This window comes from Euleptes europaea, chromosome 5 (genome assembly GCF_029931775.1).
Source record: "Euleptes europaea isolate rEulEur1 chromosome 5, rEulEur1.hap1, whole genome shotgun sequence".
In the NCBI taxonomy this organism is placed as follows: Eukaryota; Metazoa; Chordata; class Lepidosauria; order Squamata; family Sphaerodactylidae; genus Euleptes; species Euleptes europaea.
Window position 1 is genome coordinate 7728748 of NC_079316.1, and position 70664 is coordinate 7799411.

The 70664-nt window shown below is 50.0% G+C and overlaps 1 protein-coding gene and 1 non-coding gene across 3 annotated transcripts; both read left to right on the forward strand.

Annotated features, from left to right (window-relative positions):
- The first annotated feature begins 8708 nt into the window (after nucleotides 1-8708).
- Nucleotides 8709-8782, forward strand: TRNAP-GGG (transfer RNA proline (anticodon GGG)). The gene has a single exon. It is a non-coding gene; the product is annotated as a tRNA-Pro (tRNA).
- Nucleotides 8783-43090: 34308 nt separating this feature from the next.
- Nucleotides 43091-58278, forward strand: PTMA (prothymosin alpha). 2 transcript variants are annotated; one of them, XM_056850041.1, is made up of 5 exons: nucleotides 43091-43139; nucleotides 48214-48285; nucleotides 49849-49939; nucleotides 55447-55520; nucleotides 58223-58278. In XM_056850041.1, the coding sequence occupies exons 1-5, from the start codon at nucleotides 43095-43097 to the stop codon at nucleotides 58268-58270; spliced, it is 330 nt and encodes a 109-aa protein (XP_056706019.1). In that variant the 5' UTR covers nucleotides 43091-43094; the 3' UTR covers nucleotides 58271-58278. The 2 variants fall into 2 exon arrangements, with proteins under 2 accessions (XP_056706019.1, XP_056706020.1); XM_056850042.1 differs by having other exon boundaries at nucleotides 49852-49939.
- Nucleotides 58279-70664: the final 12386 nt, after the last annotated feature.

A 70664-nucleotide genomic window follows, 5' to 3' on the forward strand; every position in this document is an offset into this window, starting at 1 on the left:
TTTCTGATGAGACATTGTGCACACAGATGATTGTCAATTCAGGAAATATGCCTGGCAGGCTTCCTAATATTAGGGGGGAAAGTCTCTCTTTCAGAGGTTTGGTTTTGTCTTTGACTTGCATGTTGCTTTGGTCAGAGGCTTGGAAAAAGCAGTTCGCAATCCCCAGCTTTCGCAGCTGGTTTGCTGTGGTGAGAGCCTGTGTGAGTTTTGCACATTTCACTACGGGCTTCCTTTTTTAGTCATGGGGCCATTTACATTTGCTTGCCTTTAGACTTGAAGGAAAAATGGCCTGTTCTCAAGCTAGAGTTGGCAACCCTTACCCACATCACCGTTATTATGTATAAAGGTATACCCTGACCTGGGTATACCTGGGTATAATAAAGGTATACCCTGACCTGGATGGCCCAGGCTAGCCCAATCTTGTCAGATCTTGGAAGTTAAGCAGGGTCAGGCCTGGTTACTACTTGGAGGGGGGGACCACCGAGGAAGTCTGGCCCCGTAAATGCTCTGATTTCAGAGGCTGTGTGCAGCAAGCTTAGTCCACAACAGTAAATGTATAATCTTCACCTGAAGATATGAGGGAGAATGAACAAAGCCAAGCAAAAAGGGCCCAGAGGAGCCGAAAGTGATGAGCCCCAAGAAGAAGAAGAGCTGGTTTTTATATGCTGACTTTCTCTACCTTTATAAAGGAGAATCAAACCGGCTTACAAGCACCTTCCCTTCCTCTTTCCACAACAGACACCTTGTGAGGTAGGTGAGTCTAAGAGGTAGGTGGGCAGGGTTACCAACCTTTAGGTAGTACCTGGAGATCCCCTGCTATTACTACTGATCTCCAGCAGATAGAGATCAGTTCACCTGGAGAAAATAGCCTTTTGGCAATTGGACTCTATGGGACTGAAGTCCCTCCCCTCCCCAAACCCCGCCCTCGTTACCGCACTTGTATTCCCAGCGATGTATTAAGAGTTTGAAAATGTTATTAAAAATACTGTTCGCACTTTCTATGTATTCCCACCGATGTATTAAGAGTTTGAAAACGTTATAAAAAATACTGTTCGCACTTTGTTTGGCCCCTTTAGCTGTGAAGACGTCTTCCAACCATTTTTTAGCCGTGGTATCCAAAAACCCTTTTAAAGCGATGTTTTTTACAACATTTTCAAACTCTTAATACATCGCTGGGAATACAAAGTGCGGTAACCCCCACATTAAGCTGCCTTCTACTGAATCAGACTCTTGGTCCATCAAAGTCAGTCTTGTCTACTCAGACTGGCAGCGGCTCTCCAGGGTCTCAGGCCGAGCCCTCCTCAGGCTCTGCCCCAAAATCCTCCTGCTGGTGGCGAAGAGGGACCGGGCAACCCTATAGGTGGGACTGAGAGAGCTTGAAGAGAACTGTGACTAGCCCAAGGTCACCCGGCTGGCTGCATGTGTAGGAGGGGGGAAACCAACCCCGTTCTCCAGATTAGAGTCCGCCACTATTAACCACTCCACCAGGCATCTCTTCAACACAATCTCTCCAACAGTTTTTACCAGCAGGGTTGTGTGGTTCCAATTTGGATCAGGCCAGAGCCCAGGAAGAGGTGGGAGGACAAAGATTTAGCTCTTTCTGTCTTGCACAGTAGCAGGGAAATAAAGATGTTAGTCCTACAGGTCAAGCTCCGAGGCAGGCCCCAACACCACTGTGCTGTGATACCTAGTGGGGGTGAGTTCCATGGGACATGCTGTCAAAGCCTACCACTCCATCAACACCAGGAAATGGCTTTTGTTCCTCAAACATCACATCTCAAGGGCCTTGAGGCAGAAATAGATTTTTTCTCAGAGAGCTGGACGTGATTAGAAGGAGGGACTGCAGCTGATTCAGATCTGGCCTTTAGACAGCATGACAGGTTTTTTTGTTATTTCAAAAACCTGCAAAACCTGTTTAACCGGAGGCAACAGTGAGAGAAAAATCAATTGCAGGTATGCCACGGGGAATGAAGCCTCTCTTGAATTTCAATTTAATAGGACTGCACCACACAATCATCCATTTTCATTCTAGGGACAAAAGAAGTGCTTTTGGGGATATGTGAAATATCCTTCCCCCCTCCAAAAAAAAATGCTTTTCATGGTTATTTGGCAGTCACTGCCCCCCCCCCCCCCGGCTTTTAAAAAACAAGTCAATCAGGGACCAGAGCTGAACAATTAACCAGCCAATCAGGGATCAGAACCAGCCAATCAGGGATCAGAACCAGCCAATCAGGGATCAGAACCAGCCAATCAGGGATCATGTACTGAACAAGATGATATCATGACACCACACAGCCAATCAGACTGGTTTCCAAGGCAAATGCAATGAACCAGAGAGAGAGGGCAGTGCCCCCAGGCTTCCATTGCCCTTGTTCCAGACAGACAGACAGACAGACAGACAGACAGACAGACATTTTAACCTTCCAGGACATTCAGTTGCTGATTTAAGAGTAGCCCTTCTCTTACAAAGGGATTTCATAGGGAGATGAGAAAGAGAGAGTGCTGAATTACAACTAATAATGAAGCTCAAGACCTTGCATTCTCCTGGACTGAACAGAGACCTGGGATTCCTGTCTCATTACCAATGCTGATTTCTCCACGCCTACTACCCCTCTGCATATCACACCTGATCCAATCATGCCTGCTAATGTCATTTACCTGCTGTTGATATTTACATGCTATTGCCATTGGGCGTCTGAATTCAATCTTCTCTACTTAAGGATAGAAGGACTCACATTGTAGCTGTATCTGAAGAAATGAGTTGAGACTCACGGAAGCTCATACCCCGCCGGAGAGTTTGTTAGTCTTTAAGGTGCTTCTGGGCGCTTGCTTTCCCCCCTACTATTCTTTCACTCCGTGTTGACATTACCTCTGAAAAATATCCCAAAAGTGTGGGGGAGGTGATTTTCGCTACTGCTGAAAAGAGTTTGCAAACGCACCCCTCCCCCTGCTTTTCACCCTTTTAAAAACTATTATCCATACATTGTGATTTCTTTTTACACATATCTTATGAGTTGCAAAGTCCAGCGTTTTAGCAGCTTACTGTCTGTGCACAGTTAATCCCGGGTGTCTTCCCCCACCCCCCCTTCTTTCTGAATTCTGTTTTCATTTCTTTTCTGGCCGAAAGGTTTTACCAGCCCTTCTGAATTCTTAACCCAGCCATTTCTAACTCCCCCCTCCTCCCCATCTGATCCCCCTGAAGACAGCCCACCTTTTAGAAACAGCGAGACCTATCTCCTCTGCCTCCCCTTCACATCCGTCTATTGCAACTAGTGTAAATTTCCCTTTGATGCGGCACATCAAAGACAGGCCAATTTCCTTCCCAGCCAGGTTTTCCTGCCAGCAACAGTTCAGGAAATATCAGGACGAAAATAAACAGGGCGCATTGAACAGCTGTGCTGAGGTGGAGCTCAAGAAAGAAGGGAGGGTGCCGCTTGCCTGAGGTTTTGAGGGGCGTCCTCTGAAAGTGTTAATGCGCTGAAGTTCCTGTTTTCTTTAGGGTTGCCAACCTCCAGGTACTGGCTGAGGTAAATATAGTACAGGCTCTCAAGTAAATGCAAACACATGTATTGACAAGTACAGAAGTGCAAGTGCTGATTGTGACAAAGGAAACTTATAACTCTAAAAAACAAATACAATACACAAAAGTAGCAAGGCTGCTTCAACGACAAGAATGTTGTAGCAACAAGGAAATATATGCAGTTTTTCATATGCCAACTGTGGTAGAAAACAATTCATATATATTAAAACTCAGAGTCAATGACTCTTTATCAAAGTTTCTTATTTCAAAACGGGAGGCAGAAAGGGAGATTGAAGTCGGAACGCCGTCCGGATTCAATGCGTTTTCGCCGCCACAAGGGGCGGCTTCTTCAGCTCTCCGTGTGCAAGATTCCTTCTAGCTGTATCTGAAGCAGGGAGCTGTGGCTCACGAAAGCTCACACCCTGCCAGGAAATATTTTCGTGAGTCTTGAAGGTGCTGCCGGACTCTGGCCCTTATCGACCCCTGCAGACAGACTAACACGGCCGCCCACTGCGAAAAGCCTTCCAGGTACTAGCTGGAGATCTCCCGCTATTACAACTGATCTCCCGCCGACAGAGATCAGTTCACCTGGAGAAAGTGGCCGCTTTGGCCATTGGACTCTATGGCATTGAAGTCCCTCCCCTCCCCAAACCCCCGCCCTCCTCAGGCTCCGCCCAAAAAACCTCCCGCCGGTGGCAAAGAGGAACCTGGCAACCCTAGTTTTCTTCCAGGTGTGAGCGGCAGCTTTGGTCCCTGGACTTGTATGGCAACAACAGGGGTTCTTTTTCAAGGTCAGAGTAGCAGAAGTAACAGAGCCTCTGATCACGTGCAGAGTGCCTTTACCGCACTGCTGAGTAACATTTATTCAGGAGTCCTACGGTTGCCAATCTCCAAGTGGAGGCCTGGAGATCTCCTGGGATTATAACTGATCCATAGACAACAGAGATCATTCCCCCGAGGGAAATGGCTGCTGGGGGGGGGGGGCTTTATGGCATCACATCCCTGCTGATCTCCCTCTCCTCCCCAAATCCCACCCTCCCCCAGGACCCATGGCCAAATCTCCAGGGATTTTTGAGCTCAAAGTTGGGAACACGATGCAGGACCAAGGCTAGGGGTTTCAGGGAAGAAACCCGTGCCATGGTTCAGCGACAGGGCACACGCAGACAGTCCCAGATTCGGTCGCTGCCCCTCTTCCGCTAAGGACCGCCAGATGCAGGAGCTGGTATAGACCCTTCCCTGTCCAGGAGCCTAGAAGACCCTGCCAGTCAGAGGCAGCCTGGCTGCATAAGAACATAAGAAAAGCCCTGCTGGATCAGACCAACGTCCATCAAGTCCAACACAAAAATACCGCCCCCCCTGGAAAAAAAAAACTTGGGGGAATCTTTCACCCACTGTTTTAAAAAATGATAACGTTATGGCAGACTGAGACAATTAATTTTTAAGAAATCCATCCCGATACCCATCCAAGAAGACAGTGTGCATAACTCTCCTTTCCCCTCAGACAAGAAGGTCACGCTCTGAGCTTTGTGGCTGAACAGGGATCAATAGTTTTATTGTGTGTGTTTTATTTATGTCTTTTATTAAATTTATATCCCGCCCTCCCCAGGAAAAAGCCGGGCTCTGTTAGCGGCCTTGGTGTCCCTGATAAGGACAGAAAAGTAGGACATAAACATTGTACATAAGTAAACTTGGATCTCCCAGATTCGAGTCCAGCTAGCGAAGCCAGGGTTGCCTGCTCTGGGTTGGGAAATACCTGGAGATTTGGGGGGGGGGGTAGAGCCTGGGGAGGGCGGGGTTTGGGACGGTGAGGGACCTCAGCAGGGTACAATGCCATGGAGTCCACCATGGGAACTGATCTTGGTCGTCTGGAGGTCAATTGTAATAGTGGGAGATCTCCAGGTGCTACCTGGAGGTTGGCAACCCTAGGCTAGCGGTTCCAGCACACTGGGAAAGGCACCAACCCCCTTTCCAGTGCAGCTAAAATTATTCTTGCACGCACGCGGCGATGGTTTTTCGTCAGATGTTAAACGGCTGGCTTCTAGTTGAGTTGTACTGCTGCTGCCAAAACCTCATTTCAGTAAGATCTTGCAAAATCCGGACTCAGTGTACACTGCGGCCCGACGCTACCGGTTTTTGCAACCTTCAGGGGACGCTTTTCATATTTCAAGAAGAAACTTTGGATGTTTGCCGGGGAATCCTTACATATTGGCAAAGATTCTGGGGCTTAGGCTGATCCTCACCCCGGGCACTGATCGGAGCTGTCTCCATTGCCCCAGTGAACTCAGTGTTTAGGGAACACGGTCGGCTAGGGCGGGGGGGGGGGGGAGGGGAGGATTTACCCTGGCCTGAATGTGCAACTCTGCAAATTATGTCTCGCTCCTTTTTGCACGCTTTACTTTATTCTCAGACAGATCATGATGGGTAGCCGTATTTGTCAACAGTAGTAGAAAAGAGTCCAGTAGCACCTTCCATGAAGATAATTCACAGTGGGTAGCCGTGTTAGTCTGTCTGCAGTAGTAGAAAAGGGAAAGAGTCCAGTAGCACCTTAAAGACTAACAAAAATAATTTCTGGTAGGGTATGAGCTTTCGTGAGCCACAGCTCACTTCTTCAGATTTTAATTGTGCAGTTGTCCACCAGATTTTAAGCTTTTGTGAGCCACAGCTCACTTCTTCAGATACAGCTAGAATGTGAATCCATCTATCCTTAAGTAGAGACAAGTGAATTAGCCACACAATGGCAATGTAGATGTCAAAAGCAAATAAATGACATTAGCAGGCGTGATTGGATTAAATGTGATATGCAGGGGGGTAGTAGGCATGGAGAAATTAGCATTGGTAATGAGACGGGAATCCCAGATCTCTATTCAGTCCAGGAGAATGCATTGTCTTGAGCATTATTAGTTGTAATTCAGCAGTCTCTCTTTCTAATCTCCCTTTGAAATCCCTTTGTAAGAGAAGGGCTACTCTTAAATCAGCAACTGAATGTCCTGGAAGGTTAAAATGTTCCCCCACTGGTTTCTGAATGTTGTTTTAAGCATGTTTGTATTTTAAGTAAAAAATAAAGTACAAAATAATATCATTAATTGGCCTTGTCTGTGTCTTCTATAGAATTTGTATCTCCGGTACCTGGCATTAAATTTTATGTGAGGATGAAAGAAACCCAGGATCAAATCCCCACATGAAAACTTGCAGGGTGTCTGAGGGCCAGTCATGTACTCTCAGCCTAAGCTACCCTGCAGGGTTGTTGTGAGGCCAAAATGGACAAAAGGAGAATGATGTAAGCTGCTCTGAGTCCCCATGGGGAGAAAAGGCAGGATATAAATTAAGTAAAAACAATAAAAAGACATAAACCTGTAGATGGTCCTTTGGAGTAAATGTTGTGCAGTTGTCCACCAGATTAGATATATTCAATCCTCCCCTTTTTCCTTGCCGTCCCCCATCGGTGGCAGAGAACAGAACTGCATTTACCCTGTCGCAGGCAGGGGAGAAGTTTGAGGGATTCCTGGCAACTCATGGCGGGCATGTCAGGGTGTTCAGAGAGTGTTTGAGAAGGTGCAGAAAAGAGCAACCAAAACGATCAGGGGGCTGGAGCAACTGCCCCGTGAGGAACGCTTAAAACACGTAGGGCTGTTTAGCTTGGAAAGAAGGCGGTCAAGGGGAGACATGACAGAGGTCTGTAAAATTATGCATGGTGTGGAGTGGACAGCTTTTCTCCCTTTCTTATAATACCAGAACGCGGGGTCATCTGCTGAAGCTGGAGGGGGAGAGATTCGAAACAGATATAAGGAAGTATTTCTTCACACAACGCAAGGTTACATTGTGGAACTCCCTGCCCCAGGATATAGGGATGGCTGCCAACTTGGAGTGGACCTGTTCATGGAGGAGAGGGCTATCCATGGCTACTAGTCAAAATGCATACTAGTCATGATTCATACCTATTCTCTCTAGGATCAGAGGAGCATGCCAAGTATAGTAGGTGCTGTGGAACACAGGCAGGATGGTGCTGCTGCAGTCGTCTGGTTTGTGGGCCACTGGTTGACCACGGAGTGAACAGACTGCTGGACTTGATGGGCCTGGGTCTGATCCAGCATGGCTTTTCTTATGTTCTTATGTTCTAAGTCCAGGGTTGCTACACAGAGGCAGGCAATGGCAAACCACCTCTCTTCATATCTGTTCTTATGTTTAGGAGTAATTTAATCCTTAATATTGTCGAAGGCTTTCACGGTCAGAGTTCATTGGTTCTTGTAGGCTATCCGGGCTGCGTGACCGTGGTCTTGGTATTTTCTTTCCTGACGTTTCGCCCGCAGCTGTGGCCGGCATCTTCAGAGGAGTCACACTGATGAAGATGCCGGCCACAGCTGCGGGCGAAACGTCAGGAAAGAAAATACCAAGACCACGGTCACACAGCCCGTGGAACCAATTTACAAGAACCAATTTAATCCTTGTTCAGTGATCTTAGGCAAAAAGCCCTAAAAAGGAGTTGCGTGCCCTTCAGATGAAACGGAAGCCGCCTCTTTCTTCAGGACGTGTTCCACGCGCCCCCCGAAGCACAAGGGCACATCTGGCCCGCCTGGGTGCGGCGCTAATGGCTCCTAATGCTGCTCTTTGCCGCCATGCGCGCTCGCTTTCTCGCTAAGTGAGTTACCGGGGCTTGCGGAGGGAACGGGCATCCTGTTTTGGCAGCGCTCGGAGCATCTGACTGTGATCGATGGAACCCAGAGGGGTACACGGAGCGAAGTGCTGCCAAGTCGGAGAGGAGCACACGTGGTGTGCAGAGGCAGGGGAAGGCCGGGGCTGCGGAAACCGGCCTCCAGCGCTGTCAGCATTCTTAACATTTGGCAGAGACCCGAACCGATGGCAAAGGAGGAGATCTAACAGGCTGGGGCTGGGGATACCCACCTGCCCCCAGGATAGGGCTGCCAACTCTGGCTTAGGAAATACCTGGAGATTTGGAGGGTGGAATCTGAGGAGGGCGGGGTCTGGGGAAGGGAGGGACCTCAGCAAGGTACGGTGCCATAGAGTCCATTGTCCAAAGCAGCCGTTTTCTCCAGGGGAACTGGTCTCTGTTGTATGGAGATCAATTGCAATTCCAGGAGCTCTCCAGGCCCCAACTGCTATACTGCATTGGATCTGCTCAGCGCTGACATTGGAGCAGTGCCCCGGGGCTCAGATTGACTGACTACCAAGGGGAGGGCCTGTGGCTCGGTGGTAGAGCTCCTGCTTGGGATGCAGAAGGCCCAGGTTCAATCCCTGGCATCTCCAGTTAAAGGGAGCAGGCCAGTTAAAGGGAGTAGGTGATATGAAAGGCCTCCACCTGAGACCAAAATCTACAGGAATTACCCAAACTTGAGTTGGCAACCCTAGACTGCAGTCAGTTCCCCTGGAGGAAAGGGCAGCTTTGGAAGCAGGGTTGCCGACCTCCAGGTGGTGGCTGGCGATCTCCCACTATTACAACTAATCTCCACCTGGTAGAGATCAGTTCACCTGGAGAAAAAGGCCGCTTTGGCAATTGGACTCTATGGCATTGAGTCCCTCCCCTCCCCAAACAATGCCCTCCTCAGGCCCCGCCCCCAAAATCTCCACTATTTCCCAACCCGGAGCTGACAACCCTATTTGGAAGGCAATTTCTGTGGCATCACATACGTTCTGTCTTCCCTTCCTTCTCCCAATTCTGCCCTCCCCACTGTCCACCCCCAAATCTCCGGACGTTCCCCAACCCAGAGTTGGCAATGGCAACCCGGGTTGATTATTTGCACCCTTCTGGTAGACACAAATGGAACTGCCCCCCGATACTCTTCCAGTTTGCCCCCTGATACCCGAGCCTTGAAAAGCACTGTGATTTATACAGCTGTGGTTGCTTTATTTATAATCCCCCTCCTTCCACCCCAATAGTTTTAAGGACAACACGTCCCATACCGTAAACACCTTGGAAGGAGACCAGGAATTGGTAAGGTGGAAAGCGTGGGGAATACTTCCCTCTAGTGGTGATACAACCAAAATGCCCAAAAAAGTCTAGTTTACCTTTTGCCAAATCCTCACCTGGATGGCTCAGGTAAGCCTGCCTTGTCAGATGTGGCAAGCTAAGAAGGGCCGGCCTTGGATGGGAGACCACCAGGTAATTTGGTTATGGAGAGACATGATAGAGGTCTATGAAACTATGCCTGGTATGAAGAGAGTGGACAGGGAGAAGCTCTTCTCCCTCTCTCTTAATACTAGAATATGGGGTCATCTGCTGAAGCTGGAGGGTGAGAGATTAAAAACAGATAAAAGGAAACATTTCTTCACACAATGTGTAGTGAAATTGTGGAACTCCCTGGCCCAGGATGTGATGATGGCTGCCAACTTGGAAGGCTTGAAGAAGGGGGTGGACATGTTCATGGAGGAGAGGGCTATCCATGGCACATAGTCAAAAATGGATACTAGTCATGATGCGCACCTATTATCTCCAGGATCAGGTGAGCATGCCTATTATATGAGGTGCTGTGGAACATAGGCAGGCAGTGGGGGGCCTACATTTTGGGGGCCTTGAAGCTTGAACTATTATGGGGGCCCCTTTGCAACCAGCAACAATAGGGCAACATCCAGCAAGGTCCAAAGGGCCTTGCTGCCCTTGCAAGGACCTCGAGGCCGAAATGGTGGAGGACAGGGTGGTGGGTTGGAGTCCTTGAAAATGGGCCATACGGTGACGAAATAAAACTACAGAACTATTAAGCCGTGCACCAACGAAGGATTTGAGGATCCAGCTGCCCAAATGTAGGCTGTGAATAGATTCTGGCAAACTCAGTGAGCCGTTACAGCTGGGGGTTCATGTGCTGCAAGCCCCCGAGAAAATTTTGAAATTTGACCAATTACAGGGACATTTTGAGACCCTATGAAATGGGTATTAGGGCATATTCTAAAGTCAATATTAAGTACTTCAACCCATTGGCTTATGATTCGATCACTAAAAAACTCCATCGATTGTGTTGAGAAATTCACTCATTGAAAAAAGTTGCTTGCGGGGGCCCCTCTGGGATTGGGGGCCCTGAAGCTTAAGCTTCATTAGTTTCACAGTAGATCCACCTCTGCAGACACGATAATGCTGCTGCAGCTGTCTTGCTTGTGGGCTTCCTAGAGGCACCTGGTTGGCCACAGAGTGAACAGACTGCTGGACTTGATGGGCCTGGGTCTGATCCAGCAGGGCCTTTCGTATGTTCTTATGTTCTAAGTCCAGGGTTGCTACACAGAGGCAGGCAATGGCAAACCACATCTGTTCATATCCTGAACCCAGATAGCCCATGATAGCTCTACCCTCCATCTGTTTGTCCACCCCCCTTTAAAATCCATGGAAGCCAATGGCCCGCATCACATCTTGTGGCGGTGAGTTCCACCAATCAGCTATTTGTTTTGTGAAGCAGCACTTCCCTTTTGTTTTATTCCAGTCCAGAAGCACCTTAGAGATCGACAAGGTTCAAACTCCATTCATCAGATATTTTGGCTCTCAAAAGCTTGTTCCCTGAAAATCTTATTGGTATGTAAGGTTCTACTGGACTCGAATTTAGCTTTTCTACTGCTAGGGTTGCCAACCTCCATGTATTAGCTGGAGATCTCCTGCTATTACAACTGATCTCCAGCCGATAGAGATCAGTTCACCTGCAGAAAATGGCCGTTTTGGCAATTGGGCTCTATGGCAATGAAATCCCTCCCCTCTCCAAGCCCTTCCCTCCCCAGGCTCAGCCCCCAAACCCTTCTGCTGGTGGTGAACAGGGACCTGGCAACCCTATGCTTAGGGTTGCCAACTTCCAGGTAATACTGGAGATCGCCTGCTATTACAACAGATCTCCAGCCGATAGAGATCAGTTCATCTGGAGAAAATAGCTGCTTTGGCAATTGGACTCTATGGCACTGAAGTCCCTCCCCTCCCCAAACCCCACCCTCCTCAGGCTCCGCCCCAAAAACCTCCCGCTGATGGTGAAGAGGGACCTGGCAACCCTACCTATGCTTTTGACATACTCTGCAAAATTGCTGCATGAGGACGCCTTCCGCGTCATGGGAGAGTGGTGAACCTCAGCAAAGTCACATCAGTTCACGAAACATTTCCAACAACTCTGTTTTCACCTTGGCCAGCTGTCAGTGGGGTCAAGGAAGCAGGAGAGCCGAGGCCCAGAGACCCCCAGAGCTCCTTTGCCGGAGCTGAGCTGTGCCGCCAACGGTGAAAGGGCTGCTGTCAAGATTTCTGGGCTTTGTAGTCGACCCCTCCCGGCCCGGTCCAGAGAGGCTCGCTCACACACCACGAGGAGAGAAGGATGTGGTGGACCGCCCCTAAAGGTTTTCACGGCTCCAGGCTCATTACTCATGCATCTGTTTTTAGTCTGTGGGTAAGGTCCACCCCCCGCTGTCTGTTCTCCCCCCCCACTTCCCTTTCCATCCTCCAGTACATTAGCTACTATGGAAACCGTGATGCAATCGCTATAGGTGGAGTTGAATGACCTCTGCAGCGGCTGATATGATCCCGCGTCCTAATCCAGATCTGTGATTCCCTCTTCGGAAACCCACAGCGGAGGCTATAGGATTACATCGGGGAAAGCACTGCAACGCGATGCTGCATCCGGACGAGGCTCCTGTGTCATCTTCAACAGGGTGCTACGGATGGTGGAGTCATTTGTGGGCCGAGCGAAGGGACATGTGGGGTAGGGGTGCGTCTGGGTGTTTGCACACCTGAGCTCGCGTTGTGCGAGTGGGCCTGTTGGCACCTGTGCCAGGAGGGGAAAAGATTCCCTCCTCCCCCTGTGTAAACAGAAGACCATGGCACAGTGTGGTGTAGTGGTTAAGAGCGGTGTGGGGCCAGTATAAACTTTTGAGAGTCAAAGTATCTGATGGAGGGAGTTCGAACTCTCGAAAGCCAGCGTGGTGTAGTGGTTAAGAGCGGTGGTTTGGAGCGGTGGACTCTGATCTGGAGAACCGGGTTTGATTCCCCACACCTCCACATGAGCGGCGGAGGCTAATCTGGGGAACTGGATTTGTTTCCCTGCTCCTACACATGAAGCCAGCTGGGTGACCTCGGGCTAGTCACAGCTCTCTCAGCCCCACCTACCTCACAGGGTGTCTGCTGTGGGGAGGGGAAGGGGATTGTAAGCCAGTTTGATTCTTCCTTAAGTGGTAGAGAAAGTCGGCACATAAAAACCAACTCTTCTTCCTCTTCTTCTTCTTCTTCCTCTTCTTCTTCTTTAAATGTGGCACGTTATTACTAAGCTGGAGTGGACCGGGCCTTTAACTTCCTGGGAATGTGTTTTGATTCCTTGGGCTAGTCACAACTCTTTTAGAGCTCTCTCAACCTCACCTTACCTCACAGGGTGTCTGTTGTGGGGAAGGGAAGATGATTGTAAGCCGGTTTGATTCTTCCTTAAGTGGAAGAGAAAGTCGGCATATAAAAACCAACTCCTCCTCCTCCTCCTCCTTGTGAGAGCCAGTGTAGTGTAGTGGTTAAGAGCGGTGGTTTGGAGCGGTGGAGTCTGATCTGGAGAACCGGGTTTGATTCCTCACTCCTCCACATGAGCGGCGGAGGCTAATCTGGGGGACTGGATTTGTTTCCCCACTCCTACACATGAAGCCAGCTGGGTGATCTTGGGCCAGTCACAGTTCTCTTAGAGCTCCTCAGCCCCACCTACCTCACAGGGTGTCTGTTGTAGGGAAGGGAAGGCGATTGTAAGCCCGTTTGAGACTCCCTTAAGTGGTAGAGAAAGTTGGCATATCACTTCTTCTTGCCAGAGTACGGTAGTCCTTACAGCAGAGCTAAGTAACCCAATAGCTCCACTTGCTGGTTGTTACACAGGGAGCAGCCTGGTGTGCTGCCAGCCTCTGCCAGCCTGGCTCTGCCAGCCTCTGCTTTGGGTGGCGCTTCCTTTCTTTCTCGGGAGTGTCTGCGTTTCATTGGCAGTGACAGCGAAGCGGTGGGGGGGGGGGCTCAGTTCTTGGCAAAGCACACCTTTGGCATGAGAAAAGCCTCAGGTACGACCCACAGAGTTCACAGAAGTAGCCACAGTGATCTAAAGGAGTCAAAACACATTCCCAGGAAGTTAAAGACCCGGTCCACTCCAGCCTAGTAATAACGTGCCACATTTATGGAAGGAGGAGGAGGAGGAGGAGGAGGAGAAGAGTTGGTTTTTATATGCCGACTTTCTCTACTCCTTAAGGAAGAATCAAACTGGCTTACAATCCCCTTCCCTTCCCCTCCCCACAACAGACACCCAGTGAGGTAGGTGGGGCTGAGAGAGCTCTAAGAGAACTGTGACTGGCCCAAGGTCACCCAGCCGGCTTCATGTGTAGGAGTGGGGGAACAAATCCGGTTCACCAGATTAGCCTCCGCCGCTCATGCGGAGGAGTGGGGGAATCAAACCCGGCTCTCCAGATTAGAGCCCATCGCTCCTAACCACCACTCTTAAACACTACACCACGCAATGTTAGATTAGCATTCAAAGCATTTGACTTACAATATCTCGACAATCCTGGCCGCAAGACTGTGGGGTGGCCTGTTTTATTACAGGTACAGTATCCTTTATCCGGGCATCCCATATCTGAACTGATCCGAAAAATGGACCCTTGAAGCCGGCAGGCAGGCAGACCCACCCTGACTGCTTTCAATGTTTCCTCTCAACTAAAAAAATAATAATACCATGTCCACTGCGTTGTAGGTGGAGCCCGAAAACCTGCCGTTGTTAGTTAGTTAGTTGTTGCTCTTGTTTAACACCTGATACGGGTATTCTGGTGAGATAGCTACACCTTTGCTTTTTGATGGTTCAGTGTACACAAAATTATTAAAAATATTGTTTAAAATTACATTCAGGCTGTGAGTATAACGTGTATATATAAAACATAAATGAATTTGAGTCCCATCCCCAAGGTATCTCATTATGTATATGCAAAAATTCTAAAATATTACACTATGTGGAAAGATCTGAAATACAGACCACTTCTGGTCCCAAGCAGTCCAGATAAGGGATGCTCAACTTGTATCACCCCTATATTTAGGGGTAGGAAGGCGGACGCTGGAAACCTCTGGTTTTTGCTTGAGGGCATCTCATGAGCTCCATGCAGATGTACGATTTCCACAGGAGAGATTCCAAGGTGCTGTGTTTGGGTAACTCTCAGATGCGTCGGCCTGGGTCGCAGTTACTTAGTGGTGAGGGAAAGGCACTCTGCGCGTGTTCAGAGGCACTCTCTCACTCCCTTACTCTCTCCCATACCTTATAGCTCTGGTGTGGAATGACTGGGGGCTGAAGCCAAGTCCTGGTACAAATTTGGGACTAGGCAAGGATCTGACAGGAAGCCATGGGTCAAATAAAAGACACCACATTCTGGAAAGCCAGATGCCAAGGAAATTTTTTTTTTGTAAACAGCTGTTCAAAATATAGGCATACTGCTGCCTTCCTTTACACCAGGGATCCCCAACATGGTGCCTGTGAATGCCATGGTGCCTGCTACCACCTTTCCTGGCACCCACCAGAGTGGGTGGGGGCCAGGTGGGGCTCTTGCCCAGCAGGGTTTCTAACCGGCCAATCGGCTGTGGAGCCCTGCCCCAAATCTGGAAGCAGACTTTGGCATTACACAAAAGCCTTCTTCAGGTGCAGGTTTTAAAAAAGCCGTAATTAAGAGCCGATGTTGCCTGGCTTCTATTAACCCCTGCCATTTCGGTATTCTTTAGACGCAAAGGAGTAGATTGGTTTAAGTAGCAATTACGGTAATTAGATTACACACTGTCTGGCTTTGCTGGAAGAAAGCAGGCTGCAGAAACACAGCGTTGAACCATTCGACGGGGTGGGGGTGGGGGGCAGATGTAGGAAGAATCTTGTCAAGCAGATGCATCCTCCAGCCTCAGAGAGCATCAAAGAAGTGAGGTTTTTAAGCAGAGGCTAGATGGCCATCTGTCAGCAATGCTGATTCTATGACAGAAGAAGAAGAAGAAGAAGAAGAAGAAGAAGAAGAAGAAGAAGAAGAAGAAGAAGAGGAGGAGGAGGAGGAGGAGGAGGAGGAGGAGGAGGAGGAGGAGTTGGTTTTTATATGCCGACTTTCTCTACCACTTAAGGGAGAATCAAACCGGCTTACAATCCCTTTCCCTTCCCCTCCCCACAACAGACACCCTGTGAGGTAGGTGAGGTTGAAAGAGTGTGACTAGCCCAAGGTCACACACTTGGCTTCACGTGGATGAGTGGGGAAACAATTCCAGTTCACCAGACTAGAGTCCACCGCTGATGTGGAGGAGTGGGGAATCAAACCCGGTTCTCCAAATCAGAGTTCGCCACTTCAAACCACTGTTCAATCACTACACCACGCTGGCTCTCAGATCATGAGAGGGAGGGCATCTTGGCCATCTTCTGGGCATGGAATAGGGATCACTGGGGATGTGGGGGGAAGGTAGTGGTGAATTTCCTGCATTGTGCAGGGGGTTGGACTAGATGACCCTGGTGGTCCCTTCCAACTCTATGATTCTATGAGATACATTCCTCCAGGTGTAAAGCAGACACACCCATAACTGCATAGAATCTCACTGCTTCATGCAAGAAAAGAGGCACCGCGATGCTGCAGGAAGAGCCACACGCTCTCTAGGCGCATATTTTCCTCATTCGAATTCTCAGAACTCCGCATGGGGGCTTATTTTTGAGTTCTGAGAATTGGGATGGGCAAAACGTGCATGAAGCGAGCGGCAAATCCAAGGCAAAACCTCCCATGCATAAATTGCCCTATAGTGTCACCGAGCAGATGCTTCTCTCCCAAGCTCTTTAGAAATGGGTCCTGGACGTGTTAGCTCTGGCCCATCCCCAGCTGTGGCATTCATGGCTTGTGAGACCCCATTTCTACAAGTCAAGAAACAGAGCCTTAAAGGGATTCGATCAGTGGTTGTCAATCTCCAGGTGGCACCTGGAGACCTCCTGGAATTAAGACCGGTCTCTAGAGGACAGAGGTCAGTCCCCCTAGTATTGCTAGATCCCCCCTAGCCACCGACAGGAGGTGGGCGTAGGGTTGCCAGATTCTGGTTGGGAAACTCCTGGAGATTTGGGGATGGAGCCTGGGCAGGACAGGAACCTCAATAGGGTACAATGTCAGAGTCCAAAGCATCCATTTTCTCCATGGGAACTGATCTCTGTAGACTAGATATGATCTGTAATTCCGGGGGATCCCCAGGTCCCACCTGGAGGCTGGCATCCTAGCTCCCCTGGAGAAAATGGCTGCTCAGGAAAGTGGCCCCTATAGCTAGGGCTGCCAACCTCCAGCTACTAGCTGGAGAACCTCCTCTGGCTCTGCCCCCAAAACCTCCCAGTGGTGGCAATCCCAACCTATAGCACTAGATCCTGCTCCCTTCCCCAAGCCCCGCCCTCCCCAGGCTCCACCCTCCAAAATCTCCAGGTATTCCCCAACTCAGAACGGGCAACCTTACAAGGGGTACTCATTCCCTGGCTCATGGAGAGCCTGTTTAAAAATATACATTTATTTAAAGCATTTCTGTGCCACCTTTACACCTGATCAGGGTCCACAAGGCGGCGAACATTAAAAAAAAAAAGATTAACGCATTTGAATGAATTAAAAATAGACTTTAAATTATAAAACAATTTAATTAAAAACATTAACAATCTACAGCAGCAGGAGAGCCAGTAACCATTGCTGGGGGTATGCTGGACAAAGCAAAGGAGTCCTCACCTGATGGCGAAGGATGCCAATAGAGGTAGGCAGCTTTGGCGCCTGGCGATTTGGAGGCGGAGCCTGAGGGAGGCGGGGTTTGAGGAGGGGCGGGGCCTCAGCTGGGTATACCGCCAAACAGTCCAGCCTCCCGAGGAGCCAGCGTGGTGTAGTGGTTAAGAGCGGTGGTTTGAAGAGGTGAACTCTGATCTGGAGAACCGGGTTTGATTCCCCGCTCCTCCACATGAGCAGTGGGGAGGCTAATCTGGTGAACTGGATTTGTTTCCCCGCTCCTAAACACGAAGCCAGCTGGGTGACCTTGGGCTAGTCACAGCTCTCTTAGAGCTCTCTCAGCCCCACCTACCTCACAGGGTGTCTGTTGTGGGGAGGGGGAGGGAAGGTGATCGTAAGCCGGTTTGAGTCTCCCTTAAGTGGTAGAGAAAGTCGGCATATAAAAACCTTCTTCTTCTTCTCTATCAATTGCTTTAATATTTTATAACCCACTTCGAGTCTCGGGGTGCCAGGTCCCTCCTCGTCGGGGGTGGGTGGGAAGGGTTTCCATATCCAGGTTGGGGACCGCCTGGAGATTGGGGGATGGCGCCACCCTAAAAATCTCCAGGTATTTCCCAACCTGGAGCTGGCTACCCTAGTTTCCACCCCAGTCAAATAGATGACTTGCCAGTTTATTCAGTCTGGTGGGTTCCGTCTTAAGGGTGGTGGATTGAGGTGGGCGGCCCTTAAACGGTGCATCTTGCAATACATCCCAAACACGTTGCAAACATCAGAAAGAGCTAAGAAGTCAACTGGTCAAATGCAGTTTAACTGCACACTTCTTCCAAGAAGCGGCATACGGTTTTTCCCTTCTTCGTATCATTGTCACAACAGCCCTGTGGGGTAGGTTAGGTGAAAAGAGAGTAATTGGCCTAAAGTTACCCAGTGAACTTCATGGAAGAGAGGGGGGAACTGAGTAATATTAACTTAATTTATAGCACATCTTTTCCACTAAGACTCAAGTAGGAATGCCAGCCTGCAGGTGGGAGCTGGGGATCCCCTGGAATTACTAGGGTTGCCAACCTCCAGGTGGCGGAAGAGATCCACAACAGCAAATGGAAATTCAATTGAAGAATATAAGCATCCTGTAAGCCAGGTAAGTCAATGTATATTGTCCACAATATGTTATTTCTTCTCTGTATGTAACAAGCTGGACGGTAAACAGCGATGGTGAAGCCACACCGAGGAAATATCAGGACGTGTCGTCTAGATCAAAAGCACGTTTCGCACTTGGCTTCATCAGCTACATGTATCTAAGAGAATTCATAATAGTCATGATAAATAAAGTCTCAAACAGGACCAAAGTCTTCCTTGTGTACCTGGCTTACAGGATGCTTATATTCTTCAATTGAATTTCCATTTGTGCTGGATTCCTTTGATAATTTGTATCTTATTGTACCCTATTGTATTCATGTATATATATATATTCACTTTTTTGCCCCCTTTTCACTTTATAAATCCTTACTTTATTATTATAGTTGTGAGTGCTGTTGTGGATTTCTTCCATTACCATTGCAGCACTGAGCCTCGTTTGTCTCCAACCTCCAGGTGGCGGCTGGAGATCTCCCACTATTACAACTAAACTCCAGGTGACAGAGATCAGTTCCCCTGGAGAAAATGGCCACTTTGGCAATTGAACTCTACGGCATTGAAGTCCCTCCCCAAACCCCGCCCTCCTCAGGCTCTGCTCCAAAAACCTCCTGCCGGTGGCGAAGAGGCACCTGGCAACCCTACCTGTAATTAGGAGGGGGTGCTGACGGGCTGTGGGGGGGGGAGGATTGTGTAAAAGTGCCACACCTGGTCTTCTCCAGGTTGGGCCTTTCCAACCTGTCTCAACATGTCCCGGTTACTCAAATCCACCTGCCTCCTCTTGCCCTGCGTAACTGCTTGGCACAGGTAGGCAGCCGCAGCCCGGTTTCAAAGTGCAGAGCTCCACAGGGTAGTGCCGTTGCCTCCTGCACCACGCTTAAGTCCGGCCTAAAATGATGCTCAACATTCTCCACCCAGTCCCAAACACGAAACTTTGGGTGGAGGTAGAGAGTACTTGTGTGCCATGCTGTGATCTGTTCGGGTACAGTAGACGTGGACGTACTTTGTTGCAGGATTTCCCTAATCTCCGTTATGAAAAACGGTTCCACATATAGCCAGAAGAAAGCAAATCAGAATCGCAAGTTGCCGGATTTACGTATAAGCTAAACAAGCTATAGCTTAGGGCCCCACTCTCTTGGCCCCCCCCCAAAAATTTTTTTAAAGGAAATAATAATTATTTCACTATTAATATACTTCTTCTTAATTGTATTTCAGTTCAACTATTACTTTGATAAAATACATATTTTGTTATGTGCAAATGGCTTTAGATACCTATTAGGTCCATAAATTACCATATATAGCATATATTCAACACAAAAAACAGCGACATTTTGTTGTTGACAAAGGACAGCTGGACATATAAAGGGCCCCCTTACCTTCAATAGCTTAGGGCCTCATCAAACCTAAATCCGGCCCTGTTGCAACAGCAACGATTGGAAAGTCCCTGGATTGCAAATGGGAAAAGAATTACCATATACTTTAGGGAACAACGCACCATTGTGGGGGACAGAAAACGCAAATGGGCTGAAAATTGTGGATTTCCAATGGGATAAAGAAAGTCTTTTGGGTATAGTTGCCAACCTCCAGGTGGTATGTAACACAACACAATAGAAATGTCCACAGAGGCCACCGACGACGGGGTTCCGGTATTTTATCCCATTTCGCGTCTGCTTCTTGGGTCGTGGCGATCCTATGTTGATTGTTCTGACTGGAACTTTTGTTCCGTTCGTACAGTGTATGACTTCCTGCTTCTAATGGATGACTGGATAAGGCCTTCTAATGGATGGCTGGATGCCAACCTCCAGGTGGTAGCTGGAGATCTCCCGCGATTACAACTGATCAGGTGACAGAGATCAGTTCCCCTGGAGAAAATGGCCGCCATCCAGTCATCCATTAGAAGCAGGAAGTCATACACTGTACGAATGGAACAAAAGTTCCAGTCGGAACAATCAGCATAGGATCGCCACGACCCAAGAAGCAGAAGCGAAATGGGATAAAATACCGGAACCCCATTGCCGGTGGCCTCTATGGACATTTCTATTGTGTTGTATTATATACCACAAATATTGAAAAGCCACTTTATTGTGAAAAAATTGTAAATTGTACAGCGGCAAGGTGCTCCTCTGCTAGCTGGGTACACACTGTATTTTACAAGTGTCAAGGACCTAGATAAAGGTCGCACTACTCTGAAATCGGCTTAACAGCTTTTTTTTATGCCGTAAGTGCTCAATTTTTTGATTCCACAGTCTCCTTTGGGGCACTAGTTATTTCTGTTTGACTACCAAACACCCAGCATAGTACCTGGAGGTTGGCAACCCTACAGGCAACCCTGCTGGGGAAATTACCAATCCAAGTCATAATTATCATCCCTGTGTGCTATTCTCTCTCTGCTCTGCTATTCTGCTCTCTCTGCGCTCTGCTCTTATCTGTTTCTCATTCCTCCTGCCTTCCCCTCCCAACATTACCCTGCCTCTGTCTCTCCGGGATTAAGACTGTAAACACTTGGGGCAGCAGAGATCTTTTTTCTTTTCTTCTTCTTTTGGTTACTGACATCTGTGAGGTGCCTTTTATATTTATCATAATTCCAGAGGGGCGGCCAGGAGCACAAATAAACAGGAGTGTTCTGGCACCTTAAAAGACCATCAAAATGTTATTCCAGCAGAAGACTTGTGTGTAGGGTTGCCAACCTCCAGGTACTAGCTGGAGATCTCCCGCTATTACAGCTGATCTCCAGCCGATAGAGATCAGTTCGCCTGGAGAAAACGGCCGCTTTGGCAATTGGACTCCAGGTATTTCCCGACCCGAAGCTGGCAACCCTGCTTGTGTGCATTGGAGCATTGTTTCTTCAGATATTCATTTGAAACTGATTCTTTGCATTGCATTTAAAGAAGTGGGGTCTCGTCCACAAAAGACTGATGCTGAAATAAAACTATGAACACCTGAAGCAGCCTTATGCTGAGTCAGACCCTCGGTCCATCAAAGTCAGCATTGTCTACTTAGACCAGCAGCAGCTCTCCAGGGTCTCAGGCTGAGGTCTTTCACATCACCTACTTGCCTGGTCCCTTTAACTGGAAATGCTGGGGATTGAACCTGGGACCTTCTGCATGCCAAACAGATGCTCTACCACTGAGCCACTCTACCACTGAGCCATAGCCCCTCCCCAAATAAACCAAATAAACCATCTACTCTGACTGGAAGCTCTCCAGGGTGTCTGGTAGAGGTCTTTCACATCACCTACTAGCTGGTTCTTTTAACTGGAGATACCAGGAATTAGGAATTGAACCTAGGATTAAACACATATAACATATTAAATAATAAGTACTACAGGTTAAAATATAGGTGTAATATTTTGGAGAAACAACATTAATAGTTAACATAGATGTTTAAGAAAATTTGGTATGGTATAGTAAGAAGATCTTTAAACTTTAATGCAGATTTAAATATTAGTTTAATGGTTAATCTTTTTTTAATTTAATATATATTTTATTCATTTCAATAGTCAATCTTAAACGTTTGTATAGAAGAAAATAAGAAGTAATAGTGAATAGATGGCAGAAATTAAAACTGTTTGAATAGATGGTCAATCTAGGAAAAGTAAGGCACATTTATTTTATGTTATGTTATGTGTTATGTAGTTAGGATGTATGCTTTGTCCCATTTTGTGTGTTTTGTATTTGTAATTGTAAGTTTAAAAAAAATGTTACTGAAAAGGGAATTGAACCTGGGACCATCTGCATGCCAAGCAGATGCTTTGTCACTGAACCACAACCTTACCCCCAATATACCACTTTGTACATTGATGGTAATAAATGCTATGTTTATTATTTATCACACACCATCACTGTGCTTGGTATTTGGCAGAGTAACCAGAGAAATGTACTCCCTGCACTGAGGAACTTACAATCATGTGTGTGCGTAAAGTGCCATTGAGTCACAGCCGACTTATGGCAACCCCAGTAAGGGGCTTTCAAAGGCAGGCGAGAAGCAGAGGTGGTTTGCCATTCCCTTCCTCTGCAGATTCTTTCTTGGGGGTCTCCCTTCCAAGTACTGATCCTGCTTAGCTTCTGAGATCTGATATTAGGCTACAGCTTACTGCCTTCCCTCCCCACTTACAATCATGGGAGGTAATTATAAAATGCACACATGTCCCTTTGATTTTAATTCAGGTGTGCACTTTGTGAAAAAATATACATGCCACTTATAGTGCTCTAAGGTCGTTTATGCATTTCACTCACGTTCGCCTCCGGTCTGTCTCGGTTGTTCCTTGGAGTTATGCATGAATTTTCCAACCATTAGAGATGACCTCGCTACCAGCCCTCACAAATCCCGGACCTTCCCGATTCTTCCCTCTCCCCTGAGCTCAGCCCTGGTGAAATCCCCATGCATAAAGCAAAGTGCGGGGCACCTAAGCTTGGTTTCTATCACAGAAAGCATGCAGCCAATTACAAAGCAGCATATAAAGAGGCAGGGATTCAAATGCTTCCTGCTTCCTTGAAGCTCTTTCTGAGCAGAAGAAATGCTTTTTAAAAATGAGGCTTGGATTTCCCCCCCATCTTCAAATGGCTCCATTTTTTGTTCTTAAAATGCTTTTTTATGCAGCCATTGGGTGTTTTTTTGTGGGGGGGGGAGATTTTCTCTCACAGTAACCTCTACAAAGAAAGCCAATTACAAAGCAGCCTTTCAAGGGGCGGGGACTTGATTTGAGCTTGGAGACTGCTGGTGCAGAGATTCCCAACAGGAAGGTGTGGGACCAGCGAGCAACGAACCTCAGGTAAAACTCCCCTGCATAAATGACCTAAGTTGTTCTGTTGTACAGCATTCCGCTTCGACTGCTTAAGAAATAACAGCGGTAATCATTGATAATAAACCTTTCTCTTCTGATCTTTCTACCAGCAGGATCTCAGCTAGAAGGTGTAGTTAAACCTGGTTACCCAGTCCCGGGATAGCCACCCTGTATCTCATTTCAGTCTCTCGCTGAAATCCAGAGTGCGAATTAGACGTAGAAGGAAGCTGAAAAGAAGCCAGTTGTCTCTGAATGGGGCAGTGATCTCACTCGGTAGGATGCAGCTTCGCATATTCATCGCTGGAGTTGTATATACTTGGGTACAGCAGAACATGAAGATTAAAGGATTAAACGGAGGGCCTTGGGGCGAAAGGTGTGGAAATGCATAATTCTCTCAGCACTGTGCACTGCAGAGCTGGGATTTCTTCCAAGGAAATGTGTTTGGAATTGGGATCATAGAGCTGGAAGGTGACCGCCTGGGTCATCTAGTCCAACCCCCTGCACAATGCAGGAAATTCACAACTGCCTCCCCCCCACACACACTCCCAGTGACCCCTACTCCATGCCCAGAAGATGGCCAGCTGGGGAGGGCGGGCTAGAAATCACAAAATAAATAAATAAATGCCCTCCCTCTCATGATCTGTTTAAGGTCACAGAATCACCATTGCTGACAGGTGGCCATCTAGCCTCTGCTTAAAAACCTCCAGGGAAGGAGATCTCACCACCTCCCAAGGAAGCCTGTTCCACTGAGGAACCGCTCTAGCTGTTAGAAAATTGTTCCCGATGTCTAGACAGAAACTCTTGATTTAATTTCAACCCGTTGGTTCTGGTCTGACCTTCTGGGGCAACAGAAAACAACTTGGCACCATCCTCTATATGGCAGCCCTTTAAGTACTTGAAGATGGTTCTCATATCCCCTCTCAGTCTTCTCCTCTTCAGGCTAAACATACCCAGCTCCTTCAACCTTTCCTCATAGGACTTGGTCTCCAGACCCCTCACCATCTTTGTTGCCCTTTCTTGGACATGTTCCAGATTTTGCTCAAGACACCTTTCCAACTCTAGGTCAAAACCTTTTAATCCCCAGATGGCAGCAGAAACACCAGGGTCATGTGACAGATAAGAACTAGGGTTGCCAGCTCTGGCCTGGGAAATTCCTGGACGTTTGGGGGTGGTGCCTGTGGATAAGGGGAGTGTGCGGAGGAATTTCATCTAGAATCTATGGTATACCATAGAGTCTGCCCTCCAAAGATGCCATTTTCTCCAGGGGGACTGATCGTTGTTATCAGGAGATCAGTTGTTGCTGCAGAAGAACTGCAGGACCACCTGGCAGTCGGCAACCCTAGGAAAGAGGTGGAGCCAGAGTTTCCAAACCTGGCTGGGCGAAAAAAATGGAATCCTCTCCACCATCTTCTCTCAGCATGCATACAGAAATTGTACCCCGCTGAGGTCCCTCCCTTCCCCAAACCCTGCCCTCTCAGGCTCCACTAAGAAATCTCCAGGAATTTCTGAACTCGGAGTTTGCAACCCTGGCTTAAAAGTTCTTATTTAGTCCATCATTTGGGCTTGCCGAATGCCCCCAGTAAAACTTATTAGATCATCATGATGATGAAGAATTAGTTTTTATATGGCGACTTTCTCTACCACTTAAGGAAGAATCAAACCGGCTTACAGTCATCTTCCCTTCCCCTCCCCACAACAGACACCCTGTGAGGTAGGTGGGGCTGAGAGAGCGCTAAGAGAGCTGTGACTAGCCCAAGGTCACCCAGCTGGCTTCATGTGGAGAAGTGGGGAAACCAACCCAGTTCACCAGATTAGCCTCCACTGCTCACGTGGAGGAGTGGGGAATCAAACCTGGTTCTCCAGATTAGAGCCTACCGCTCCAAACCACCGCTCATAACCACTACACCACGCTGATGCAATCGCTATCCCCAGGCAGTTGTTGGCCAGGTTGATGAGCTTAGCGCAAGGTCGGATGCAACCTCGTGAAAGGCCACACCTGAGCCAATCTGCACATAGGGTTGCCAGCTCTGGGTTGGGAAATACCTGGAGATTTTTGGGGCGGAGACCAAGGAAGGCAGGGTTTGGGAAGGGGAGAGACTACAGTGGTGTATAATGCCATAGAATCCATCTTCCAAAGCGGCCATTTTCTCCAGGTGAACTGAACTCTATTGGCTGGAGCTCAGTTGTAATCCCAGGAGGTCTCCAGCTAGTACCTGGAGGTTGGTATGCCAAAATAGACACCTCTGTGTATAAATGTAGTTATTCCAAATCTTACACAGATCAAACATACAAAGTATGGCTAAACAACAGACTGTAGTATACAATAACATTGAAAAACACATACAAAAAGTCCTATTTCTTAAGCATAAAGACACAAAATCACAATATTCCAAGGTTTCCAAAACTCACTATCCTAGAGACAGACAAAAAGTCCAACAGGTACCAATTCAAGGTTTGTTTGTTTTTCTTTCAGGTGTGGATTCCAGGTAAGTATTACTCAGTCCCAAAGCAGGAGATTAAAAGTGAAGAGGAAGACGGCCGTTTCAGTTCTTCATCAGTTCCACTTCATCAGACTTACATATCCCGTCTCTTATTTCATATTAAAGAATCCATATCCAAGAATCCGTCATAAGGTTCCTTCCCAGGATGCCAACAATTTTATTTCTTAACAGTCTTCCAACAGGTTCCTTCTCAGGATACCATTCTTGACTTTTGATCCCCTGCTTTGGGACTGAGTAATACTTACCTGGAATCCACACCTGAAAGAAGAAGAAAACCTTGAATTGGTACCTGTTGGGCTTTTTGTCTGTCTTTAGGATAGTGAGTTTTGGAAACCTTGGAATATTGTGACTTTGTGTCTTTATGCTTAAGAAATAGGACTTTTCATATGTGCTTGTCAATGTTATTGTATAATACAGTCTGCTGATTAGCTATACTTTGTATGGTTGATCTGTACCTGGAGGTTGGCAACTAAGGTTGCCAGCTCTGGGTTGGAAAATACCTAGAGATGTTTGGGGTGGAGCCTGAGGAGGGTGTGGTTTGGGGAGGGACTCCAACGCCATAGAGTCCAATGGCTAAAGCAGCCATTTTCTCCAGGTGAACTGATCTCAATCAGCTGGAGATCAGTTGTAATAGCGGGAGATCTCCAGCTAGTACCTGGAGGTTGGCCACCCTATTGGCCACCCTATCCACACATGAAGCTGTGGTCAAACGCACATTAGCCAATCACACTGGGCGTCTTATTCGGTCAGTTTGCAACCTCCAGTCAACCTGGGAGATAGGGTTGCCAACTCTTTCTTCTGGCAGGACTTACTGCAAGTTGAACAGCTGCAAGGTCGGCAGAATTCCAGCCATCAGAGCTTTCCACGTAATGACGTGTGCCTGCCAGAAAAAAGGCAGCACCTTCTGGATTTCTCCATGCTGCGTCGAAGCCCAGCCAGAAAAAAAGAAATAGTTGGCAACGCTATTGGCAAAGTCCATAATGTTAACATTAACATTGCCTTTCAAGAGAAGCCCTTACTCCATCCCCTTTCTTCATATTGCCTGGGGTTGAAATAAGTGGGTATCTCTTCCACTGGTGGGAGGTTTTTGGGGCGGAGCCTGAGGAGGGAAGGGTTTGGGGAGCGGAAGGACTTCAACGCCATATAGTCCAATTGCCAAAGCGGCCATTTTCTCCAGATGAACTGATCTCTGTCGCCTGGAGATCAGTTGTAATAGCAGGAGATCTCCAGCCGCCACCTGGAGGTTGGCAACCCTAATTAAGGAGTCTCAAAGCATCTCACAACCACCTTCCCTTCCCCTCCCCACAACAGACACCTTGTAAGGTATTTATTTATTTATTTTATTGCATTTTTACCCCGCTTTCCCCAACCCTGAAGGTCAGGCTCGGAGCGGCTAGATGGATAGGGTTGCCAGGTCCCTCTTTGCCTGAGTCCAATTGCCAAAATGGCCATTTTCTCCAGGTGGACTGATCTTTATTGGCTGGAGATCAGTTTTAATAGCAGGAGATCTCCAGCCGCCACCTGGAGGTTGGCAACCCTATGCGAGCCGTCCTGAGCCCGTCCGTGGCTGGGGAGCGAGGGCGGGATACAAAACTAAATCAATCAATCAATATTAAAAATCAGTAAAAATCAATCAATAAATAAGAAGCCAGGTGCAGCAAGCCATGTCAGTTGAGCAACTGGGATTTAGGAATTGTGTGCGTGTTAAATGCTGTCCAGTCGCTTTCAACTCATGGTGACCTTATGAATCAATGTCCTATCTTTGATAGCCTTGCTCAGATCTTGCAATTTGAGTCTATCCATCTCTTGTTGGGTCTTCCTCTTTTCCTGCTGCCTTCGACTTTTCCTTTCAGGATTGTCTTTTCCAGTGACTCTTGTCTTCTCATAATGTGACCAAAGTACAATAGCCTCAGTTTGGTCATTTTAGCTTCTAGGGTCACTTCTGGCTTCATTTGATCTATAACCCACTTAGTAGTTTTTTTGGCAGTCCAGGGTATCCGTAACACTCTCCTCCAACACCACATTTCAAAGGAATCTACTTTCTTCCTGTCAGCTTTCTTCATGTTCCAGCTTTCACACCCATACATAGTAATAGCGAATACGATGGCAGGAATTAACTTGATCTTGGTTGCCAATGACACATCCTTATACTTGACAATCTTTTCTAGAATCATAGAGTTGGAAGGGACCACCAGGGTCATCTATTCCAACCCCCTGCACAATGCAGGAAATTAACAACTACCTCCCCCCACATCCCCAGTGACCCCAACCCTCCCTGCACCATGCAGGATCCCACAATCAAAGCACTCCCGACAGATGGCCATCTAGCCTCTGCTTAAAGACCTCCAAAGACAGGGACTCCACCACCCTCCGAGGCAGCACATTCCACCATCGAACAGCCCTCACCGTCAGAAAGTTCTTCCTAATGTTTAGGTGGAATTGCTTTTCTCTTAGTTTAAATCCATTACTTTGTGTCCTAGTCTCTGGAGCAACAGAGAACAAGCTAGTTCCCTCATCAACATGACATCCCTTCAAATATTTAAACATGGCTATCATGTCTCCCCTCAACCTTCTCTTCTCCAGACTAAACAAACCCAACTCCCTAAGTCTCTCCTCGTAGGGCATGGATTTTCTAGCTCCTTCGTGGCTGCCCTTCCCAGTCTCAACCTCCGATTTCTTGGCTGCAGTCTTCCTTTCGGTTGATGATGGAGCCAAGGAATAGAAAGTCTTCAACAATTTCAATTTCCTCATTGTCAACCTTAAAGTTGTGTAATTCTCCTGTAGTCGTTACTTTTGTCTTCTTGATGTTCAGCTGTAGTCCTGCTTTGGCACCGGATAAAACACCAGGATCGTTGCAAAGTCCGAGACAGAGAGACCAGCCTGGGTTGCCTCAAAGATATGGCAGAATCCTGGCGGTTATTGAGGCGGTTCAGTGACTCACGAGGATTGTTTCGGAAGGCTAAGCGCCGCCAGTCCTTGTGAGCCCCCCGCCTTCTTTCTCTACAATGGCTCGCAATTCGCAAGTCTATTGCTTTCTCTCCGTCCACTTGCGCATTGAGTTTTGGTGAAACCGCTTGGGATCAAGAGCAGCCGTATGGAATTAAGGATTCTAGATCGCAGGGACATCTGCTGAAGCTGGAGGGGGAGAGATTCAAAACAGAAAAAAGGAAGTTTTTTTTTCTTCACACCATGCATAGTTAAATTGTGGAACTCCCTGCCCCAGGATGTGGTGATGGCTGCCAACTTGGAAGGCTTTAAGAGGGGACTGGACAAGTTCATGGAGGAGAGGGGTATCCATGGCTGCTAGTCAAAATGGACACTAGTCATGATGCGTACCTATTCTCTCCAGGACCAGAGGAGCATGCCTAATATATTAGGACTTGTGGAACACAGGCAGGACGGTACTGCTGCAGTGGTCTTGCTTGTGGGCTTCCTAGAGGCACCTGGTTGGCCACTGTGTGAACAGACTGCTGGACTTGATGGGCCTGGGTCTGATCCAGCAGGGCCTTTCTTATGCTCTTATTCAGTGAATGTCCATGCACCCACCCACCCCGGACCAAAGTCACACAATGGGTAAGATGGACTGTTTGTTTTTAAACTAGCCCGCTTGCTGCTGCTGTAAGAACATGCGAGCTTTTGAGTTGTGCAGGGTTCATCAGTAGGGTTGCCAACCTCCAGGTGGGGCCTGGAAATCTAGAATCACAACTGATCTCCAGACAACAGAGATCAAATTCCCCAAAAGCTTATACCCTGCAAATATTGTTGGTCTCTATGGCGCTTCTGGACTTGAATCTAGTTTTGATAGTGTCGCGTAATGGGATAGATTGGCTTCGTGCAGGAAATTCGGACTTGCATGATGCGCCTACCTGGCAAGTTTTACAAGAAGCAAAGTCAATCTCTGGATGAAAAAGAAAGTTCGTAACACGTCTACCAAGCCAGCAAACTCCCAGCTTCGCAACTCAAATTGCAAGTCTGCATACTAGTCAATCAAATGCCAGTTCCATTCTTAGGGTTGCCAACCTCCAGGTGGTGGCTGGAGACCCCCCGCTATTACAACTGATCTCCAGGCGATAGAGATCAGTTCCCCTGGAGAAAATGGCCGCTTGGGCAATTGGACTCTATGGCATTGAAGCCCCTCCCCTCTCCAACCCCCTCCCTTCTCAGGCTCCACCCCCAAAATATCCAGGTATTTCTCAACCTGGAGCTGGCAACCCTTACCTCACACCCTTCCGCATGCTTCAGGAAGACAGCCAACCCTGAAGAACCTTCATGCCTCTTACCTGTTAGTTTGTGGCATCACGAAGTTGCTTTTTAAAGCGCTTAAAGAGCTCCGAGGATTGCAAGCCGCTTCGCTGACATCACGGAAAGCCGACCAATCAGCACAGAGCACAGCCACGTTCTCCTTCCGAGTCGCAGTACAGTTTGTTTTTCAGACCTCACGCCTGACTAGGAAAGGTATGCTTCAAATGGAACAGACACCTGCAGATTGACCCCAACGCACTACAAAGGTTAGGTCCGTGTCCACTCGGCCCCCTAAGTTGATTTTGGTTCTCTAGTGGCTGTGCCCAAGGGAAACTGAAAGGCAGAACTGTACTTTGCACATCCTCTTTTCAGACTTCTCCTGTTAGCGTTGAAAAGGGGAACTCGGGCATTTCTCACAGTGGAGGGTAAACTGTCGTTGGCTGTTTTAACAGCATCGGCTTGGAACTGTGTTTCACTGAGCGCTGGTTTGAAGTTATCAGACACCCCCAATGTCTCCGTCCTGCCGCTTTTTCTGTCTCATGATCAAGCTTGGAGTTTGCAGACATAAAGTGGGGGATAAATACTCAAGATAAACGTCTGCAAGGCAGGTTCTCAACAAAAAGGCACACTGCACAGCAAGCATTAATATCACCATGTAGCGAATAGATGGCATTTTTTTCAGTATTCAGTGTATATTGCTTACATTTGTGTTGCAATCCTTACAACAGCTCTGTCAGGTAGGCGGGTATTTCTCTTCACCTATTACAAATGGAATGCAAAAGTTGACAGCAGCAGCATTGTCCTGCCTGTGTTCCACAGCACCTAAGATAACTGGCCTGCTCCTCTGATCCCGGAGAGAATAGGCATGCATCTTGACTAGTATCCATTTTTACTAGTAGTCATGAATAGCCCTCTCCTCCATGAACCTGTCCACTCCCCTCTTAAAGCCTTCCAAGTTGGCAGCCAACACCACATCCTGGGGCAGGGAGTTCCACCATTTCAGTATGTGTTGTGTGAAGAAAGGCTTCCTTTTATCAGTTTGGAATCTCTCCCCCTCCAGCTTCAGCAGGTGACCCCACGCTCTGGTATTATGAGAGAGGGAGAAAAGCTTCTCCTGCCTTACTCTATTTTTGAATGCCCCTCAAAGCCCACCATTTCAGCAAAGCCTCCCTGTAGTTCTCACCCTCAATGGAAATGGAGACCCAATCCATACAACGGCTCTTGCTCCTCCTTCCCCTTCGTCCCCTGTTGAAATGCAGACTGCAAGCTACACAGGTCGGGGATCTGCCCTTTTCGCTCCAGAAAGCTCCATATACATTCCCCCTCCCCAGTCGATTCATGAATTTTAAAAAAAGTTGATTCTGCATCAGGATTCTCCCATATTATCCAAAGCACCTATCTAGCTCTCTCAGTCTGATTTGAATCCAGAACTGAATAAAAGGATACCCATTCCTTGGCAAATCTTTCCTTTCATTCTCCTTTCCCCTTCCCCTCAATACAACCAGGAAGCTTAAAACAATGTAAATTAAAGGATCAGAGGAGGGGAGAGGGGAAGTTAAAGAATTATACTTTTTAATATGTGAAATGGAATGTATAATGATTTGGAAAAAATAAAAATTTTATCAAAAAACAACAACAACTAGGAAGCTTATATGCATTAAGTAAAAGTTAGTAGTGATATAGTTCAAAATACGTCACATACGGCATCTTCCAGTAATCCTTGCAACACTCCTGCGAGGTAGGCCGTTCTGGCCCCCATCCTGTAGACGGGGGGAAGCAGCTGGGTGGAAGCGGCTTGCTGAAAGCTGCCTAAAGAAGTTCTGGCAGAGGAGAGAGTCGAACCCGGCACCTCTCCAACCCTAGCTTCTCCATTGGTTCTTGTAGGTTATCCGGGCTGTGTAACCGTGGTCTTGGAATTTTCTTTCCTAGCTTCTCCACTTTGCCACCGCTCAAAGGCACCAGCTTCTAAACACCAGCCCTTCTTTCCCGTGTCTTCTCCGCCAGTCCAGAAATAAATCCTTCTGTTGCCTCAAAGATCCCGCACAGAGCATGCGCCTGACCACACGCCCGCCTTGCGCACCCTGTTCCCGCTTTGAGACCCAACCAACCAGCCTCCAGATGACAAGAACAGAGCAGTTGTCTCCCAGGAAAGCAGTCCACAAAAGCCTTACGCGGGACTAAAACCCGGCTCCTTTTTACAGTGCCACGAAAACCTCTGCTTTCTTTCCTTTTCCCCTTCTTCACGTCCCCGGCCGGAAAATCAAGCCAACCTCAGCTGCAGCGGAAAGCCGTCCGCCCTTCGGTCCAGTTTCCCCGAGCCGTCCTTGCGCCTCTCTGCATCCTTTTTCCCACAGACTGGACATTTTGGCAGCCCTCTGCGAAAGCAGAAGTCGGCCCTGCAGCATGAGCTGGAGGAAGTCCTGCTCGCTCCGTCTCCGAGCCAACCGGCCACATCACCCCAGAGGAGCAGCCAGCGAGCGATCGGCCGCAGGTTCCAGGCCAAGGTGCGCACTGTGGACTTCGGTTCCTAGCTGCCCTGCGCTTCACGCCCACCCACCCTCTTCAATCCTCCCACACCACAGGAGGGGCGAAGAGAGAGCTAGAAAGAGAAAGACAGCCGCTGCCTTTTTGCAGGCAACCGGTTGCTCTTCCTCTTGGGAGGAAAGTCACACCGAAACCGGCGAGGCCTCCTTTATGCGCCTTTCTGTCTCACGCCCACGCACGGTCTCATTCCTCCCAGGTGCATCCATCACCTTTCTCCACATTTTATTCATGGCGAAGTGATTCCCAAATCTGGGTGCATGAAGTTGGTTCGACAAAGGCTCGTTGGGCTTTCGGGTCCGAACTGCGGGCCCAAATTGCATGTCCCCAAGTCCCGAAAAATGCCAAGACAAGATCCCTTGGCGGTCAGGGGATCCTTTTATTCAAGGCTCACAGCAGTGTGGCGCAGTGGTTAAGATTGACAGGCCCTGGAGAACCGGGTTTGATTCCGCACTCCTCCACAAGAGCAGCGGACTCGAATCTGGAGAACCGGGTTTGAGGAGGGGAGGGACATCATCTAGGGTTGCCATCTTCCAGGTACTAGCTGGAGATATCCTGCTATTGCAACTGATCTCCAGGCGACAGAGATCAGTCCCCCTGGAGAAAATGGCCGCTTTGCCAACTGGACTCTATGGCATTGAAGTCCCTCCCCTCCCCAAACACCACCCTCCTCAGGCTCGCCCCCAAAAACCTCCTGCCGATGGCGGAGGGACCTGGCAACCCTAACCTCAGCTGTGTCTAGTGCCATAGAGACCACCTCCCAAAGTTGCCATTTTTTCAGGGGAACTAATCTGTGTAGTCTGGCGATCAGTCATAATTTTGGAAGATCTCCAGGGCCCACCTGGAGGTTGGCAACCTAGTCACCATACCCAAAAAGGTTGGGAACCACTGTACTAGGGCTTGCACCAATTCCAAACCCCCTCTACCACTAAAGTGTTCACACTACACTCTCACCCACTATAAAAAGATCCTTTTCTTCAAGACAGTGCTTATTGTGTGGTTCGGTGGCCAGAAAAAAAATCAAATTTAATCTGGAAAAACCCGAGTTCAAGTCCTACCTCTGCCACAGACTGCCTCATTTTGGGCAAGACACTTTAGAGTTTTCCATGCAGGTAATTTGCCCAGGGTTTGATGCTGTTGGAAAATAGGTGGTTTTTAGGGTTGCCAACCTCCAGGCAGGGCCTGGAGATCTCCCGGAATTACAACTGATCTCCAGACCACAGAGATCAGTTCCCCTGGAGAAAATGGCTGCTTTGGAGGGTGGTCTCTATGGCATTACACCCTGTGGAAGCCCCTCCCACTACCCTCCCCAGGCTCCACCCCCGAATCCCCAAGGATTTCCCAACCTGGAGCTGGCAACCCCATGATTTCTTGCTTTGCCACGGCATCATGGTGCATTTGTGCACCTCCTGGCATTTCCGCGGCTTTTCTCTGATCTTTCCCAAAGCTGCTTTGTTGTGAAGTTTTGGAAAAGATGGAAGGAGGCCTGAATAGCCCCCATGAGAGTTATTTTCTCTGCCCCTGCTGGCATGGCGGCCATTTCCTCCCCCCACCAGTAGGGGGCTTTTGGGTTTTTTTAATGGGCAACTGAATATTTTTATATCAGGATGTGTAACTGGATCTCAGAATTTTCCAACTTCCATTTTTAAAAAACTCAGTATCCCCTTTCATTGTGGAGATATAATGGGAAAGGTATATCTGCACAGAGGCTAAAAACCTACTTTTTTGTTTCTAAATGAAAAGTAGGAATTCAGAGAAACAGATACACAGCTTGTTATACCGTTATAATGATATTCAATTGCCTTTTTTTAAACAGACACTGGAGGCCCCAGGAGAAGAATGGCTGCTGGGGGAGCGAGGCTGGGAAACCACTGTGAACCTACCGTGTGGAAGCCCCATTGCTGCTTATTGACAGCCACAGCAGCACAGAATCCACACAAGTCTAAGGTCAACTGAGGATGTTGTGTGAGCATTCTGGGACACGTTCAGCCTGTGAGAATGTCGGGGTCCAGCCCCATTCCATATTTTATTTATATTTATTTTATCTCATAAAAGGATATTACAGAGCTTGAGAAGGTGCAGAAAAGAGCAACCAAAATGATTAGGGGACTAGAGCAACTGTCCTATGGGGAGCGGCTAAGACGCTTAGGGCTGTTTAGCTTGGAAAGAAGACGGCTGAGGGGAGACATGATAGAGGTCTATAAAATTATGCATGGTTTGGAGAGGGTGGACAGGGAGACGTTTTTCTCCCTCTCCCATAAAACTAGAACACGGGGTCATCTGCTAAAGCTGGAGGGTGAGAGATTCAAAACAGATAAAAGGAAGTATTTTTTACACACAACACATAGTGAAATTGTGGAACTCCCTGCCCCAGGATGTGGTGATGGCTGCCAGCTTGGAGGGCTTTAAGAGGGGAATGGACATATTCATGGAGGAGAAGGGTATTCATGGCTGTTAGTTAGAATGGATACTAGTCATTCTGCATACCTATTCTCTCTAGTATCAGAGGAGCATGCCTATTATTTTGGGTGCGGTGGAACACAGGCAGGACAATACTGCTGCAGTCATCTTGTTAGTGGCTTCCTAGAGGCACCTGGTTGTGTGAACAGACTGCTGGACTTGATGGGCCTTAGTCTGATCCAGCACAGCCTTTCTTATGTTCATTTATACCCCACCTTTCTTCCTAATGTTGACCTAAAGAAGCTCAGTTATATGAAAAAAAACCACACAGAAAAACCCCATTGTGATAAATGCACTAAAGGAAAAAGGCCCACACAGAAAAAAGCCCACACAGAAAAATGTGGGCATTTTTCCATGTGCACTTTCTTCCGTGTGGGCTTTTTTCCAAGCGGGCATTTTTCCGTGTGGGCATTCTTCCGTGTAGACTTTTTTCCATGTGGGCATTTTTCCGTGTGGGCTTTTTTCCATGTGGGCATTTTTCTATGTGCACATTTTTCCGTGTGGGCATTTTTCTATGTGAGCATTTTCCTGTGTGTGCATTTTTCTATGTGAGTTTTTTTCCGTGTGGGCTTTTCCCCATGTGTGCATTTTTCTATGTGCACTTTTATCCATGTGGGCATTTTTCCGTGTGGGCTTTCTTCTGTGTGGGCATTTTTCTTGTGCACATTTATGACAGTGGGGTTTTTTTCTGTGCGCAATTTTCATGTGGGCATTTGCGGGGGGGTTTCTGTTTACCAAGCAGCTCACATCGGTCTCCTTTCCTCCAGTTTATCCTTACAACAATCCTGTGAGGTAGGCTGAGCTGAGAGCATGTGACTGGCCCAAGGTCACCCAGCAAACCTCCATGGCTTAAGTTGGGATTTGAACCTGGGTCTCCCAGACCCTAGCCCAGTACTCTCACCACTACACCACACTATCTCATATGAATGGGAAACACACTCTATAACGGGCCTAAGATCCCATTTGGTGCATGGGTTGGCCAGCGACGCTGGAGAAACCGTTCTTCTTCTAACAGGGGGAATGGTTCATTCTGAGGAATTTGCAGAAACTCAGGCCTGTTCAAGTGATCGGCACAGCTAAACATGGCAGTCGTGATAAATACGCAATCCCAAACGTTGCCTAGTTATTGCTAATATTTTGTAAAATAGCTGCAAACAAGCACAGTTATAAATGCCTGGAGAGGTTTTTGTGCTATTACACAAGAGGCCGTTGCACAAACAGAACTTTGTACACTTACACTCGAACGTTGAGGGCGTGTTTTAGATTGAGGAATCGATACAGGGCAGAAACATTCCTGGTTTTATTCAGTTAAGAGGCCTTCTAAAGCCAGTCAAATGCCACCCAAATACCATTTAATGCATTTCCAACCTTTGTGCAAATAAAGACTTCTTTCGAGAACGTGGTGTGTTTCTGTAGAAAAGAGCAAGAGTCCAGTAGCACCTTAAAGACTAACAAGATTTCTGGCAGGGTATGAGCTTTTATGAGTCACAGCTAACATCTTCAGGTGTGTTTCTGTATGAGAGTGCATTCTCACCAGTTCACTTGTGTGAGAATAATCCACAGCCATTAATCTAAGAAAAAAATAGGGCTGCCAACTCTTTGAGTTGGGAAATTCCTGGAGATATGGTGGTGAGGTTAGGGGAGAGGAGAACATAAGAACATAAGGCCATGCTGGATCAGACTAAGACCCATCAAGTCCAGCAGTCTGTTCACACAGTGGCCAACCAGGTGCCTCTAGCAAGCCCCCAAATAAGATGACTGCAGCAGCACCATCCTGCCTGTGTTCCAAAGCACCTAATATAATAGGCACGCTCCTCTGACACTGGAGAGAACAGGTATGCATCATGAGTATCCATCTTTACTAGTAGCCATGGATAGCCCTCTCCTCCACAAACATGTCCACTCCTCTCTTAAAGCCTTCAAAGCTGGCAGCCATCACCACATCCTGGGGCAGGGAGTTCCACAATTTAACTATGTGTTGTTTGAAGGGGTATAACGCCATAAAGTCCACCCTCCAAAGCAGACATTTTCTCCGGGGGAACGGATCTCTGTCATCTAGACATCAGTTGTAACACCGGGAGATCTCCAGACCCCACCTGGAGGTTGGCAGCCGCCAAAAGCCAAGCTTGACAAAGAATTCAGAAGAACATTCACACAGCCCGGATAACCTACAAGAACCAATTCACAGATCTGTTTCGGAAACTAGGGGAGGGAGAGGAGGAGAAGTTTCCCTGTACTTCTAACAGAGGTTTCCTGGGCTCAAAAAGGTGGTTAAGGATTAACCTGAACCGGGGGTACATCCAGAGGGGAAGCTTTCATGCATTTCGCTATGGAAAACTGCGAGAGGAAGCACCAAAGTCCATACGGCATTCTCTGGGTCAGATCCTGCAGAACTAACTCCGCGATCCCTTACTGGCAGGCACTCTGCTTCTGGGTTCTTCGAAAGACAATTTCATCCGGTACCCTGTTTGGTGTTAGTAGGGGGTGGGGGGAAAGCTGCAGCTTTTATACCCCACTGAGGTCCCTCCCCTCCCCAAACATTAGGAAGAACTTTCTAACAGTTAGAGCGGTTCCTCAGTGGAACAGGCTTCCTCTGGAGGTGGTAGGCTCTCCTTCCCTGGAGGTTTTTCAGAAGAGGCTAGATGGCCATCTGTCAGCAATGCTGATTCTATGACCTTAGGCAGATCATGAGAGGGAGGGCATCTTGGCCATCTTCTGGGCATGTAGTAGGGGTAACTGGGCATGGAGTAGGGGGTGTGGGGGGAGGTAGTTGTGAATTTCCTGCATTGTGCAGGGGGTTGGACTAGATGACCCTGGTGGTCCCTTCCAACTCTATGATTCTTCTATGAGAAGTTGCATTTGCTGAACTTCCCACCCAGCTACACAAGGCACAGAAGCCCAGCAAACACTCCTTTACATGATCCGGCTGGTGTAACAGCCCCCCTGGTAATTCTGTGACCCCCACACCATTTACCCTCTTTTCACTGCTGCTCCCATGCACCCATTTTGTTTTTAGTTCCTGCCTTGCGCCTGCCCTGTTTGAAGATGCCTGATGCCAGTTATATTATAATGCCATCGCTCATACGTTGCCCCCCACCCATATGCACAGGGCTGCAAATGTTTTGGTCGAGGGGTACCAGGCGGATCCAATTGCAGTTTCCAGCACAGCTATACAGAAGCCTGGGGGGGAACGTTGGCAACCCCAGGCATTCACACAATCACACAACACAGATGGTTTATTTGTGTTGTGCCCTGCATTGGGGTCCCATAAGGAGAAACGTGGAACAGAGGTGAATAATTTATTTTTAAATGATCACAACTCGAGAAGGAAGAAATTACATGAAGGAAAATGCATAAAGACTTCACATATTACATTTTTCAGCATACATGAAACATCAAACAAGCATTTGAAAGGGCAGGGAGGTTGTAAACCAACCTCCCAGCAACATAGCAATCAACACCACACCCACACCCTAACAGCTGAAAAGCACTCCAAACAGCATGTGTGAATGCCGCTCCTTCGATACCTTAAGTCAGGGGTGTTTAGGGCTGTTTAGCTTGGAAAGAAGGCGGTTAAGGGGAGACACGATAGAGGTCTATGAAATTATGCATGGTGTGGAAAGAGTGGACAGGGAGAAAACCTCTCTCATAATGCCAGAACGCGGGGTCATCTGCTGAAGCTGGAGGGTGAGAGATACAAAACTGATCAAAGGAAGTATTTCTTCACACAACACATAGTTCAGTTGTGGAACTCCCTGCCCCAGGATGTGGTGATAGCTACCACCATGGAAGGCTTTAAGAGGGGAGTGGACACATTCATGGAGGAGAGGGGTATTCATGGCTACTTTCCTTTATCCCTTAGAATCTCCTTGATCCATTGATCTTGAGCAGCATAAATCTAACGTTTGAAGGATATAAGGACTGAAATAAATCTTGCCACTGACAATGTAGCCTTGGGATCCCTGTCACTTAATAAAAAAGGCATTATGTCAAACACAGAGGCATTAGGTTTATATGTTAAAAGGGGAGAGATATAACGGGATCGAAGTTCCTCATAAAAGCGACATTCCAAGAGGGGTTCATGGCTACTAGTTAAAATGGACACTAGTCATGATGCATGCCTATTCTCTCCAGGATCAGAGCAGCACGCCTATTATCTTGGGTGCTGTGGAGCACAGGCAGGATGGTGCTGCTTCAGTCGTCTTGTTTGTGGGCTTCCTAGAGGCACCTGGTTGGCCACTGTGGGAACAGACTGCTGGACTTGATGGGCCTTCGTCTGATCCAGCAGGGCTTTTTTAATGTTCTTAATTTTGAGCCTGTGGGCACATCTGGAATTCTGGCATGACACGGCGGGCACAGCAACAGAATGGCTGCCACAAAAACGGCCTCCACAGGAGGCAGAGCCAGCCACAAAATGATTGCCACGGCTTAACTTCAGTAACACAGCGCAGATCCTTGTTTGCAGCGGCAGCTGCTGCCAAAGCAACATTTTAAAGAATCCACACAGCCAATCAAATCTCCAATGGCCAATTAGAAGCCTTGGTGGGCAAAAGCTCTACCGGGCCCCACCTACTTCCTAAAAACACTTGGCAGGCCCCAGAAAATGTGTTACTTCTTAAAGTATTCCCGCCCCCCCTCCCCACATTGCCATATAAACAGGTATCATGCACACCAAAGGGCCAGAACTGGTTCCCCTTGAGCATTAACCCAACTTTACATCTACATGTAGAAAAGAGCAAGAGTCCAGTAACGCCTTAAAGACTAACAAAATATCCAGCAGGGTGTGAGATGTCATGAGCCACAGCTCACTTCTTCAGATACAGCTAGAGTGTGAGTCCATCTATCCTTAAGTAGAGACGAGTGTATTAGACACACAATGGCAAACTAAATGTCAAAAGCAAGTAAATTACATCTGCGGGCGTGATTGGGTTAAATGTGATATGCAAGGGGGTTAGTCGGCGTGAAGCAATCAGCATTGGTAATGAGACAGGAATCCCAGATCTCTGTTCAGCCCAGGAGAATGCACGGTCTTGAGCTTCATTATTAGTTGTAATTCAGCCGTCTCTCTTTCTAACCTCCTTTTGAAATCTCTTTGTAAGAGGGGTATTCACATCTACAGAATATGTGAATGGGACTTTTGCAATGACTATACACGTTTTGCTGGGGCGCGCAGTCCTGGGAGTCAGTATCGCCTCGACTTTTTCCAGTAAGGCCAAAGGGTTTTTTGCAAAAGGCTTTAGCAATGAACTCTCTTTCCACCACCCATTTCCCCCATCTCAGTCGCAATCCTGCCTCAGGTTTGCGGGGTTAGGGAAGCCTAGACCTTTACAAGTGGTTGCAGAATATCTGCTAATAGCTCGGGATTAGAGAGGTCGGTGTCTGCGGATCCGTTGAACGTCGGGATGCGAATAATTCGGAGCAAGGAAAGCGCGTTTTTCTTTGGTGCGGGGTCCGTTCTCAAAGCTGACTACAGAGGAAGCTCAGAGACCCGGGAGGGGGGGGGGACGATCTTGCTCTGGCACGGTTCCCTGCGCGGCAGAGCGCGATTTGAACCCAGAGCTCCCCTTTTTCCAACGCCTGGGTTCAGCCAAAGCGGAGAAATTACGAGACCCGAGGTTTGCATGCAGCAAAGAGCAAAAACCAACAGACGGAAGGGGAAAGGGTGGTTGAGCACGTTGGAAAAGAAACCGCCGGGCGTTTAAAAGATGGCTTTTACAGATTTCAGCCTCTGGATTGCGCATGCTGGAAGCCGCAGCTAGGTTTGCAAACGAGACAAAATTAAAAAATAAATTAATTAATTAAATGCAAGAACTAAAAAAAAAAAAAAAATAGCCCATGCCAGGCTCAGGCTCGACAGCTGGCTTCGCCTCTCCTTAATCCGCCGGTTTGCAGCACGCCCCCGCCCCCCAAATGCCAGCCGCGCCTGGCATGGCCACCCGACGCCCAGCCACGCATCACCCACCGCAGTCCATTCCACCGAGGCAAGCGCGTCCCTGCCTCCCGGTTTTCCCCCGCACCCTGGACGACGAGCGACAGACGCCGCGGCCAATAAAAAGCCGCAAAGCGTCAACATTGTGTTCGCTCGGCGGCGCCAGCCAATGCGCGTCGCCCCAGCCCGGCAGCCCGCCTTCCGTGGACACATTGGGGCTCCTGCGCGGCGGCCATGTTGAGAGTGGCAAGGAGGGTGCCTGTTCCTAAAACGCTTTATTTTACTCCCTCGGAGACGCCGCCGCCCGCTTTTTGCAATCGGGACCGACGCCTTGGGACGGAGCAAAGCAAACTGGGCCCTCTCCGGGCGCGTAGCGGCTTTGGGCGGGCGGCGAAACCGAGCGCCGTCTCCCCGAAGCGCTCCAGGCGCCATCTTGAGTGTGGCGCACCCTGCTCCTCGCCTCCCATGGCCGGCTGCCTCCATTGTAACTCCCAGCCCGGCCTGGCAGGCGCCCTTTCGCCCTCTTTGCCCGGGTGGGGTGGGGGTAGCTCACCCCCCACCTATGCAAACTTTTACGAATTTTTTTTTGGGGGGGGCTCACATATGGGCTTTGCAGATTGCAGAAAACCTTTTTTTTTTTTTGGAATTCTTTTTTTTGGGGGGGTACCACTCCCCGCCTACAATTGCAATTAAAACCCGATTTTATCTCCCCGGGGGGGGGGTTTGCGAAGCCGGTCGCTTTGATCCAAGGACATCAACAACAAAAATCGAAGGGGTCTTGCAAACAACTGAACTCTTCTTTTTTTAATAGTTGCACTAAATTCGCGGGGGGTGGGAGGGAGAGGTGGAGTAAGTTTTGCCAAAGTGCTTTTATTGGAAGCCGGAGTTTGTTTGGGGGGGGGCGGAGGGGGGGGAGAAGCTCGTCTTTTGCTTTGTGAAATGACAGCCAAGTCCGAGAAGCCGGCCGGAGAGGAGAGACAGCAGCCTGCTCGAATTTCCCGGCTCCCCCCCCCCCGTTTCTTTTTTCAAAATTCAGGAAAAATCGACTCTTCCCCCCCCCCCCCGATTTGTTAGCGGGAGCCAAAAGGCGAAATCAGCCAGAAACGGATATGCAGAAACCGGATCGGGAATGGAGAAGAATTAAACACTCCCGGTTTAAACATCCCCGATCGGCGCGTTCCCACGTGCGCGCGCGAGCTTCCCTCCCCCGTCCTCGAAGCGCGTCCAAAGCGGAGCGGGATGGCCACCGCCATCCCGACGTGCGCTCGCTCAAAACGGACCCGCGTGTACAGAGGTAGCTTTTTGTTGTGTTGCGCGTAAAAAAAAAAAAAACACCCCAAGAACTTTCCGCGCGGCGCCAGCCTCGGCGTGTTTACTCCCAAGTAAGCCCCACCCCTCCCGGCGAGTCTCCTCCCCCTCCTCCGTGCCGAGGATCGTGACCTCCGGAGGAAAGGCGAGCCCGAAAGCGCGCTCGCCTGGGGCGCGAGGCCCCGCTCCAGCTCCGCGGGGCTGGCCCCCCGAGGGAAACCCGCGGGGCTGCGAGTTGGACGGGCTCGAACCCGCCGGGGTCAAGAGCCCCGAAGCCGGGGAGAGGGCCGGGAGGCGACCCCCGGCCCTCGCTCGTGGCACCCCTGCGCCTTTTTTCTGCCCCGCGTGCAAACTTTGGGTCGTGTTTCCCCCAATCCTCCCCCGCGAAACGTGCGCGCCCTCTTTCTTTTTGCCGCGCGCGCTTTGCAGCGCCCCCCTCCTGGGCGCTTCATTCCCCCCCCTTTTTTTTTTTTTTTTTGCAAAAGCTGCCCCGGCCCCCCCTCTTTCCCCGCCCCCCCTCTTTCCCCACCCCCCTCCCTTTTTGGCCCCGCGGAGGCCCGGCGCAAACTCCTGGCCGCGGCGACTCCGTCGGGGCGCGGAGGCAGGCGGCGCAGGAGGGCGCTCGCCCCGCTGGAAGCGGCCGTGCCCATTGTTTGCCCCGCCGCCAATCGCCGGGCCCGGCTCGGAGCGGCGCGTCCAATGGGGGGCGGGCGGGGGGCGGGCGCGCGCCGCCCACCCCTCTATATTAAAGCCGGCGGCGCCGCGTGAGTCTCCCACTGGCTCCGTCCAAAGCCATCTTTGCATTGTTCCTGCCTGGGCCGCGGGGGCTGGCTGGCTGGCTGCGGTGGGGGGCTTTTTTGGGGGTCGGTTTTTGCTTTTCCATCTCCCCGTTTTTGTCGCGGTGCGCGCCGTCGGACCCCTCTGTTTGGGAGCGGATTGCCTTTTATTTCCTTTTTTGTGCGCAGCGGCTTTCTGCCGTCTCTCGGCCCCGACCCTCTCTCCGCACGCCGCCCCCCAGCCATGTCAGACGCGGTCGTGGACACCAGCTCCGAGATCTCCACCAAGGTGAGGAGGCTGCTTTCGGCGCGGCTCGTGATGGATGGGTGCCCTCCGACGATCCTCCCCCCGACGATCCTCCCCCCTGCCTCCCCGACGTGCCCCCCTTTGTTCGGGGGCAGCGGCTCCGTCGCGATCCCGGGCTTGTTTTGCTCGTTGGGAAGAAATCGGGCTGGGGGGGGGGGTTGGGGTTTTTCTCTCTCTCTCTCTCTCTCTCTCTCCCCCCCCTCGAGGGAGCGGACGACCGAGGGGGTCCCCGGCGGCTGACTTCGGGGGGTCCCCGCTTCTCTCGCCTGGGCGCTCCTGCCTCGGAAAGGCGCGCTCTCGTTCCCGGGCGGGATGCGGCCATTCAAACGGGGCTCGCCGGGCTGGTGACAGACGGCGCGAACTTCGAAGCCCCTTTCCCGTTCGCCCTCCGCTTAAAAGCGAGGCGGAGAAGGGGGGGGGGAGGGACCCTCCGTGCCAGGCGGCTGCGAAGAAGCAGGCATGGAAATCTCTCTTTCCCCCCCCCCAGTGAAGCCCCCCCCGGCCGGCGCCCACCTGAAAGCGAAAGGAGCGCGGCGGGCTGCCCTCGGCTCGCCTTTGTGAGCCGGCTTCCGACGTACTTCGGTGCAAGTTGGGTTTTGTGTGTGTGTTTTGTGTGCGTGTCTCTCTCCCTCCCTCCGACCCCTTTTCTAGCTTCTTAATTTGCTTGGGCTAATTGCACGGAAACAACTTTACGACCCCCGACGGCAGCGGTAAAAATCGGAAGAGGGTTTGTTTGGGGGGGGGGGGAAGGTGCGCGGGGGAGGGGGAAGGGGGGGTTTGGCGCGGGCGCCTCCTCGCCTTTGATGGGGAAGCGATCGAAGCCGCCCGCCGAGGTTTGCGGCCCTCCGTCGCGGGTCCTTTGTTTCGCCGGGCGGGAGAAGGAAGGCGGCGTGCGGCGAGCGAGCGGACGGGGCGCCTCCCGGGAAGCCCCTCGGGGTGGGCGATCCCCTCTGCCTCCGGCCCCCCGCGCCCCCCTTGTGGCCCGGAAAGGGCTTTCCCTTCCGATAAGGGGGGGGGGACGACGACGGCCTCTTTCTCCCCCCTGCAGTGGCTCTGATTCGGATCAAAGCTGGCGCAAACGAGGCGTCGAACATTGCGGAGCTACTTCGCTTCCTCGGAGACCCCCCCCCCGAACTTCAGCTGGTCCCCTTGAACTGGGATGACCTCCTCTTCTTCATCCCCCCCCTCCTTCGACGATCAAAGTTGAGGAAGTCGCCTGGGGGGGGGGACAGCTAGCAAAAGGGCATCGACGGGGGGGGTTTCGCCGGGCGAGGGCGGTGGAGGCCCTTCGGCGCTGCTCTTCGCGGCAAGCTGGTCGCCCCGCCAATCCCCCGACAGGGACTCTGCCTGGGGTGCGGCCGGATACCTTGTGGCCGGCGGGACGGTGCGCGGCTCCTCCGGTCTCGTCGGGGGAGGGGGGGGGGAGAGGTGCTGGCGGCTTGTAGCCTCGCTCCGGGTGGGCGCCCTCGAAGGGGGCCGAATGTTTTCTTCCGCGGGAACCCCCCCCCCCCCGAGGGCTGGGGGAGCGGGGAGGCAAGGTCATGGCTCGGCACGCGCCGCCCCCGCCCCCCTCCTCGACGGCCGGGGCCGCGGGAACCCGCCAGCGCCTGTCGCTGCGGCCGGCAGCCGAAGGAGAGGGTCCCGCTTCTCGGGGCTGCCGCGATTGACCGACTTTAGGGGTGGGGGAGGGAGAAGGGCTGGCTTGAACTCTCGAAGCAAGGTGCCTTCGGAAGGCCAACCCGGATTAAGAGTTTGGCGTGCAATCTGGATCCTGTTTTTTTTTAATAAAAAAAAAGTATTCCGGTTTTAGTTCTTTTTGGATTCTTGGCTTTTACTCCGTTTATTTTGGGGGGGGGTGCATTTCTCTTGTGTGTGTTTTTTGGGGGGTGCAATTCTCTTGTTTTTTTTGGGGGGGTGCATTTCTCTTGTGGTTTTTTTGGGGGGTGCATTTCTCTTGTGTGTTTTTTTTGGGGGGGGGTGCAATTCGCGGGATTCTCCGCGTTCTATCCTTGGGATATTTACGGGGCGGCCCACAGGGGGGGGCAAAAACGGGATTGGGAGTGTGGAGTGATAACCCCCCCCCCACACACACACACACACACACACACACTTGACCCTATTTTGGGCCTGAGGACCCTCCCCCTCCCAATGTAATCCTTTATTTGCAGGGCTCCCTGAACCTATATGGGGGGGGTGCATGTAGCCCCTCCCCCGTCTGCCTTCTTGCACCGGCCAAGGCCCGCAGCCGCCCGGGGCCAGGAGGGCTCGGCCTCCCCTCCCCGGGCGGGCGGCTGCGGCTTCTCCCCCTCCCGAGCGCCGCCCCCGGCCGCAGCCCGCGGCGAGCGCCCCACCACGTGCCGCCCTCTGTCCTCCGCGCGGCCGTCTCCGGCCTCCGCCCGCGCGGGGCCTCTCGGGAGCGGTAGTTCGCCCCCTCCCCCCCGCGCCGTGGACGATCCTACGCTGGAGGGGAGGAAAGGAACTACGTGTCCCGGCATGCCCCGGGAGCCCGGCGGCGCCTGCCCAATCGGAGGGGCGCGGAGTGTGGCGCGCGGTTTTGAAACGGCCCAGGGCGCGTGGCTGGAGCGCCGGCGTCGAGAGGCCGGCTCGGGCGCCCCCTAGAGGCTGGGAGGGTTGCTTGCTCGCCCAGGGCGTTTGTTTTGGACAATGGTCCTGGTATTAATAGGAGTATCCATTGCGGGTTTGCAGGGGGGAGGTTTGCTCCACTTCAGGAACTTTTGCCACTGATTTTTATTTTTTTCAATTGAAGGCTCTCGTCATTCCCTTCATGCGTTTTGACAGTGGGAGATCTTGCCTTTGCAAATGCATTATGGCATTTTCTTTACGTAAAGGAAGTGGAAATGCTTTACTAGTTAGTTTCACGTTGACTTTTTCAACTTATCCCTCTTCCCTTCTTGACCTTAGGCAGATCATGAGAGGGAGGGCAACTTGGCCATCTTCTGGGCATGGAGTACGGGTCACTGGGGGTTTGCAGGGGTGGGGGCAGGTAGTTTGGAATTAACTGCATTGTGCAGGGGGTTGGACTAGATGACCCTGGTGGTCCCTTCCAACTCCATGATTCTATAGGGGATTGAATAATTTGTTAGCCCTGTCTTGCTGTATTACATTTCACTTTTTAAAAAATTTAAAAGTGCATGGGTTTGGGCAGGTCCCCTTTGCCACGCTGTTTTCTCTTGCTCTTGCAAACCATGCTGGTGCCACTATAATTAGAGGCTTCTGCCTGGCCCTGGGCAAAAAAGTTTCAGCATCCAAGTATGAAAGCTGGCCGTTGCTTCTTCTCCGGAGCCTGTTGCAGTCAGGGTTGTGCTAATTGCGTGGAGTGAGTTAATTTTCCAGGGGGCAACTGGAGAGATGGAAAAATCTTTTGATGCTTGTGGCCTTGAAGCATTGGCGCGACCCCTTCGCCGCAAACACTCGTCATTTGACCAGAGAAAACTCCCTCTAGAGTGGGAACTGCGGGGCAGAAAAACTCCTTCCAAAAATCAACATACTTCTTTGGCTTTCCCCTTTGGAGTCTATCTAGATTTGCGCTCTAGAAGATTATCTGGGAATCTCCCCCCAACCCAATCGTGTCTCTCTGTGTGCTGGAAGATTTCCCCAAGCCGGGCAGTGTGTAATGGTTGAATCCATGCTTCTAACCTGCCGGTTCAGCAGCAAGATACCTTTGTTTGGGCGGGGGGATGCTTGCCAGTTAGTACAACAGGCGTGTGGGAACGCAAGCGGTTCGAGGGGAGAGAGCCGTGCGGCGAAGACGTTGGCCCGTTTCTGGGCGATTCAGTTGGCTAATCCCATCGCCGACTTACCCAGAAGCCTCGGCTGCCCTGAGCGGCTTAGCCGGCACGGCGTTGCGATGGCCGGCAAAATAATCTGAAGTCTGTCCTAATCCAAAGGAAGAGCGAAGAAGTCGGGGGGGGGGCAGGGGGGATTTCCCGGCTGTATCATGTCAATGTCCGACCTTTGTGGGGAGCGAAACGAGGCATGTAATGGTTATGGGGGACGGAGGCCAGAGGAGTATCCATGGCCTGGCCACCTTCAGACGCTCGGCGGCCTTATAAGAGGCAAGCAGTCGGGATGCGGCTGTGGGAAAACCCCTTTGCTTTGCTGCAGCGAGGAAACCCACCTTTTGGGACAGGAGGCTGTTGTGTTTCTCCGGCAGCGTCCTTTGGAAACGGGAAGCGGTCTTCTCGGCCACAGATCAGCGCAACAGTTAAACCCGACTCCGGCAGCATCTTAAAGGCCGACCAGCTTTTCAGGGTACAAGCTTTTGAGAGTCCGAGCTCCCTTCGAAGGTTTGTACGCTGAAAAGCTTGTTGGTTTCTAAGGTACTACTGCTCTTGAAACTTAACTTCTACTGCAAACCAAGACGGCTTCCCTCTGGCTTGTACCCCCCACCCCAAAACTGTACCCCAACTTCAGAATTATTTCTGGGCTTGTGTGTATGATTTGTAGTCTGTTGGCGTTGATCGATCTGGGTTTCCATGCAGGCTGCTGGTACCTGCAGTGTTTGCTGGGGGAGGATCACCTGAACAAAGTAAGACAGGAGAAAGAGCCATTCCCTTGTTGGAAAAGGCTTTGTTGGAGAAGATGTTTAGCGGAGGACCTGCGTGTTATTTTGGGCGTGATTTTCCTGTTGGGAGTGTTTAGGAGGTGAAGGATCGCATTAGTACAATATCCGCTAGAGCGAGCATCCGATCTAAATATGTCTGTCGGTCTCTAAACTTTCTAAGCGGAGCGTGTCCGGGTGTGGTGGGGGGGGAGGGCAGCCGTTTCCCTCTAGCTCCTGCATCCAAGTTCCTTTAGCTCCTGCGTCCAAAGCCGTTCTGCCCGAGGGTGGGGGAAGGAAGAGGTCTTGTTCCCACACTTCTTCCCGGCTGCTTCTGCCACTGTAATGCGCTGCTTGTTTTTCCAACTTTCCTTGCGGTGGGTGGGGGGAAGAGGAGAAGGAGGGCCTGCAGCTCTCCCCCCCCCCCCCCCGCCAAAAACAAACCAGTCTGGAATCCTGGTGACTCAACTCTGGTTTATTTCTGTCCCTTTTAAGGACTTGAAAGAGAAGAAGGAAGTTGTGGAAGAGACAGAAAACGGCAGAGATGCACCGGCCAACGGTAACGCGGTAAGTGTCTCTGCCGGGTGGGGGGGATGTTTGTAAGTGAACACCAGCCAGGGCCAGTGAAGCGCATTGGGGCTCGAGTGTCAAGACTGAGACTTGGGGAAGACCTGGATTCGAATCCACGCTAGCCACAGAACGTATTGGTTGACTTTGGGCCAGTTGTTTGGATGTTGTAAGGATGAAATGGAGGACAGGAAAACGGTGTGCGATTCTGGAGGAATGGGAGGATTAAAAAAAAATAGAGGCTGCCTTATATGTAGCTAGTATATCCATTGGAACGTCTGTCCAGAATCTCAGGGAAAGGCTTTCCCACCCCTGCTAGTTGGGATCTCTTTAAGTTGGAGGTCTCAGATTGGACTTAGAATCTACTGCAGATGAAGTTTGAATTTGCCCCTTAGCTGTGGTTTCCCAGTACGCGCATTCGTTCCTTACCAGAGTCTGCAAAGAAGAAGCAAAGTTCCATCTCTTTATTTCCTCCCCACCCTCTGATTTAAAAGTCCTGTTGATGGAAGTGAAAGAGCAGAACCGGGAGTGGGTGGGGCTGAAGGCTTTTATTAAAATGCAAGCACAGCGGTGTTCAATAAAACATCAGAGCATCTGACTCTCATGCTGTAATAGTTTGAAGGCAGCATGAGCATTGAATAAAAAGAAGCAGCCCCAGAGATCGACTTCACCAGGATCCTCCCATGGAGACGGGAAGTCTCTGGCGGCTGGCTGTTAGTTTTGACCACCCACCTGGCCCCCTTCTTTGTCACTGCCCAAGGTTTTCCCCTTGCCCCACGGCTTGAAACTTGGTTGGCAAGCTGCCCAGACACATAGTTGCTTTTAGCAAAAGGGGTCTGTAATGTTTGGCCTTTCAACTTAACAGACCGAATTTTGATGTCACGAGAACTTAAGAAAGGCCCTGCTGGATCAGACCCAGGCCCATCAAGTTCAGCAGTCTGTTCAGTGGCCAACCAGGTGCCTCCAGGAAGCCCACAAACATGGCGACTGCAGCAGCAGCATCCTGCCTGTGTTCCACAGCACCTAATATATTAGGCATGCTCCTCTGGTCCTGGAGAGAATAGGTATGCATCATGACTCATGCATTTTTTACTAGTAGCATTATCCTGCCTGTGTTCCGAAGCACCTACTGTATTAGACATGCTCCTCTGATCCTGGAGAGAACAGGTATGCATCATGACCAGTATCCATTTTGACTAGTAGTCATGGATAGCCCTCTCCTCCACGAACATGTCTACTCCCCTCTTAAAGCCTTCCAAGTTGGCAGCCATCACCACATCCTGGGGCAGGGAGTTCCACAATTTAACTCTTGCGTTGTGTGAAGAAATACTTCCTTTTGTCTCCTTTGAATCTCTCACCCTCCAGCTTCAGCAGATGACCCCGCGTTCCGGTATGAGAGAGGGAGAAAAGCTTCTCCCTGTCCGCTCTCTCCATACCAGGCATAATTTTATAGACTACTTATCATTTGTCACTGGAACATTTCCTGGGAAAAGGAGGCTTGTAAGCAAGCAAGCAACCACTGATCCCGCGTCAGGTTTTTAAGTGGTGTTTTGTTTCTGCAAGGAGAATGAGGAAAACGGGGAGCAGGAAGCAGACAACGAGGTAGACGAAGAGGAAGACGAAGTTGGCGATGACGAGGAGGACGAGGAAGAAGGTGACGGTGGTTTTCTTGTTTTCCCCTCCGCCCTCCTTGCAAAGCAGCCCGGCCTGTTTATAGAGCTATGATCGGTTGTAGAGGGCAGCGGCTCCCCCTAGTGGGCACTCTCAGTGGGGCGCAGGGCAAGAGACCACTTTCTAACCAGGCGTCCCTCAAATATATTCCAAAGTGTGTCAACTCGGCTTGGGAAGATCTTATCTTGGGCAAGAAATAGCTCTGGTCAGATTTTCATCCTGTTTGGGGCCAAACTGGAATCCACTTTGAGAGTTTGCCTGGTGTTGACCGAGAGCCAGCGTGGTGTAGTGGTTAAGAGCGGTGGTTTGGCGTGGTGGAGTCTGATCTGGAGAACCGGGTTCGATTCCCCTCTCCTCCACATGAGCAGCGGAGGCGAATCTGGGGAACTGGATTTGTTTCCCCACTCTTACACGTGAAGCCAGCTGGGTGACCTTGGGCTAATCACACTCTCAGTCCCACCTACCTCACAGGGTGCCTGTTGTGGGGAAGGGAAGGTCATTGTAAGCTGGTTGCTTCTGCCTCAAGTGGTAGAGAAAATCGGCATGTAAAAACCAGCTCTTCTTCATGGGGGAAGCTAAAGTAGAAAACTCGTTTGCTATGAAATTAATTCAACATTTGACAAAGTGCTGAGCTGGAAAAATATAATTCAGATGGATCTTTAAAGCGTGCCTTACTGGCTCCTAATTTATTTAAAATTCTGGAGAGTGGGAATTGGGGACAACTTTCTCAAGCCCAGTTCAGAAATCCCATCTGGGTCAAGATGTTAAATGCTTCTTGGGGTGTGTGGATGGGTGCATGCATATATCTAGATGATAACAGGCTCTTATCATGCAATACGCCGCTTTCCGTTCCCACGTGGGTGGTATTCCTCTGCTGTTGCTCTGACGGAGCCAGCAGGGCTGAAAGGAAATGTGGGTCGCGCACAGTTGCTCTCTTGTAAACAGAACTGCAGGAGAGGAATTGCTACATCTCTCTGGGGACGACAGCAGCTCTTCCCTCGTATGTTGGTTGGGGAGTTTGTAGAGGCGTCTCTGTAGTCTTGCGCCCTTGACTCGATGACAGGGGGTTGGATTCATGTCACAGCTTTATGTTTTGAGAGCCAGCATGGCGTCGTTGTTCAAAGCAGTGGACTCTGATCTGGTGAACCAGGTTTAATTCCCCACTCCTCCACAGGAAGCCAGTTGGGTGACCTTGGGCTAGTCACAGCTGTCTCGGCCCCACCTACCTCACAGGGTGTCTGTTGTGGGGAGGGGAAGAGAAGATGATTGTAAGCCGGTTTGATTCTTCCTTAAACGGCAGAGAAAGTCGGCGTATAAAAACCAACTCTTCTTATAAAACATTGCTCAGTGGAGCAGAAGCACATTCTCCCCCGATGTTAAAAGCCTTCCAGGGCTCTGGAAGTGATGTATGCTCACATCACCCATGTCTAACCTGCACGCAACAAGCATGGCTCATCTTGCATAAATAAAGAACTTGGGTTCCCTACTTCCTGTTCTGTAACTAGCGTTTCACGGTTGCTCCTGATGCTCTTGTGGGCTGGCGCACATCTTCACACGTTGGCGTTGCGCAGACCGTTCGACCCTGGCCCCCTTCCGGTGAAGAATCCTCTTGGGAGCGGGCGCTGCCAGCTGGAGCCAACCCCCTGCGAACGTCCCACCGCTGCGCATGAGGGTCTCCTGTGGCGTTCAGGCAGCCCGGCCTAATTGGGTGTTTGTTGCCGGGTGGGAAATGTTGCTTGGATACGGTTGCCATGGAAGAGGAGAAGGGGTGGGAAACGGAGCTCGGGAGCCACGGTGACAGCCTTGACCTCACCTGCTCGTGCTTAGGATGCGGCAAGGATGCTGAGGTTGCCTTTGAGCTGGTCCGGAGAGCGGGCAGTGGGAGGGAATCTCGCAACTTGCTCCTCTGCACTGGCTGCAAGTAATTCCAAGAACCCGCTGGCTGCGTTTCACATGCTGGGCCCGGCCTTGAGCGCCGTGTCCCTCCTTGGACTTCCCTAGTGCTCTATGTTTAGGGTTGCCAGTTCTGAGTTGGGAAATACCTGGAGATTTTTGGGGGGGCAGAGCCTAGAATCATAGAGTTGGAAGGGACCACCAGGGCCATCAAGTCCACCCCCCTGCACAATGCAGGAAATTCACAACTACCTCCCCCCTCCACACCCCTAGTGACCAGAAGATGGCCAAGATGCCCTCCCTCTCATCATCTGCCTAAGGTCACAGAATCAGCATTGCTGACAGATGGCCATCTAACCTCTTCTTAAAAACCTCCAGGGAAGGAGAGCTTACCACCTCCCGAGGAAGGCTGTTCCACTGAGGAACCGCTCTAACTGTTAGAAAATTCTTCCTAATGTCTAGACGGAAACTCTTTTGATTTAATTTCAACCCGTTGGTTCTGGTCCAACCTTCTTGAGCAACAGAAAACTCGGCACCCTCCTCTATAGGACAGCCCTTCAAGTGCTTGAAGATGGTTATATCCCCTCTCAGTCTTCTCCTCTTCAGGCTAAACATACCCAGTTCCTTCAACCTTTCCTCATAGGACTTGGTCTCCAGACCCCTCACCATCTTTGTTGCCCTTCTCTGGACACGTTCCAGCTTATCTACATCTTTCTTAAATTGTGGTGCCCAAAACTGAATACAGTACTGTAGTTGAGGTCTAACCAGAGCAGAGTAAAGTGATACCATAACTTCGCGTGATCTGGACACTATACTTCTGTTGATGCAGCCCAAGACTGCATTTGCCTTTTTAGTTACCGCATCACACTGCTGACTCATGTTCAGTGTTTGGTCTACTAAGACCCCAAGATCCTTTTCACACACACTACTGCTCAAACAAGTCTCCCCCATCCTATAGTTATGCATTTGATTTTTCCTACCTAAATGCAGAACTTTACATTTGTCTTTGTTGAAGAGCATTTTATTAGTTCTAGCCCACTTCTCCAGCCTGTCAAGCTCATCCTGCATCTTGGCTCTGACTTCTACCGTATTTGCTACCCCTCCCAATTTAGTATCATCTGCAAATTTAATAAGCATCCGCTCTATTCCTTCATCCAGATCATTTATAAAGATGTTGAACAACACAGGGCCCAGTAGCCTGAGGAGGCGGGGTTTGAGAAGGGGAGATTCAGTAGAGTCCAGTTGCCCACAGCGGCCATTTTCTCCAGGTGAACTGATCTCTATCGGCTGGATATCAGTTGTAATAGCGGGAGATCTCCAGCTAGTACCTGGAGGTTGGCAACCCCATAGGTGTTCCCAGTTGCTCAGGTCCCGTCTGCCAGACTCAGCCCAAAGGCCAAGAACATGAATACCCCAGTAGTTTGCCGCATGTCTTCCCAGGACTTTGCCCTCCTGCGACCGGTTGGCTTCCTTTCCTTCTTCTGGGGCTGTAGAGAAGGATCAAGCCGCCTCCTGTAGCTAATCCTACCTGTTTGAGCTGGCCGGCGTCCCGAGGGAAGGTGGAGGGATTACTCTTCTGTTCAGGTGCCTCTAATCTTTCTTCTCCACCTTCCCCATGTCGGTCTGCGCGGGTGAAAAATTATCCCGATTACTGGTCTAAATGCAGAGAGGTTGGAAACAGTCCCGCCTGCTTAGCCCACGGGGCTTCAGCTGGAACACAGTTAGAGCGGTTCCTCGGTGGAACAGGCTTCCTCGGGAGGTGATAAGCTCTCCTTCCCTGGAGGTTTTTAAGAAGAGGCCAGATGGCCATCTGTCAGCAATGCTGATTCTATGACCTTAGGCAGATGATGAGAGGGAGAAGGCCCCTTGGCCACCTTGGAGTAGGGGGTCACTGGGTGTGTGTGGGGGTGAGGCAGTTGTGAATGTCCTGCGTTGTGCAGGAGGTTGGACTAGATGACCCTGGTGGTCCCTTCCAACTGTACATTCCAATCGTAGTCCGCCCCCCAGACCCTGCCCATCTGTCCCCAGGTCCCCTGCCCAAGCACAGCCTCAGTCCAGGCTCTGCGCCATGGACGGTCAGCAAAATCTGCACTCCCAATTAATTCTGAGTCACGGCGCTCACTAATGAACCCTGGCTCTCTCTCCTCATTAAAGGTAGGCTCCCAGTGGAGGGGGGAGGCAGAAGTGATCGTTGGGGGGGGGGGGCGTGAATCCAGAGAGCTGCTTGGATGCAGGCTGCTCTGGCTCTGCTGGGCTTGGACTCCCAAACAGGCCTGTTTTGGGACCCTTCCCCCTTCCCCCATGTGGCCTAGGCCTTTCCAATCTCTACTGGAAACTCGCCTCGCACAGTTCTTTGCCCTACAGAGCGTTGGTTCCAGTACGGTTTGATCATGGAAGAAGAGTTGGTTTTTATACTCCGCTTTAAGGAGACTCAGACCCGCTTAAAATCATCTTCCCTTCCCACAAACAGGCACCTTGTGATGTAGGTGGGGCTGGTAGAGTTCTGAGAGAGCTGTGGCTGGCCCAAGGTCACCCAGCAGGCTTCATGTGTAGATGAAGGATTGGATTTGATGGCCCTGGTGGTCCCTTCCAACTCTATGATTCTAGATGCATCAACAGTTCCTAGCCATGAAAATTAAAAAGAGCCTCCTTGTCTAAAAGCAGCGTACCTTTGAATAACAGATGTGAGAACTAAAAGAAGAGTTGGTTTTTATACCTAATTTTCTCTACCTTTAAGGAGAATCAAACCAGCTTACAATCTCCTTCCCTTCCCCTCCCCACAGTACACCTTGTGAAGTAGGTGGGGCTGAGAGAGTTCGGAGAGAGCTGTGACTGGCCCAAGGTCACCCAGCAACCTTCATGTGGAGGAGTGGGAAATCAAACCCGGTTCTCCAGATTAGAGTCCGCTGCTCTTAACCACTTAACGACTCGCCAATTTCCTCCTAGAAGTCTGAGCTTAGCCTGGATTCTCAGCAGTCCTTCTCTAGCGTGTCGCGTGCAAGCCCCCTCCTACTTGGCAAATCTCCCGGGAGCGGTGTGAAGCCCAAGAGACGGCTGTGTTGTTGAAGCTTTGCAGGCGTTGTCGGTCTTGATCAGAGAGGGAGGTTCCTGGAAGCTTCCTCAAGAGTAAGGCGGCCAGAGCGGGAGCCCTTGTAGCTTCCGGTGAAATGCCCGATCCAGGTTTTTAGAGAAGAAGAGTTGGTTTTTATATGCCGACTTCCTCTACCCACTGAAGGGAGACTCAAACCGACTTACAACCACCTTCCCCTCCCCACAACAGACACCCTGTGAGGTAGGTGGGGCTGAGGGAGCTCTGAGAGAGCTGTGACTAGCCCAAGGTCACCCAGCTGGCTTCATGTGGAGGAGTGGGGAAACCAACCCGGTTCTCCAGAGTAGCCTCCGCCGCTCATGTGGAGTAGTGGGGAATCGAACCCGGTTCTCCAGATCAGACGCCACTGCTCCAAACCACGGCTCTTAATCACTACATGGTGGCTGTGTCGTTGAAGGATCCCGAGGAGTTCCTATTGGGTGGGGGGCGGGCGACTTGTATCCTGGGTCTGGCTCGGCCCACCCTCACTCCCCCCACTTTCTGTCTAGGGGAAGAAGAAGATGGCGATGAAGATGACGAGGCAGAGGGCGCCACAGGCAAGCGGGCAGCTGAGGACGACGAGGTAAGTCGCCAGGCCTTGTCGAGACAGGATGGGCACGGCTGGGGGTTTGGATTCCGTGCAGGTTTGTTGGATATTTGCAGGAAGCTTTCCAGCCAATACCAAGTTTCTGGGGGGAATCATAGAGTTGGGAGGGACCACCAGGGTCATCTAGTCCTCCCTCTTATGATCTGCTTAAGGTCACAGAATCAGCCTTGCTGACAGGTGGCCATCTAGCCTCTGCTTAAAAACCTCCAGGGAAGGAGAGCTCACCACCTCCCGAGGAAGCCTGTTCCACTGAGGAACCGCTGTAACTGTTAGAAAATTCTTCCTAATGTCTAGATGGAAACTTGATTTAATTTCTGGTCTGACCTTCTGGGGCAACAGAACCATCCTCTATGTGACAGCCCTTCAAGTCCTTGAAGATAGTTATCATATCACCCCTCAGTCTTCTCCAGGCTCCTTCAATTTTTACAGTGTGCCTTGTTCTTGGCCGCATTAAATATGAGGACATTGATTCATAGGGTCACCAGGACACACATAAGTATTTACACATCTGGGGTTGGTGGGTATAAAACTATGCCTCACAGATGGAGAACAGGTCCATCTTTGGCTGTTAGCTGTGATGGCAACATGGAACCGGCATGTTCACAGGCAGGGGGCAGGTCTAGGGGTGTGTGGCTTTGTCTTGTCTGCCCTACTTGCACCGGGGGTGGGTGGGCAATTTATGGGCCACTGGGGAGAATAGGTGCTCAGAGGGTATCTTTTTGGTCCAGTGGTTACAGCTTCTGGAAATAGCTGTCAGCCAAAGAACCATCTCCCTTCAGTCCCTGGGAGAAAGTTGGGCTGTAAACAAAAATAAATCTCGGGGGGTGGGGGCACACACCGGGAGAGAGATTGTGAGGCTGCCTAAGTCTGTAGGACCAGCCCTGGTACATGGTAGCTTTCTAGGTGTAGCCCCCACCCCCTGCGGAAATGAGGATCCATCTGCTTCCATGCACAGGGAAATATTTGGTGAAGTGACTGTTTTGCACCCATTCTGGGGACCAGCACCATGCTCGGCTCTGCCCCATTAGCTCCACACAGGTGCAAAACCGCATATTAAGTCTGTGCCAAACTCTCTGGGAGAGACTTGCCTCTCTCAGCACAGTTCAATATTGGGATCTGGCGTCAGATCTCTTGCCAGCAGAATGGACAGAGGAAATCTTTGAGCTGATGAGTTCACGAGGATAATTCTCTTCCTTAGGCAAGAACTTGATAAATATTAGCAGGTGCTAACTAAGCCTACAGATACAGGAAAAATGTATGGGATGAAATAGCACATCTCCTAATATTTCTCAGACTTAACAGAACATATAATCGTAACATTTTCTCTAAGGGTGCTTTCATGCATGCTGAATAATGCTCGTTCATTCCACTTTCAATGCACTTTAATGATGGTTTGCAGGTGGATTTTGCTGTTTCACGCAGTAAAATCCAGCTGCAAAGTGGATTGAAAGTGCATTATTTGGCATGTGTGAAAGCGCTAAGGCAAATTAGGTTTTGAGTGGATTGACAGAATGCTCTGTAACGTTTGAGGGTCCTGCGTGTAGGCAGTTCTGCTAGGGTTGCCAGCTCCAGCTCAGGAGATTTCCTGGAGATCTGGGGGCAGGAACTGGGGAGTGAGCTAAGCAGGGGGTTGTTTCTATAGAGCCCCACCCTCCGAAGCAGCCTTTTTCTGCAGGGGAACTAATCTGTGTCGTCTGGAGATCAGCTGTAATTCTGGGAGATCTCCCGGTGCTGCCTGGAGGTTGGCAACCTTGATTTGCCCACCCAAGGAAAATGATCTTTGACTTGGAAGCCATCCGCAGGAAACTTTATTGGGTTGGGAACAGAAATTAATATTTCTGACTTTTAACACGTGATCCGTCTCTGAGTAAAACAGCTGGTCCCTAAAGGGATTACGGAGACCAGGGACAGGTGGACTAAGATGCATCTTGATAACTCTCATTAAATTCCCCAAGCAAGGTTAGGAGGCTAAAATTAGCCCTTGTTGGCAATTAAAGAGCAATAAATCTGATTTTTTCAGCCCCCTCTAATGAGCTGTCTGGTTGAGTGACGGTCCCAGCCAGCTGCTGAACGTTACAGGGGTTATGAACCTACAGAAGAATACCCAGGCTGACATTCGTACACAAGACGACAAATAAGTTGCAGAGGCATTCTGAAATACCGTAAAATAAATGGGATTGTTTTAAGGCACAGGTAGAGGTAGCAGGATGTGTGGACACAGATAGCTGTGCATTGTGGTGTTGGGCAAGGGTCTGGGTTCGGATCTCCCCTCGGTTGTGTGGCTCGCTGGGGCAAGTCGCTTGTAAACTAACCTACCTCGCAGGGGTATCAGGAGGATAAAATGGCAACCGGGAGAGCATTGGAGTATCATGTGGAGTTCTGGAGGCCTCACTTCAAAAAGGATATGGACAGAATGGAGCCGGGTGCAGAGGAGAGCGATGAGGCTGATCCTGCATTGAACAGGGGGTTGGACTAGATGGTCTTTATGGCCCCTTCCAACTCTTTATGATTTTATGATATGCACCTCTCTCTAATCTGGTCACACCTAACAAAAATATCCCAGCTCAATTCAAGCTGGGTTTGCGGTCTCAAGCCAAGGTCTCCTGTTCCAGAAGTGCATTGGATCAGTGCCTTCCCGGCTCATTTCACCCCAACACTGTTTTTTACTCTCTCTGCAGGACGATGATGTCGACCCCAAGAAGCAGAAAACCGACGAAGATGATTAAGAAAGAGTTGGGGGGAAAAACAACAATTTTTTTTAAAACTTAAAGAGGAAAAAAAAAGTTTTTTAAAAGGCCAGCGTGACCCACCACACCTTTGGAACATCCCGTTGCAGACACGCTTTCCCCTCCCCCCCCTTCTTGCTGTGGTCACTGTCACCTAGTAGAGCGTAAAAAGCCCCGCGGAAACCAGCGAGCCGCCGCCAATCAACCCCCCACCCTCTTTCTTTGGAAGGGGGAAAAGTAAAAAGTCTCCCTGACATTGCTGCAGGGGGACAGATACCCCACCCCCCTCTCCCCCTGCACCGGAAACTTCAAAGCCCCTCCTTGCTTTCTTAAAAGTAACTTTAAAAAGGAGAATTTGTTTGTATTTTTTATTTACATTTTATATTTTTGTACATATTGTGATGAGGTCAGCCATTTTTAACGCGATCTCCGATTGACCAAAAGGGGGGCTTTGAAGTAAGTGTGTTTCTCTCTCCCTTTCCCCCTCCCGCTGTTCCTAAAACAAAACCGGGGGGGGGGGGGTAATTTTTTTTCTTGACTTTGCTTGTGGTGTGACCATGTCCGAACCATTATCTCAAAAGGAGAAGAGGGGGAAAAAGTAGACCTTGTACAAAAAAAAGAAGTCAAAAATGCAAAAAAAGTCCAACCTTTATTCTGAGCATTCCAGTAACTCTTTTGTGTATGTACTGTAGCTGTACTATAAGTAGTTGGTTTGTATGAGATGGCCAAAGATAAAAGGGTTTTTTTCTTTTTTCTTTATTTTTTCTTTTTTTTTTTGGTCTATGAAGTTGCTGTTAATTTTTTTTTTGGCCTGTTTGATGTATGTGTGCAAACAAATGTTGTCCAAACAATAAAACCGGAATTTTATTTTGCTGAGTTGTTCTAACGAAGCTGGTTGCACAATCGTTGTGTAGTTTCTTGTGCTTCCCCTCCCTCTGCCCTCCCCCACCCCCTTTATAAAGAGGTGAAACTGATTCACCTTGAGGCAGGGCCCTGCTCTACGGAGCTCAGAATCTCCTGCTCTGACAGGCAGAGCCCTGCTCTATGGAGCTCAGCATTGCCTGCTCTTTTTGGTAGCCGCTGTCCCGGGTCTTGGGTAGAGGAAGTTCTTCCCAAACACTTTTTTTTGGGGGGGGGCTTTGAGTTTGAGGGGCTGGAGACTGAAGCGGCGACCTCGTGCGTGCAAGATACACGCCCGCCCACTGAACTGCACAACCCCTTTTTTGGGGAGCAGAACTGGGAGGGTATCTCTTGCTGGGTGGGGGAATGGTCACCAACGGAATGTTGTCAAACATTCAGGTTATGTGAGTGAACCCTGGGTGGAGGAAAGTTCCCCCTTGAGAGTTAAATGGGGTCAAGGAGCCATAGAGGATCCAGCGGCATGCGATGCTTATTTTTTATTGCTGGTCTTGCTGTAGTCAGCTGCACGCACATCAGTGGTTTGGGGTCTACCCAGCCCCCCTGGATTTGCTCGGGCCCCCTGTCTTCCACGGCGTGTTCTCTGACACCGTTTTACTTTGGACAGGCCACGTCTCCTGAGCCACAGCGCCCCAATCCTTATCTCCTGGCAAGGATTCCCCCCTTATTCCTGTGCACCCCCCTGCCAAGGGAAGGCTCCCCCAACTCTTTCCCCAGCTTTGCCCCTTCAAGAGTCCCCTCTTGCTCCTGTTCCTCTGTAGCACTCCCTCTAACAAGGCTTCTTCCCACCCAATAAGGACTGAAACTGCTTTTACTGGTGTTTGTTTTTTTAATTAAACAGTTTTAAAAATTCATTTTTTCTCTTCTGTGTATCTGTGAAAATTCAGACTGTTTCCTAAAACTTCTGGCATTTGTCTCTGCACCCTTCTGGATCTTGCTTGGTAAGCGCAGTGGTACAAGTTGTAGATTTCATAGAATCATAAGAGTTGGAAGGGACCACCAGGGTCATCTAGTCCAACCCCCTGCACAATGCAGGAAATTCACAATCACCTCCTCCCCCCACACCCCCAGTGACTCCCTCACTCCATGCCCAGAAGATGGCCAAGATGCCCTCCCTCTCATCTGCCTAAGGTCATAGAATCAGCATTGCTGACAGATGGCCATCTAGCCTCTGCTTCGAAACCTCCAGGGAAGGAGAGCTTACCACCTTCTGAGGAAGCCTGTTCCAGTGTGGAACCGCTCTGTTATAAAGTTCTTCCTAATGTCTAGATGGAAACTATTGATTTAATTTCAACCTGTTGGTTCTGGTCTGACCTTCTGGAGCAACAGAAAACAACTCGGCACCCTCTATATGACAGCCCTTCAAGTACTTGAAGATGGTTATATCACCTCTCAGTCTCCTCTTCAGGCTAAACATACCTTTGTTCCCTTTCAGGGCCTCCCAAGGAGTTTTGCAAAAGAAGAGAACATGTAGAGGAAAAGGGAGCTCCCAGGAAACAGCTGACACCCTGAATGTGGGGTGGGGGGGAAGACCCCAGCCTTCCTGAATTAAAACAGCCCTTGTATAGTAATTGCTGGCTTTGATATAAATGCAGTGATGTATTGCAGCTGTGGGAAACTTATTTTGCCTGGAATACAAGGACCAACCCAGGAGTATCTCCAGCCAAGTCCTACTGCGCAACTGGGGCTAGATACTCTCTTCCAACGATCGGAGAAACCTCCTTACCTGGTCCTTTTAACTGGAGGTGCCGGGGACTGAATCTGGGATCTTGTGCATGCTAAGCAGATGCTCCCTAAATACCCAGGAAGTTGCCTTATAGTGAATCAGACCCTTATAGTGAATCAGACCCTGAGTAGCGTTGTCGGCTACTCAGGCTGGCAGCAGCTCTCCAGGGTCTCAGGCAGAGGTCTTTCCTGTTACCTACCGCCTGGTCCTTTTAACTGGAGATGCTGCCAGGGATTGAACCTGGGACCTTACGCATGCCAAGCAGAGGCTTTTCCACTGAGCCACGGCCCCTCTCCAAATACACACGAAGCTGCCTTATAGCGAATCAGACCCTCAGTCCAGTAAAAGGTAAAGATAGTCCCCCGTGCAAGCACCGGGTGCAAGCATTCCTGACCCATGGGGTGATGTCACATCCCGACAATTGCTAGGCCGTCTATGCTTTACCCCCAGCAAGCTGAGTCCTCATTTCACCGACCTCTGAAAAACAAGGCTGAGTCAACCTTGAACTGGCTACTTGAAGCCGACTTCCGTCAGGATCGAACTCAGGCCCTAAGCAGAGCTTGGACTGCAGTACTGCAGCTTACCCCTCTGCGCCACGGACATAAAGGTAGAACTAATATGGAAAGGATACCTCTGGGAATAGCAGAAGATAATCTGCCGGCAGTGATTTTTCTCCCGTCTGGATAGTCAAGGGAATTCACTCAGACAGAAGTGCTCCCTACAGCAGAAGAAGAAGAGCTGGTTTTTAGATGCCGCCTTTCTCTACCACTTAAGAAAGATTCAAACCTGCTTACAATCACCTTCCCTTCCCCACAACAGACACTCTGCGAGGTAGGTGGGGCTGAGAGAGCTGTGACTAGCCCAAGGACACCAAGCTGGCTTCGTGTGCAGGAGTGGGGAAACCAACCCGGTTCAGACACCACTCCAAACCACAACTCTTAACCACTATACCACGCTGGTTCTCCATAAAAATAACCTGTTTTATGCTATGGGCCAAAACACTCTACAACTAGCCTGGCTTCAGAACCAGGAAAGAGAGTCTGATCCTGGATACCAGCTGAACTGCCGCAGACTCTCAAAACACACAGGATCCCTCCTTCTTCCATCTCATTTCTTCACCGAATAGGACAGGTAATCTTGCCTCTTCCTCTTGACCTATTTTCCAAACCACTGTTCCCCCATTTTCCACAGCTTTAGCTCAAAGATTAACTCCTGCTCTAAACTGGAATCGCTCTTCTGAATGGTTGTTAGTTGTCGCTGTATTAATTGGGATAAGGTAGGTGTCTGTTCTATGGCTTAGCGCTGCTTAGGATAAGCCCCCCCACAAACACACTATTGTACCAAATTCCTCAAGAAACTCCATATTCCTTTTAAATCAGGTCTCTGTCTTCCTTTTCCTACTGCAGCCTTGCTAATCACAACCACCTCTTTAGGGGAAAGACCCTGGTTTGCTGTGCCCTGCGCAAACCTGCAAGCTAATTCCCCACGTTCACGTGTTTGTGGGGGTGAAGTAACGTGCATTTTAGAATCATAGTTTGAAGGGGCCCTAGAGGCCACCAAGTCCAACCCCCTGCTTAATGCAGGATCAGCCTAGAGCAGTGGTTCCCAACCTTTTTTTGACCAGGGACCACTAGGACTTTTTTGTTCGGTGCAGGGACCCCAAGGTTCAAAATAAAAATTCCGAGATTTTGAAAATAAACTTTAATCATAACTGTTAGTTAAACATTAAACTTAGAATAATATTTGAATATATATATTTTTATAATAGAGAACTTTTAATTGAAAATATTAATTGATTATGGGTTTATAACTTTGTTTCGCGGACCTTAATTTAGTTCTCGCGGACCCCTGGGGGTCCATGGACCCCCAGTTGGGAACCAGTGGCCTAGAGCATCCCTGACAACTGCTTGTCCATCTCTGCTTAAAGACTGCCGGTGAGGGGGACGTCACCACCCCTCTAGGTAGCTGATCCCACTGTCGAACAACTCTTACTGTAAAGACCTTTCCCCTAATATCCAGCTGGTACCTTTCTGCCTGCAATTTAAACCCACTGTTGCGAGTCCTATCCTGTGCTGCCAACAGGAGGGACAGTTCTTCAAATGCTTAAAGATGTTTGGATGACCCTTTTCCAGGAATGTAACACTGCTTAACTGAATTTAGGATACCATCCATTTATGAAGGCTTCCTAGGAGGAGTGCCGTTCTGGAAGCCTCACTTCGAAAGGGATGTGGTCAGAATCGAGCGGGTGCAGAGGAGTGCGAGGAGGAGGATCGGGGCCTGGAGACCAAGCCCTAGGAGGAAAGGCGGAGGGAGTTGGGAATGTTTAGACTGGAGAAGAGGAGGTTGAGGGGGACATGATTGCTCTCTTTCAGTATCTGAAGGGCTGTCACTTAGAGGAGGGTAGGGTGCTGCTCCTGTTGGCAGCAGACGACAGGACTCCCAATAATGGGTTTAAATGGCGGGAGGAACGGTACCGGCTGGCTATTAGAAGGGAAAAATTTACAGTAAGTGTTGTTTGACAGTGGAATGAGCTGCCTAGGGAGGTGGTGGGCTCCCCCTCACTGGCAGTCTTCAAGCAGAGGCTGGACAAGCACTTGTCAGGGATGCTCTAGGCCGATCCTGCATTAAGCAGAGGGTTGGACTAGGTGGCCTCTATGGGCCCTTCCAACTCTTTGATTCTATGAGGGGGGAATCGAACCTGGTTCTCCAGATTAGAGTCCGCCACTCTTAAACCACCACACCAGGCTGGCTGGGGTCGCCAGAGGCAGGCAACGGCAAACCACCTCTGAAACTCTTTTGCCTTGAGAACCCCAAGCCATCGCCATAAGTCGGCTGGCACATGACAGCCCATTCCTCCACCACAGGCTTGTGGGTCTGTTATGCCTGCTTGGGCTGCCCCTTTGCCCCTGCCGAGCTTCACCAGGGCAGGCCACAGGCCTCTGCCACCTGGGCCACTGGGGAAAACGCCCGGTGCCCTGCGGTGAAAGGAAGCGCTCCTGCCTTTCGAGGGATCCGTCCGTGCCGAGCGGGGCCAGGTTCGTTCCCAGCCGGCTGGCCTTTCCGCGGCCTCGCTGGCAGGCGCCTTTATGCATCTTTCATGGCAGATGCTGGGTTACTAGGCCAGAAGGAGCCGGAGAGACGGCAGAGCAGCTGACCGAGCATGCAGAAAAGCTGGCCATCTTGTAAAGGCCTTTCGCCTGCTCTTCTGCCTGGGGCGACCGCTCCATCTTGGCCGGCCTCGCCTGCACCGACTGGCAGCTGTTCTGCACAGCCACAAGGAGGGGGAGGAGGCAGAGGGAGAAGAAGAGTTGGTTTCCTCTACCTTTAAGGAGTCTTTAAGGCTCCCAATCTCACCTTCCCTTCCTCTACCCTTGTGGGGTAGGCGGGGCTGAGAAAGCTGGAAGAGAACTGTGACTAGCCCATGGTCACCCAGCAGGCGTCACGTGGCGAATCAACCCCGGTTCTCGAGATTAGAGTCCGCCACTCATGTGGAGGAGAGGGGAATCAATCCCCAATTCTCCAGATTAGTTTCAGCAGCTCATGTGGCGGAGTGGGGAACCAAACCCGGTTCACCAGATTAGAGTCTGCCGCTCTTAACCACTACACCACACTGGCAAAAATAGATGTTCTGCACGGGCAAAGTCCCGCCAGGGGTTGCTACTGCCTTCACAGCGTCATTTTTATGTCCAGCCCTCCTAGAAATGTGAAGCAGAATAGTCCTTGCTTAGGGTCTAATTTTTGAACAATCCCAATGTCTGAACCGACTGCAAAAAAAACCCCAAAAAACCCCTTCCAGGGGGAGGGAGCAGGACTTGGAACGATGTTTTTATCATGCGCTCAGAGAAAGAAGGTGACAGAACATGGTGTAGTGATAATTTTTTATGCAGGGAAGAGCTGTGATAGAACAGTTTGGGTTTGGGAAGGGGAGCATTTTATAAACTCCATAGAGATCATCTGCGATTTCGGAATAAAATAATAATTGTGCGCTGTCAAGTCACGACTGACTCGTGGCGACCCCCGAACCGTGGGATTCCCAATGCAAGAGATGGAAGAGAAGTGGTTTGCCGTCGCTAGGGTTGCCGTGTCTCTTTTTGCCATCGGCGGGAGGTTTTTGGTGTGGAGCCTGTGGAGGGCGGGGTTTGGGGAGGGACCTCAATGCCATAGAGTCCAATTGCCAAAGCGGCCATTATATCCAGGTGAACTGATCTCTTATCAGCTGGAGATCAGATGTAATAGCAGGAAAGGAAAGGTTGAAGGAGCTGGGTATGTTTAGCCTGAAGAGGAGAAGACTGAGAGGGGAGATGATAACCATCTTCAAGAACTTGAAGGGCTATCAGATAGAGGAGGGGGCCGAGTTGTTTTCTGTTGCTCCAGAAAGTCGGACCAGAACCAACAAGTTGAAATTAAATTAAAAGAGTTTCTGACTAGACATCAGGAAGAATTTGCTAACAGAGCGGTTCCTCGGGAGGTGGTGAGCTCTCCTTCCCTGGAGGTTTTTAAGAAGAGGTTAGATGGCCATCTGTCAGCAAGGCTGATTCTGTGACCTTAGGCAGATCACGAGAGGGAGGGCATCTTGGCCACTTTCTGGGCATGGAGTAGGGGTCACTGGGGGCGTGGGGGGGGTAATTGTGAATTTCCTGCATTGTGCAGGGGGTTGGACTAGATGACCCTGGTGACCCTTCCAACTCTATGATTTTATGAGATCTCCAGCTAATAGCTGGAGGTTGGCAACCCTAGGGGAGCCTGACGCTTCATTGCAGTTAGAAGAGTACCAGTAACCAAGTGGCTGAGGGAGGGGGGAGATAGGAAGGAGGCTGGTTCTGCTACTTCTGGGAGGGACTGTGGTTCAGTGACAGAGCACCTGGATGCAGAAGGTCCCAGGTTCAATCTTCGGCATCTCCAGTTAAAAGGACTAGGCAGGTTGGTGATGTGAAAGACCTCTGCCTGAGACCCTGGAGAACCGCTGCCAGTACGAGTAGGCAATACTGACCTCGATGGCCTGATTCAGTAGAAGGCAGCTTCATGTGTTCACTTAAGGGCTCTTTCACACATGCCGACCTTGCAAATGACCGTTAAAGTGCATTGAAAGTGGATTGAAAGTGTATAATTCAGTATGTGTGAAAGCACCCTTAACACAGTCATGTGAGGCTGTGGCGCAATAGCAGAGCCTCTGCTTGGCATGTGGAAGGTCCCAGGTTCAATCCCCGGCATCTCCAGTTAAAGGGACTAGGCAAGTGGGTGATGTGAAAGACCTCCGCCTGAGACCCTGGAGAGCGGCTGCCAGTCAGAGTAGACAATCCTGACCTTGATGGAACCAGGGTCTGATTCAATATAAAGGCAGCTTCATGTGTCCGTGTGTGTGTGTGTGTGTTCATGGCTCAAATCTCTCTAAGCTGAAGCAAGCCCTGTGCTAATTTTTCCCCTCTAGGGGGTTCGACAGCTAAGAATAGACACTGCCTCCGGCACCTGCAGAGACAGGCAAGGTGAACAAAACGCATCCGCGTTCTCCCAGACTGGCTTGCTGAGTAGCAGCCAGGTGTGTTGCAGCCGCCGCCGGCCTGAGATCGCAGCCCCGCCAATGGAGTGGAGGACCAGACTGTGACTCGGAGGCACGTGCAGAGTGCCTTGCCCTGGAGAACTCGTATCCGGTTCCCCCAAACTCTCACCCAAGGGTCTGATTCAGTAGAAGGCAGCTTCATGTGTTCATGTGTTCACCCTGCCTCCCCCCAATCTCTTTGAGGTCGGTAGGAAGGGCTTCCAGGGCAAAATTTATGACACCCAAAGAAGCTTCAGCCCCTAAGACAGAGAACAAGCAACAAATGTGTTTGTAGGTTTGGGAGCCAGCGTGGTGTAGTGGTTAAGAGCGGTGGTTTGAAGCAGCGGACTCTGATCTGGAGAACCGGGTTCGATTCCCCCGCTCCTCCACATGAGCAGCGGACGCTAATCTGGTGAACTGGGTTGGTTTCCCCACTCCTCCACATGAAGCCAGCTGGGTGACCTTGGGCTAGTCGCAGTTCTCTCTGAACTCTGCACCCTCCACCTCTCCTTTCCTTCCCCCTTGCATTTCAGACCCTCTCTCTGCGGATGCTAAATATTAAACCTGCTGTATTCTTAAGGCTCAGCAAGTCTAACTGCATTCTCTTCTCCTAAGTAATGCTCCCGTTTTACAGATCAGCTTGAGAGAAGGAAGGAGCTTGAGTGAGGTCTGGATTTGAACTCAATGCTGGCGTCATGTTTTGGGCTGTGCAGAGTGTGGACTCCGCTGTTGGTTTGACTGCCAGCTGTAGGGAGGGTGATTTGTGGAGAGGAGGTAACTCAAGGGGTATAATGCCATCACGTCCACCATCCAAGGTAGCCATTTCCTCCAAGGCTTTTTATGCAGGGATGTTTCCTGACTGCTTTGGGGCCTTCCCTTTTGATTATGCACGCCTTCCCCAACCATCAGAGGTCGCCCCTCTCTCCCCGGCTTACAATCACCTTCCCCTCCCCACAGCAGGCACCCTGCGAGGTAGGTGAGGCTGAGAGAGCTCTGAGAGGAATGTGACTAGCCTAGGGTTGCCAACTGCCAGGTAGTGGCAGGAGATCTCCTGCTAATTCAACTGATCTGCAGCCAATAGAGTTCAGGTCACCTGGAGAAAAATGGCTACTTTGGCAATTGGACTCTATGGCATTGAAGTCCCTCCCCTCCCCAAACCCCACCCTCCTCAGGCTCCGTCCCAAAAACCTCCCGCCAGTGGCAAAGAGGGACCTGGCAACCCTAGGCTCTGAGCGATGGCCTCAATTTGCAGTGGGTTCGATGCCGCTGAATGGGTGCCTGTGTCATTCATAATGGGAAGGGGGGGAGGGGGGTCTTTCATGTTCGGTTTTTGAAGTTGGCACTTCAAAGTGGTGAAATGCAGACAAGGGCCTCCACATGTGCCTTGGGGGGCGGGGAGGAGAAGCATAGAGAGAGACACACACAACTGCATTTGTTTTTTTTTGTTTTTTTTAAAATAATTTTTATTGAATTTTTTTTAACAAAACAAACACAATATAAAAAGCAAAAAATACACATAAAAAACACACACACAAAAAAAACACAAACTGCATTTGGAAGCGGCTGGGGTGTGGGGGTGCACGAAAGGCAGAGGGATAGGGTTGCCGGGTCCCTCTTCGCCACCAGCAGGAGGTTTTTTGAGGTGGAGCCTGAGGAAGGCGGGGCTTGGGGAGGGGAGGGACTTCAATGCCATAGAGTCCAATGGCCCAAGTGGCTATTTTCTCCAGGGGAACTGATCTCTATCGGCTGGAGATCAGTTGCAATAGCAGGAGATCTCCAGCTAGTACCTGGAGGTTGGCAACTGTGTGAATTGCCTTTGGAAGCCTGAGTACAGGACCAAGCGTCTGTGTTTGTATGAAGAGGAAGAAGATGCAGAAGAAGAGTTGGTTTTTATATGATGACTTTTTCTACCACTTAAGGAAGAATCCCCTTCCCTTCCCCTCCCCACAACAGACATCCTGTGAGGTAGGTGGGGCTGAGAGAGCTCTAAGAGAACTGTGACTAGCCCAAGGTCACCCAGCTGGCTTCATGTGGAGGAGCGGAGAAACCAATCCAGTTCACCAGATTAGCCTCCGCCGCTCATGTGGAGGAGTGGGGAATTGAACCCGGTTCTCCAGATCAGAGCCCACTGCTCCAAACCACCAGTCTTAACCACCACACCACGCTGTGACATCAAGTCACAGCTGACTTATGGCAACCCCAGAGGGTTTTCAAGGCAGGAGATGTACAGAGGTGGTTGGCCATTGCCTGCCTCTGTACAGGCGACCCTGGACTTCCTGGGTGGCCTCCCATCCAAGTACTAACCCTGCTTAGTTTCCGAGATCTGATGAAATTGTGCTCGTCTGGGATACTTAAAGGCAGGCGGACATTCAATGGTGTGGCAGAAAAGTCCTGCCTGCTTTTTTGCTGCTTTCCAAACTATTTGAACAAGTATTCCGCTATTTTGCACATCTGCCTGTCGTCACCATTAAAAATACTTCTCTTCTTGCTAGCAAAAAAAAATCCTGTCCATAAACAATGGACAATTTAATTTATTTATTCACTGCATTTATACCCCTGCCTCTCTCCCCAATGGGCCCTTGAAGCAGCTTACATAATTCCCCTCCATTTTATCCTCACAACCACCCTCTGAGGTTGGCTAGGCTGAGAGTGCGCGACTGGCCTGAGAGCACCCAGCAAGCTTCCATGGCAGAAGTGGGGATTCGATCCAGAGTCACCCAGATCCTAGCTCGATGCTCTAACCACTACACCGCACTGGCTCAGTTGTGTGCATCTGTGAAGTAAATACATGATTCATTTCCACTGTGCTTAAGAACATAACATAAGAACAGCCCTGCTGGATCAGACCGAGGTCCATCAAGTCCAGCAGTCTGTTCCCTCAGTGGCCAACCAGGTGCCTCTAGGAAGCCCACAAAGAAGACCACTGCAGCAGCATCTATCCTGCCTGTGTCCCACAGCACTTAATATAACAGGCATGCTCCTCTGATCCTAGATAGAATAGGCACGCATCCTGACTAGCATCCATTTTGTCTAGTAGCCATGGATGGCCCTCTCCTCCATGAATATGTCCAATCCCCTCTTCAAGCCTTCCAAGTTGGCAGCCCTCACCACATCCTGGGGCAGGGAGTTCCACAATTTAACTATGCGTTGTGAGAAGAAATATTTCTTTTAATCTATTTGTTCCCGTCAGAGAATTCTATTTCAATGGCCAAAACTCACTGCTTCCTCCACTACCTGCATGCTAAATCCTGGCTAACCCACCTGTCGCTTATGAGACTAACGCACTTATGTGGGGCGAACGCGTGGCCATCGAAGGATGCACGGATCGTCTGTCTAGCTCCAAGGGTCGGCTCACGTAACTGGCTCAGGAAAATCCCCCGCCGTTCCACATCACAAAAGAGCAGGTGTCGTAGGCTACCTGGCCGCTTTTGTAAGATTCAAACACTGCGGATAGCTGATCTAGGGGCAGCTGAGGGCAGAGCAGGGCTTGAAGCTCAACAGGATTAGACCTAATCAGTCGCTGGGATGAAGACTATCGGGATTCTCCGGTAAGCTGCTTTGAGATTTCTAAAGGATGCACGAGAGAGAGAGAGAGTCCATGCATGTCCACTCATATTGTCTAACAACAACCCATAAGTTCTCCTTGTCCCAGTAACCTGTTTGTGGGCTTCCCAAAAGCGTCTGTCTGTCCGCTGTTGGAGACAGGATGTTGGCCTGGGAAGAATTTTTCTCCGGTCCAGCATAGCTCTTCTTGCAGACGACGGCTAGGTTCAGATATTGCACGAAACTGGATTAACTAAACGACTCGTGGTCAGTTCAGTTGCTGCAATGCCAGCCACTCTGCTAACTATGGTTTCTTCACTTCTGCAAATCCATGGTTTATTGACCACAGATAGTCTTAACACTGCTCCGAACTGAATGACCCAGAATGGTCTGATCTCATCAGATCTCAGAAGCTAAGCAGGGTCAGTACTGGTTAGTACTTGGTGGGAGACCACCAGGGAAGTCCAGGGTCACTCTGCAGAGGCAGGCAATGGCAAACCACCTCTGAACGTCTCTTTCCTTGAAAACCCCACGGGTAGGGTTGCCAACCTCAAGGGACTAGCTGGAGATCTCCTGCTATTACAACTTTTCTCCAGTTGATACAGATCAGTTCCCCTGGAGAAAACGGCCGCTTTGTGTGGGTGCCTGTTGTGGGGAGGGGAAGGGAAGGT

Coding starts and splice junctions, on each gene's coding strand:
- PTMA (XM_056850041.1), top strand. CDS start 43,095: ATGTCAGACGCGGTCGTGGACACCAGCTCCGAGATCTCCACCAAG. Junction 48,286..49,848: donor CACCGGCCAACGGTAACGCG/GTAAGTGTCTCT, acceptor TGTTTCTGCAAG/GAGAATGAGGAAAACGGGGA. Junction 55,521..58,222: donor GGGCAGCTGAGGACGACGAG/GTAAGTCGCCAG, acceptor CTCTCTCTGCAG/GACGATGATGTCGACCCCAA.